General features: G+C 51.5%; 1 protein-coding gene and 1 long non-coding RNA gene across 2 annotated transcripts; one reads left to right on the top strand and one right to left on the bottom strand.

Annotated features, from left to right (window-relative positions):
- The first annotated feature begins 30,787 nt into the window (after nucleotides 1-30,787).
- Nucleotides 30,788-57,565, top strand: RSPO4 (R-spondin 4). Its single transcript, XM_027824979.3, has 5 exons — nucleotides 30,788-31,092; nucleotides 47,954-48,142; nucleotides 48,614-48,757; nucleotides 49,299-49,484; nucleotides 55,327-57,565. Exons 1-5 carry the CDS (start codon nucleotides 31,014-31,016, stop codon nucleotides 55,404-55,406), a joined length of 678 nt encoding a protein of 225 aa, XP_027680780.2. The 5' UTR covers nucleotides 30,788-31,013; the 3' UTR covers nucleotides 55,407-57,565.
- LOC122462808 lies at nucleotides 32,681-37,275 on the bottom strand. The gene is made up of 4 exons (XR_006285618.1): nucleotides 37,218-37,275; nucleotides 35,640-35,748; nucleotides 34,684-34,807; nucleotides 32,681-33,160 (listed from the first exon to the last, which is right to left on the bottom strand). It is a non-coding gene; the product is annotated as an uncharacterized LOC122462808 (long non-coding RNA).
- Nucleotides 57,566-70,622: the final 13,057 nt, after the last annotated feature.

Below are 70,622 nucleotides of genomic sequence, written 5' to 3'. Positions count from 1 at the left end.
TAGATCTGCAATGAGTAAAGAACATAGGTCAACATTTTCCAGAGTGACTAGTGATTTCAGGTGCCACAATTTGGGGAGGAAGGAGATGAGATGCCTTAAAGGGGCCACATTTTCAGAGCGCCTGCTCCCTAAAAATCAGGCCTTTAAGATGTCTCGAGCGGGGCCCCCAAAAATTGAAGCCCCAGATTCTTCTCCTGCAGTAACCACTCTGCTATCTTCTGCAAAGAGAAGGAAAACTGGTTATTACGAGCCAGTGTTTCCCACAAAGAAATAGGGCCTCAGTTCCATCCTGGAGGAATTATTTGCTTTCGGTTGTGAGGGAAATGTGCCTTTATTCACATTTCACTGATGGAGTTTGAGGGACCAACCCATGCTGGGAAAGAATTCATCCTCTTCGTTCCAGGTTTTTCCACACTGAGCTATTCATGCACATCAGCAGCTGGGGGAAGCTCTCCTGCAGTGGAAGGCAGAAGATGGGCATTTTCTATTGTCCTTATTAGTTTGGTCAGTAAACAGAATTAGAGCTGTACTGGCAAAGGAAAGCTCCGTGAGCCAACACAGGACCACGTAGGCAGTGAGGAAGCATTGTCCAGTGTTAGTGAGCTGCACTGCGTCTCTTGCAAATCTCTCCTTGACGGGCCAGAAGATTTTTCATGCAGTCACCTCACTACTCTATTCTTGCCTTTAATACTGGGTCATTTTCATCTGATTCCCGGTTCCCACCCCACCGACTTGCCGAGGCCTTTCACCAAACGCTCTTGCTTTGTCTTTCTCTCTCCGAGTCTGTTCCCTTTTCCTCTCAGTTTTGCGGTTCAGCATTTTTTGAAAGGATTGTAAATGGAACTTCATCTGTGCACTCGAACCGACGCGCTTCCCACAAAGACAAAACATTCGAAACAACTCAAACATATTAAAGCTAACTTTGTTTCTAGTCCAACTCCTGAAAATTAAATTTGGTGGTGGTATAAACAGGATATAAAGTGCTGCAAAAAAAGGGCTTGGAGAGGAATATTTTTCTCCCTCTCTCACCCTGAAAGAGAGGAAGCAACCTGTGGGGATCACATCACATGGCATTCCTATACAATATTAAAAACCCAACAGCTAATCAAAACCAGATCCGCTTCCCTTTGCTCCATTCTTTTTAAATATTGTATGAGAAAATTGACATCCATTCAGTTTCATCTAAGTGCCACTAGCAAGCTGATCAGAACGTTGTGCATTGTGGGAAAATAACAGGCCAATGAGAATGTTTCCGCAGGATCAGATGTTTTGTTTAATTTTCACATGGATGGATAAAGATGGGGGGAGAAATGATGGGGGTGAGGGGCGAAGGGACATCGCTTGAAAACAGGAGACAGAATGTGGGATGGCAAAGAGACAGGACTGTGAAATGAAACCTCTGAAAACACTGCAGCCAGAACAGCTCTGATGGGAGCTAAAGCCTGCTATCCTAAAAGGGGATGCATGATTTAAAGCTGCTTGATTCAGCAGTACCATTCAATGGCCCTTGACAACTGCTTCCATTAAAGGAGGCTTGCAAAAGTTTCTTTAAAAAAAACTCTTATCATCATATTGCTTTTTCATGAAACCTTTATTGTCTGATTGTTTCATTTCTTAATTGGATGTATTTCTGTAATTAGAAAAAATCTCTTTGTGAGGCCCCAAAACAAAAGGCGATAAAATAAAACAGAGTGAGTGAAACCAGACTGACGAGTCTGTTTTTAACACACACTCTGAGAAGTTTAGATAAGCTATTACCAACAGGAGAGTGGGTTTGTTGGGGAGGGTGGGGAGAAAACCTGGATTTGTGCTGGAAATGGCCCACCTTGATGATCATACACATTGTAAGGAGAGTGATCACTTTAGATAAGCTATTACCAGCAGGAGAGTGGGGTGGGGGGAGAGAAAACCTTTTGTAGTGGTAAACACCCATTTTTTCATGGTTTGTGTGTATAAAAACATCTTCTGTATTTTCCACAGTATGCATCCGATGAAGTGAGCTGTAGCTCACGAAAGCTTATGCTCAAATAAATGGGTTAGTCTCTAAGGTGCCACAAGTACTCCTTTTCTTTTTGCGAATACAGACTAACACGGCTGCTCCTCTGAACTCTGAGAAGATTGTCTGCTCCTTTAATTATGGCCGGAGTCTGAGCGGAACTAGGGTGTTCTTTGTTCCCTGGGCCTGAGAGAACAAGTTCATAAACTCCCAAACCCTAGAGGGGGAACAGCTGGACAATGCAGCTAACAGAGCATAAACCATTGTGGAGATATTATTTATGAAGGACAATTACTCACGTTTCTAATAGCACCGTTCATCAGAGGATCTCAAAGCACAGTCACAAACATTCAGTAACTGAATCTCTCAGCTTGTGGTAGTTCCGGAACAGCGGTGGCACCTGGAGAGTGGGATGCAGCTGCTCTTCAGCACCTTTGGAACAGTGGGAGGCAGGAAGCGAAGAAGATGATCACATCTGGACGAGAAAGTCATGACTTCAGACAGCATTTGGTAAAACTGCCAGGGAGAGCTCCACGCCTCTACTAGAAATGAGTTCTTTAATGACCACAATTCATTAATATTCATGCTCTGTATTATAGTTGTATCTAGAGGCCCCCAGATCAAAACCCCATTATGCAAAGCACGGCACAGACCTAATCAAGATCAGGGGCCCCATTGGGCTGGGCACAGACCCCCTTGTGTCGTCACTTTGTCTAGGCTCCTTGCTCCCATCTCCTGACCCTCACCATGGTGTCTGGGCTCTGCACTCCCTACTCCTTTGTGGTGGCTGAAGCTTCTGATTCGAGAGTCCCCCTGAGGTTAATTTAAATCATAAACCTGAGTGTTCAACTTCAGCTTCTATTTATGCTTCAGTTTCACTAGGACTTAAAGGCACTTAGGTGCCCAATACAACTACTTCTTTTCATTAGAGCTGATGGAAAATGTTTGAATGTAGAATTTTTCTGATGACACCAGGAACACATTCTTTGCAACCAATGTTTCTGTTTTTCAACCACCTCTAACTTGACTGACTTTTACAGCTTGCCTGGCATTTTGGCAGAATGACCGACGCCACGGTGGGGGATCAGGAGAAGAAAATAAAAACAACCTTTAATTACAAATAAAAACACATCACATGCAAACAAAGGAATGCACAGTCGTTAACTAATCACACAGTCGTTGCGTCATTTGCGTAAAATCCCCTGATTTCTGGACCACCAGCCTTAGCCCATTTGTGGTAGGACTTCAGTTTTCTGTCTCGGTTTTATGGCACCTCCAGCACACAATGCCGGATCAAACCATGTTGATGAATTGGTTCAATCCTGACTTGAGAGCCCCTAACACCTAAGAGGGTCAATGATGTAATTAAAGGTTTGAACCAAAAGTCACCTTTCTCCAAGCGGACTGGATGGCAAGCTGCTTAGCTCCACCGCGCAGTGAAAAGGGAGCCAATGGGAATGATTCTTATTTGCACGAAGGCCATTTTACACCTCTGCCAGAGTGATGAGAATCAGTCTGGAGTGTAAATGAGAATCGGGCTCTGTATGTTTACAACCAGGAGATTCTGTTACACGCTCTCACAGAGAAGTTTGCCCACATGGCTCTGTCTTGGCTGGTTTGTAGAGGAGCCCCCAGGGGCTGACGCTCGTTAAGACCATGATCCCACAAAGACTTACCCGTGTGCTTAACTTTAGGCACCTGTAAGTCAGCAAGGGCCACTCACATAAGCGGAGTTACACATGTGTGAATCTTTGGTGACTGGGGCCTTGCCTGGTAGGACACTAATCCACCATCTGGTGATAGTCGTTGGTGTTTGTTATAATCCAGGGTTTTATATCTCTAGATATTAGTAAGTAAAATCTGTGCGGCTGCTGAATCATTGAATATTTCACGCCTTGAACAGCAAATTCCTCAGAGGAACTGAGGAATTTGCTGTTCACAGTGTGAACTATTCAATGATTCAACAGCCGCACGATGCTAGCCTACTAATAAAAACCACCAGGTCCTCCTGAGGTCCATTACTTGTTGGGGGCAGGGACGAGGCGGGACAGAGTGAGCCAGAGCTGAGAGTGAGGCTGCGTTTGGGTCCCACGTTTCACGCTGGTGGCACTCGCAGCCTCTCTTTGGGGTGGGGCTTACGTGAGCTGTGGGGCCACCCTGGCTGCCGCGGAGAAGATTGAAATCTCCAGGTGCCATGCAGCAGCGCGGCCCCAGCACGTGGGCTGCTGGCGACTTCGTGTAGGCAGCCCCATGGCTGGTGAGGGTTAATATGCCCATTTTAAAGGTGGAGAAAGTGAGATGAGATGCAGCTAACTGATTTTAGGCCACCCCAGGAATCAGCGGCAGAGCTGGGGCTTGGAGATGAGCCCACCCCAGGATCATAGAATAGAATCATCGAATATCAGGGTTGGGAGGGACCTCAGGAGGTCATCGAGTCCAACCCCCTGCTCAAAGCAGGGCCAATCCCCCCAATTTTTGCCCCAGATCCCTAAATGGCCCCCTCAAGGATTGAACTCACAACCCTGGGTTTAGCAGGCCAATGCTCAAACCTCCCTCGCAGCCACGCCGCTGCACTGCCAGGGCTCTGGCCCGCTGCTCCTGCGGGGCAGTGCGGCGGTGTGGCTGGCTCCGGCATGGGAAGGGAGCGGGGAGTCCCTGGGGCAGTCAGGGGACAGGGAGCAGTTGGATGGGGCAGAGGTTCTGGGCAGGGCGGTCAGGGAATGGGGAGCAGGGGAGGTTGGATGGGGGTGAGGTCCCGGGGGGGGCAGTTAGGGGGTGGGGGGGTGGATAGGGGGTGGGGCAGTCAGGGGACAGGGAGCAGGGGTAGTTGGATAGGGCCTGGGAGTCCCGAGGGGCCTGTTGGAAGTCAGGGGGTGGACAGGGATCAGGGCAGTCAGGCGACAGGGAGAAGAGGAGAATGGATAGGGGGTGAGGTCCCAGGGGGTGGTTAGGGGGCAGGATGTGGATAGGGGTCGGGGCGGTCAGGGGACAGGGAGCAGGGGGGGTTGGATAGGGGGTGAAGTCCCGGGGGGCGGTTAGGGCCGGGGGGTCCCAGGAGGGGACGGTCAGGGGACAAGGAGCGGGGGGGAGGGGGGTTGGATGGGTCGGGGGCTCTGAGATGGGCAGTCAGGGGGCGGGAAGTGGTAGGGGACGGATAGGGGGTGGGGACCAGGCTGTTTGGGGAGGCACAGCCTTCCCTACCTGGCCCTCCATACAGTTTTGCAACCCCGATGTGGCCCTCAGGCCAAAAAGTTTGCCCGCCCCTGCTCTAAAGGGAAGCTACTGCTACTCTCATGCATCTCTCATCGCTGGCCCTCCGTCCTGCAACCTCCAAAGCGACCGGCAGCAGGTTTTGCTAGCATGGTGTACCCTGCCAGGGAAGATTTCCTGGGAAAGCTTTCTCGTTAGGGTTGCAATTGTGAAAACGTGTGAGCCAAGCCCCAAGACGCTGAGCGGGGTGTTCAGAAGCAGCCTGCCCCGGCAGCGTAGCTCTACTAAGCCCTGCAGTCCCAGCCATTCCTGTCATTTAAAATGAAAAATAAATCAGTCAAATAAAGAAAAGTCCTGTGATTTGGCAGGTTGTTTGAACTGGCTCCTTCCAGTTCCTGCCATTAGAGTTATTACCAGTTATTTTTTTATTAGAGCAAGCATCTTCCCCTCACAATTTCCACTTTTTATTTTTTGCCAGATTTTCTCCACTGCTTTACCAAGAATCTTACTCAGACACTTCAAAGAGCTGATGTCCGACTGGTGAAGATCTGTTCCCCAGCTATGGTCTGCTTAGCACTCACAAGCTAGGAAGGGCAAAATCCAATTAGCGCTTAGGCAGGAGATCTCCAAGGTGAATAGGGCCCTAGATGGAGAGGAGAGGCTGAGAAACCAAAGATCTCTTGTGGTCCTAGTAGAACAGATAGGATAGCTGGCGAGATAGACGCACCAGCAGCGATTTATTTGTTTGTGAAGGGCAGAATTTATTGGGGAAGGGAACTGATTGGAAGGCAGAATCTATTGATTTGATTGGGGGCCAAGTTGATTATTCAGGGAGAGGTGGAATGGAATTTTGGGAGGTGGGGCAGACTTCCCCATAGGAAACCTACATGATGTACTAGTCCCCGGCAGACCGAGCAGAAAAACCAAAGTTCCTTCTGAGAACTACAGCCCATGAGCTATCCTGTGGTGTGTGTGTCATCCTGATCAGGCTATTAGGAAAATACGATTTGCGATGGGTAAGCAGACAGATAAGGATGACCCTCAAAGGCCTATTCCCTAGGGGACATGTCCATTTCCCCCAAATCTAGAACCTACAAGGTGCAACAGATTGTAGTTCCCGTCATCTGGCAGTTGCTGCAGATTACTGGACTAGGACAGGCCGCAGTTGGGTACCATACAGCTGAGCTGGTGTTGTATGGTCTCAGGGTTGGATTGTTTTCTGACTTCCATAAAAATTGGAACTGAAAAAACAACAAATGGAAAAAACCCAACCAAGCAAAGTCAGGGCTAGGGGAAGGAGATATGATGGGAGTGACTTTATTGTCAGTCTGTCTTTCTGTTTTACCAGTGCACCAGGGTCGCCGCTGTGCAAATGGAAACAGGGAGACAACATCACAGTACTCAACCTTCTCAGTAGAACTGGAGCTTCCCAGTGAAAGCAACACATGCAGGAGAGAACTGGGCAGCCCCCTGCAGAGGCTCCAGATGTGGAGACATGAACTTTTAATTAATAATAAAATGCAATGAATGAAAAAAGGCCCTGTCCGCTAGAGCTGGCTGGAAAGGGTTTGCATGACTGGGCCCTCGTCGAGTTAGAAAGGAACAATATGTTTTCAGGTCCTTAAGACATTAAATCAAAGCCCATGTTGTGAGCACCAGCATACCCCGTCGTGAAGGGACATGTGTCCAATTAAAAGTCGAGCAATAAAAAAGAAGTTTTGCCAGCTGCCGCGTCTGCGGAGTCCCTCCGTGTTAGAAGGCTGGCCCGGTGTGGTCGTTCTGTCTGGCACTGGATCATTGCTTCGGTGTATGGACCCTGGGACACATTTTCTGAGGTGTGGCCCCCCCTTCCGGCGATTCCGCACCAGTGTTTGCATCACGTGTGCATGTAACTACCCACACAAATCAGGCTGACATAGGTGCACATTTGATGGGAGCAAAGGGGCTGGTGGGCCTCACCTCAGTTGAAAATATAGGCCTATAGGTCTGCCTAGGCACTCTTGTAAGTGCGCAGTCTGTTCACAGCTCACGCATTATGGTCCATCCATTGGCTTTGTGCTTCATAACAGACATCGGGGTGGAGGGTGGCCTAACAGATACTGTTGACATGGGCCTGTTTTTTGCATTTTGGCCTCCACTTGTGCATGCTCTACAGGGGGCAAATACTAGGGCATGCAGGGGCGAGGTTCTGCTACCTGGAGACAGGTGTTTTGTGGGAGAGAATTCCATCCCCTGCACCTGCGGTGTTAGAATCTTCTAAGTGCACGTGCAGGCATTGGCAGAACGAAATGTGTGCAAATTGCACATATGGAACCTGGGTTTAAGCCACAAAAGAAATCAGGGGCTTTGAGATCCGTGGAGGAAAAGTGCCTGGTGCCAAAAATAAGGTTCTGTCTAGAGGTAAAATAGATGTAAAACTATTAGGGGGAAACAAATGATCCGGATATAAAATAACTGTTGCAATTGGTCCCTTGTTGGGTTGGTCTCAGCTGTGGTATCAAGGACTGCATGGAAATGCAGGCTCACCTGGCCTTCACTCATAGGCACCATCCTTCTAGCCTGCTTAGGAAGTTAAGTCTGCAGCACCTAGCAGGACTGAGCCCTCAGGCCCTGACCTGCCAGTGATCTGTGTGGGCAAACCCTTTGGACCACGCATAGCCTTCCTGCCTGGGGTGGGACTGTGTGTGGGTGAAAAGGCCTTCACTGGTGGGTCACATTGCAGAACTGGGGGCTTAGGCTCACACCCAGGCTCATTCACTACAACAGCCCGAGAGGCTAGCCTGAGCCCCCAGCTCTGCAAAGCACTTCAGCAGGTGTCAGTGGAGTTAGGCACATGCTTCAGCCCTTGGCTGGAAAGGGGCCCCATCAGGAGCTCTGGATCGGGGGCTAACTTTGAAATAGGCTTGGAAGGATTAGCTTGGTATTGGTCCATGCCAGTAAATGTGGATTCACTGTACGCACAAACTGATGTAAAAATATTACTGGTCTATAACACTAGAAACGTACAGATAGGCTGTGTGAGACTAACACCGCTTGAGAACTTCTTCTAAGGATATTGACTGTGTATATTTTGGCAAGCCATGTTGACAACTGGTGTTTTAATGGTTACAAAGCTTTAACTTTTTGAATCTCAACGTCTACTGGCATTAAATCTTTTCTGACCTCCCTTTTTGTCTGACCCTCCTCCAAAATTTCCTGTGACTGAAAATTTAAATCAATACAAATAAAATGCTTACAAATAAACACAGGTCTTAGCCATTGAAATGATTAAAAAAAAACCCAATGTCTCCCAAGCCTTCTTTGAAACAAGTTGAGAGAGCCACCCCAGGAAATGCACATCCATTTCTTCAACCAACGTGCTTAAGCATCTTCTTCTTCCTCATATGGCTGATGTAAATGTAGAGCAACAACTGTAATTTTACATTTACATGGTTAAGCTTGATAATTGTGTCTGGAGTAGCAGAGCGTATTGCTGTGAAGTCTCCTTCGTGTTGGTAAATCGGGCATTGAGATGCTATATTTTCCATGGTCTGTTTTGGGTGAACAGTCGCTCTCTGGAGAGTCTTTAATTTTCCATTTGTGCAGCAAGTATCGACATCTGCCTTGGTTTGTGTGGATACGGTTTAGGGTTGCCCGTGAGCTTCATGGGAGATGGTAGAAAGGATCTTCTGCATCGGGTCTTTCGCGAGGTGTTTATTTGTGACTTCTTGTGAACTCCATTCGGCTTTCCAAGCTTCATCAGGGTTGAAGTTGCGTTGTTGAAGGTTAAATGCATGGGTCCAAAAGGGATTATGCAACTTCAAGAGGTGGTGAGGGACGTTGTTATGGTCCTGGTGGATGGGAAGACGTTCATTTTCCACTATCCGCTGGAATTCCTGAAGGGTTGCAGCATTGCGGCCAATGGATGGGGGAGCAATGTACGACAGCACTGGCAGCCAAGGTGTTGGGGTCAACTTGAGGGTTCCAGTGATGCATAAGAATAAGGCCATGGGTTTAGAATGGTAGGAAAGCTGACGGGTTTCATGATCTTTAAGCTATATCGACTCATACCATGTGTATTCACTATACTGAAAACTGGTTAGCTATATTATAAGCCTTTCCAGTAGACCCTAGGTGTTGTAACATATGGTTCACATCTTCATGTTTATAAAATACATTTGGGCAAAGATCTTACATATAGCTGGCCAGTGAGTACATATTCTTTTTCCTTATGACTTGCTGTACAAAACCTGGGTAAGCTGTTTAGCTTCTGGTCAGGGAGTTCAACTAGACAGGAGATTACAAAGCACGAGCTGTATTGGTTGGGCAGGCTGGATAATACCATATTTACAGCAGGGATCTGTAACGGACTGTGTTTACTGTTAATGCAGCCATTCAGCCACCCGATTTCAGATGTATCTATATGGTAGGGGAATGCGTACAAGGAAATAAACATCCTCTGTGGATCCGGAAAGTGCTGGCTGCAGAATGAAACGTGATCTTTGTAAGTAGTTTTTTTGCTGGGGACTTGCTCTTTTGTCTGGCCATTATTGTTCTGTTGCTTTTTCACACACATGACCCCGAAGAGGACGGTGGAAATGATTTGGTGGAACAGCCTGAATCCATTCTTGCTGGGTGGAAAGATCCACTCCATGACCAACACTAGTGGTAACCGTTGGGTGTCAGCAGGTAATGGATTCGCACGCGGCTGGACACAAAATTGTCTTCTCTTGTCTCACAGGGCTAGAGGACTCACTAAGGCTAGGAGAATCAGATGGCTCAAAAGGCTTGGTAATGGGATGAGGGACTTTCCTCTCCACATTACTGGTTCAACTCCAATCCAGGTTGATAGGGACAAAAGGTCATAACAGACTGATGGATGTCCTGGGCCCGTTTGACTAATTTGGTGAGTCTCAATCCATTACCCAGTGGTGTCCATCTCACAAGTGCCCCCGTTCCAATTGGCAACTAGAAGTGGCACTTCCAGACCAGGGCTGAGATATGGCACCAGGCCATAGGACTCTGCCTGCGCCCTCTGCCTTCTATTCTGGGGTAGAGAGAGGATTCCACTCCCCATGGCTCTGAGCACGGCCCCTTTCTCACAGGAACAGTTCACACTCATGAGCGTCCTCCCGTTGGATCCACAGGTTTTATTCACTTGCAGGATCGCACCATCGACACACGTTGAACTTTGTGAACAGGACTAGAACTCCTGGGTCTGCGGATTCATGTGGAGTCAGGAGCTGACACTGGTCTGGATCTGTCAATTGATGGGCGCATCAGTCCTTCCAAACAGTTTCTTTCCTTAGTAAAAATGATTCATTCCGCATGCTATGGTGAGTCTGGGTATACTGGATTCTGAAGAGACTAAGGGAATTCTGGCTACGAAAGTACCCTCGATTCACTGAGATCAATAATAAACACACGAGGTGCATGGCAAGAAAACCCAGAGACAGCTCACGGCTACAGACGGACGGCAAGAGAGGAGAGAGAGAGGTTCAGTCCGGGCTGCATTAGCACCCAGCAGGGAGCCCATTCAGAGGCAAGTAACCTGCCGTGTGCAGCTTAGAGCCCTAGCGTATCTTTCTTTCATTGGAGACAGATGAGTCATTGGAGACCACGCACTCTGGACCAAGTTCTGTCTGGCCCCTGAGCAGGTGAAAGAGCCTTCCCTCCCCATCTCCCACAGAGCACACCTACCCAAGGGGCAGCCGGAGCATAGTGACAGGGAGCTGGGGAATGCTGGGTAGGAAGTGCTAGCCCGGCTGACAGCGCTAGTGACTCCAGGGAGTGGGGGTCTGGGAGGGTCAGGGGGTCCAGTGGTTAGGGCACATCCTTCCTGTGTGACCTGGGGCATGTCACTGAGGCACTGTGCCTCAGTTCTCCAGCAGTGAAGTGGGAATAATAGCAGTTCTCTACTTCACAGGTATTTGTGAGGACAAATAAAGGTTAAAAGAGGATTAAAAACATTGTGAGGTGTTCAGATATTTTGGTTAGGGGGCCACAGAAGTACCTAAGCCAGACAGACCATGGCCTGCCCCAATGCCACACATCAGCAGGGTGCATTGGCTGCCCCTTGTGTGAAGAAGAACACAAGCTCCATCCCAGTACCCAGGAGACGTGCTTTGCATTTCCAAGAGCCTTCCAACCTGCCACTGTCCTGCACATCCTTTTACCCAGCATGCTTAGCTCTTGCCAGGGCTTGCAAACCTGCCTTCTCTCAGCAAATATTCTGCTCCAGTTCCAGCATTTATACTTGTGTCCCACGGCAACAAAGTTCAAAGCGTAGCATCTTTGCCAGTCTGTCGTCTTCATTTCAGAACTGGCTCTTAATCTAGCCAGAGAAGTGGCTCAGGGGCTTGGAAAAGCTGTGTATTTTTTCTTGGAAAAATGGGGGGGTTTTGCAATTGTTTTGGCTGTGGCATTTCGGATTTTCAAAGAACACGCAGCAGGGCTGGCTGTCATCTTTCCCATTAAGGGTGATAGAGCTACTTGGAAATTTGGAACACACTCAGCGTTTCAAAAGAAAGTCTGCCAGGGTTTCCAGGGACCACAGCTCTGGGATAGCCCTGCCATGTGGTCTTCCCCAAAGCCAGGGACCCCAGGGCTTCTAGATTCCTGGGCCGGCTTGTTCCCAGTGCTGCCCAGCGCCCGTAGCCTGGGATGGTAGGGCATGTTGGATGTGGGGCCAAAGCACACAGCGCTGCAGAGATTCCAGGCAGTTTTACAGCCCAGGGTCTGCTGTAACCCCCAAGGGCTGTCTCAGTTATTCCAGGAGCCTCCTCAGGTCAGGATCAGGGGGGTGCAAAGTTGGTTCGAATCCACCTTGGCTTCCCCTCTCCCCAGGCTGCACGTCACCCATGTACTATATCAATTGACACCATTTCTGACTCCCAAATTTAGATTTTGTAAAACCAATTGATTTCCAAGCCCTAAAGGCTGAGTGGAATGTTTATGCTGATTTTCCTACATAATTTCTAATGGAAAATGTTGTTTGTAAACAAATTAGCCATTCCCCAGCTAAACTGGCAACCCAAGTTAGTCAGCGCCTCGAACTGGATCTTGAAAGTGGCTGTCAGCACAGGGTGAAATGGAGGATTTTTCGCTGTCTGGAGGAATGTAAATTAACTCAAATGAACAGTGAAAAGCAACTAGAAATCGAGTGGGCAATACAGGTTAAAAAAAATACACACGTTGTAAGACCCTAATCCTGCAAACCTTTCCACACACGCTGAAGCATGTGTCCTGCTACAGCCCATGGGATGATCACATGCAGAAGTGTTTGCAGGGTCAGGATGTACGCGGTTGTTACGTGGGCTGTGCTCCTGGAGACTTTGGAATGAATAAAAATGCCTAAATACTATGAAATGGGCACCGAAAGTTCATTGACATCACAGCAGCTCCCCTGAGCCAGGGCCAGGTCATTGCAAGAACATTTTAGCTACTGCCTGAAGGTGTTTTTTAAATTTTCTTTTGGCGGTGGGGAGCTACCGAAAGATAAACGCATACTTTCCTTTCCACAAAGGTGCATGGCCTGGCCTCGACTCAGCTGTGCTAGGGGCATCAATCTCTCTTCTGCCAGACTTTCTGTCAATGGGAAGAGATAACCACTGACCTCATTCTGCCGCGCTCCCTGGGGAGCTGCCAGCACTGGCCATGGGGGTGAGGTTCTCCTGGTTCTGATTAGGATGACGGAGGTGTGATCCCTCCCATGATTCCCAGCCACATGGGCCAGATTCCAGGAAGGGGGGAGAGATTCCTCATCTCTCGGAGGCTTCATTCAGAGCTCTCTCTCTTATCACCTAATCCCACCGGCAGCTGGGTCTGAAACACTCACAGAGAAGTACAGAGCAGAAAGGACCTGGCTTTCCTTTGTCTGCTCCCATCCCCATTTTCGCTGGCGCTTGCTCTGATCCAAGGTGCAGAAGCACCAGTCCTGGGTGCCAATGGGAGCTGCCTCAGAACCCACCCCGTCTTGTTCTGTCCCGTTTCCCTCCCACCTTCCCGGCCTCATGCTCATGGACACAGCCCTGCTTCTGTCTCCCCAGCAGCCAGGCCTCTGAGGAGTGAGCAAAGGATGGGGGAGTTTATCTCGTCTGGCGGAGATAAAAAAGGAAGCTCTGCTAATGGGAGAGCAGCTTTTGCGGCACAAAGATGGTGCCCTGGCCAGAGCCTGAGGCCTCCAGCCTGTATCTACCCTCCTGCAGGGGAGGTGATCAGGAAATGGGGATGGGAGGCTGCTCCCCAGTCCTCGCCTCCTTCTCAGTGCGGTTTCTCACAGCCCCTCATAATGCCATTGGATGGACAAGGGGCCGGATTGCATCGAGTCCAGTCTAGGAACAGGGTCTGGTCTGGGTGGGATTAACACGGGCTATGAGCACACCCTGCCCCTGTTTGGGATGGCAGCAGGTTTCAGAGTTAGGATGAACAGGGCAGGCCACAGCCCTTGGAGTGATTATTTCAGGCTGGCTGCAGATTCAGGCAGGCAACAGTTCCACTCCGGTCACAGTTCCAAGCTTTGCTTGGCCTCCAGAAGGGCTGGTAACTTTTTCCTTTTGAAGTGAAAGGTGAGATTCTGATCTCACCATGGGACTTCAGGAGCTGGGGGCTCTGGGCCTCTGCCTTAGTCTGGTGCTGGATATGGCCTAACATGCCTGACTGCAGCTGGCCCCACATATGTTGCTGAGATTCTGTCTGCCTAGCTACCGTATTTATCTGACCCCATCACGTCTGAGAGCCTCACAAGTGTTAACTGATTTTCAAACATCCCATGCAGCACGGCTGGGCGGTTTTCTCCATTTGACAGTTGGGAACTGCGGCCCAGAGAGAGTAAGTGACTTACCCAAGTCACACAGGAAGTCTGTAGCTGAGAGGGAAACTGAACTCAGGTCTCTCAAGGCCTAGGTTAGCCCCCACCTCCCAACCACTAGGCCATCCTTCCTTCCCCTTCTATGCTCTCTGGAGAGCACCTTGACCCCGGGGCTCAATGCCCGAGCCAGCTCCAGCCCCTGAAGTCTCTCTCCCCAATGGCAGTGGAAGTGGGGTCCCTTTGCCGGCATGCAGCTTTGCACAGGTGGCGTTGTATGCCAAGCAGATTGAACATGGTCCAGTGCCACCCAGACGTGGAGTCCTGGCCTCCGGGAGCTGCTGCCCTGTGTTCTATTTTGACAGCTATAAGAAACTTGGAAGATGCTGTCTACATGTGTCAACAATAACCAGTGAGCTAGTGCCAAGGGTGGTTTCTGTCCTGGCCACCTATAGGAGTCAGGCCTCTGGTGGCTGCAATCATGGCAAGTAGCGGCTGTAAAATAAAAGCATTGTTTCAATTATTTCCATTATATAAAGTCATGCTACTTAATATATTCTACCTCAAAGGGACGAAAGTAACGAGATAAAATAAACCCTGGGAATTTGCTCAGCTTGCAGGAAGGAGGAATGCCGGTTCAACACCAAACCTTCCTTCCCATCTCCCTTTCCCTCTCCTCTCCCCACCTGTTTCTCTTCTCTTCCCCTACCTCCTTTCCTCTGTCACTGCTCAATACATATTTCATTTTTCATATTTGCTTCTGTTCTGGCATCAAAACTCCCCCGCGATCATGCAGAACTTCGACAGCCGGGCTCACAGCACAGCTGGATCCAGCCAGCACTCTGGGTGAGGGAGAACGAAAATTCCAAGCGGAGCTCTTGGGGCCACAGGATTTCGTTTTAAGACGTTCAGGTTCTGTCCATGCTCAATATCCAGCGACATCTTTGGGCCACATCCAGGAACTGGGGTCCCACAAGCATCAGAAAATTGGCTCTGCCTTCTCGGTGGGGAGCAAAGTAGAGGCAAGCCCCTCCTGAAAGCTCTGATTTAAGCTTCTTGCCTCGCCTCATCTTCTGTGTGAAGAGAGAAAGCCAAAGCTGGGCTACTGGAAGCAAAGGAGCTGCACTGGTCTGTTTGGCTGGGCGATGGAATGATAGTTACAGTGTCAGTTTCACCACATCCTTTCTGACCTGGGAGGGCGTCCGTACCCAGATACAGAAAAGCTGCCTGGCTTCTGCTGTAGCTTGTTTTGCAAAATCATGTGAGATGGGGAGGGGCGGGCATCCCTTCCAGCCGAAAGAATCCGTTGCAATGAGAGGAATTAATCTGTGCCTACGTCTGAAGCCCAGGTGTGGCTGCAAATAGGATCTGCTTCTGATTACCCTCGAATTCCGCTGAGCCACAGCCAGGGGGCTGGATCAGCGTCTTCTAAGCTGCTCACGTCAATGGCAGACAACTCGGGCTGCTCTTGCTTGAGAAGGGGAGGTGGGGACTTGCTCCGATTTACGGTGCTGTGAGCCACACCCGTGGAGTTAACCCAACAGCGCAGCCCTTTCCTGGGGTTTCTTCCTCTCAGGCACTTCTGCTGGGTTCCAGACCCTCGCTGGAGATCCAGTCATCAAACCCAAGCAGAGCTTGCCCTGTCTCGGGGGAGGACGAGACTAGTTCCATCCAGAGTCGCCCCAGGGGTGCGGGAAGGAGGCTGTTTATAGCCTGACCCCTTCCCCAGCATGTCCAACCGGGAAGGCTCACAGATCCCAGCCACTCTGGGTCTGCACTTGCCCGGGTTCCCTCTGGCTGGCTGAGGGAGGGGAGAACCGGGCCTCACCCACATTTCAAAGTGCCAGTCCTACACCCCAGACAGGGTTAGCAGCCTGGGTTCTGCCACCAGGACCACTTCCTCTCTCTCTCAGCCCTGGGTCTCCGCAGAGAAACCCCTGCCATGGGGTGGCATGGCCCTGGAGACCACCCTCGTCGGAGTTAAAGGGCCAGTGTACCCCATTAGACACTGGCTCAGAGGTTCAAGCCAGATTAAAAACAGCAAAAATCCCTGAATGGAGAGGGCAATTTCAGTGCCCTGGTGCAAAGTACTCTGGGTAATATTATGCAAATCAAATGAACGGGCAGTGGTGTGAGGCTTCAGGTTTGGGCCGAGGGAGCCTGGGTGGGTCAGATGTGAAGCATCAGCCAGGACCGGACTTTTCCTCAGTGTTGCTCTTTTTCAGCAGAAGCCTGACTGTCCCGACACTGGCTCCATCTCCCCTCTTGGACGGGGGAGCCCAATGCCTCCCTAGGAGTGGCTCACAGTTGCCTTATTCCAGGTCTGCCCACGCCAGAGAATGGTGCCAGGGTGGGGGCTTCCCGCTGGGAGCACTGCTTTTTCTGAATAGGATGTACCGTCCAGGGCTTGTGGGGTGAAGATCCTGACCCCACAGTGGGTTCTTGTTCCTGTCTCTCTGCCCTGTTTAAAGTGTATAAAGGAAGCAGCTGAACTGTTATTGGGCTCAAGTCAGGAGTAACTGGCTGAAATTCGTTAACTCGTGTTACATAGGAGGTCAGTCTAGATTATTACAGTGAGACCTTCTAGCCTTAAAAATCTATGACTCTGTGAATGGCGGCTAAGGACAAATGTGATGTTTTGGAAGCATGGACTCATCAGAGACGATTATACTGAGCTGGGACAATTGCCAGGGACATATGGACTATTCTGAGGCTATTGTATCTACTTCCAAAATGTTCTGTTTATTCTTATGGGCTGGCCAGTGCCTGTGTTCCTGGCTCAATAGGGCAGCTAAACGATGTTTCTGCAGGAACTGACGTCACGGGGGAGGGTAATTAATGCAAATCCCCTAATGCAGGGAACAAGTCTGGGGAAGTTACAGCCCTTGGGGAAATAACATGGACTGGTCTGACCTGGTTCAATAGGCCTGGCAGGCAAGGAACAAAACCCTGTATATAGAGACAGCCCTGATCTCTCACTCGCTCCAGGAACTGACATGAAACCATGACCAGGAGAGACAGGTGCTGTGTGAAGGCCCTGAAGTGGTTTAGTCCTATCAGGGCTCTGTGTGGAAGAAGGGGAAGTGCCTGGCACACTGGACGTGCATATAAGCCGCGGATTGTTTTCATTATGTTTTCTCTCCTATGCTTTTGTTTCGAATAACTAGAACCTTGCTGCGTGAGAACTGGCCGCTTGCTGTCTTTGCCTGAGGACAGGACTGCAGGTGCTGAACTCAAGTCAGACCTGCTAAGATACTCCCAGCAAACTGCAGGAGTATACAGTCCAGGCATGGAGGGAGAGAATCTTGGGTCTCCTCTCAGAGAAAGAGGATGGCTAGGGGCCTGCGTGAGAGGGGATGTCACATCAGGAACTGGGACTAACAGTAGATGGAGTTCACTTAACCAGACTAAGGACTTGATTCTCCTCTCACTTGCACCAGAGGAATTCATTGGCTCAGCTCCCCAGCAGCAGTGAGGAGGCAAGACAAAGTGGCTCACCGTCTACTCAAATAAGCTTTCATGACACAAAGCTCATCTCAGTGTCACAAAGGAAGGTGGCACTCTTTGAAGAAGCCAAAGTTGCCATGCTATTCGATGGATCAGCTGCAGGGCTGAGAAGCGGAGGGAGAGAGCTCCAGTATTTCCTTTGAAATGTGGTGTATCCACACACACTTGCTAGAGAAACTGCTTTTGAAACACTGGTATGCGAGCTGCTGTGAATTTCCATTCTTGTGGGGAATGGGCTGCTACCATCCCACCATCTGGGGTTGTTATGATGAAAGAAGAATGCCGACTATTTTTCATCCTTATCCACGGCCATCCATTCAAATCCTTCACTGATCAAACCCATATTCATTGTTTTGGATGCTCTTGAGTTTCTCCTTTTGGAAATCTCTCTTCCAATGTTTACTCCAACACAAATACGTCCATAAAAATGTCAAGCATATCTAGGGTGAAACTGTCTGTTTTATTCTTGGTGGAGCCATCAGAATTTCTCCTTCTTCTTTTCTTCCATCATTACATTCATCCCTCTGTTTTCAACAAGCTCCAAAAATCTCTTTCTCTCATTTCACTGCACTGTCCTAAGCCAAATACCCCATTGGATGCATTTCTTCTCTGTTTTCTAACCAAGTTTGGCACTGAACAATTCCATAATAATATCAAATGGTCCTTCCTTCATCCAGCACAAGCTTATGTGTGAAAAGCCTTGAGATCCTACAGCAGGAGTAGTCAATAGGTGGACCATGGTCCAAATCTGGATCGCCAGACGCTTTTGAACAGATCCTGAAATCTTTTGATTTATTATTAATTATTATTATTATTATTGTTGCTGGTTTTTAAAATTATTTTCTCTGGAGTCTGGATCTTGATTGTACCTTAACCAATAAATTTGGACTTTGACAAAAAATAATGGACTCCCCTCCCGCCCAGTGACATATGTTAGACAGGACTGTTGCTCGGGTGCCTTTGACCATTAATTATTTTGGAGGGCCACAAACCTCTTCCAAAAATTTAAGTGAAAAAATGGCAGTGTTCCTTTCGCTTCTGAGCTGCTGGGATGAGGAGAGATGATGGAATTACTTACTGGGAATAATACTCAGGTATATTTAGCCCTTTGTTCTGTTTGCAAATCATTCCTGAACTTCTTCAGTGCAATCCTTACTCATGCCTATTTGCCGGATGGTTTATGCAAACACATTTCAGCCTATGGAATGTTCATGAACAGGTCACTTGGTGTATGAGGTGTGTGACTGTTTGCCTATGTCACATGGTGTCATTTGCATTCCCTGGCAGGAGATCTAAAACTTTTGAAACAGAAGAACCAAAACTGAGTGACCGCTTCAACAGCAAATCACAAATCGTTCATTCCCAGTACAAGTTTTCAGGGGAGTAGTCACACACACTGTCAGTATTCATCAACATTTTCACCAGTACTTAGAACCCGCCTGAATACTCACTAGTAACCAGTGCTCTACATCACCCATAGCAGCAAACTTAACTCTCTGCTTTTATTTGCAAAGCTCTCCTTGTACTACTCGACCAGCTCAAGTGAGGAGATGAATGACTTGCTGAGTGTTATTACCCGAGGGCAGAATGCTAATGAAACCCAGCTGATCAGGGGGCTTTCCTGAAGTGGACCATCTTCTGTGAGTAAGTGGCTAGGACTTGGGCCACAATCTTTGTGTCCGATGAGTGACATTGGCTTACAGTAAGAACATGAGGAAGATGGTCTTGTGGGTTGAAACACAGGACTGGAGTTCTGGGTTCCGTTCCTGGCTCTACCATAGGTAATAATCCTGCCTTTTATTTAGTTTATTTCAGTTGTAAACTTTGGGGCGGAGACTATGTGTTTGTACCGCACCTAGCACGATCGGGCCCTAATCTCAGTCACAGATAACCCCGTAGCTCAGGATCATTGCTAAAGAATTCCCTCTATTTCCACTAAACACCAAATGTTTCTGTGTGAGAAGCAAGCAGCTGGCCATCAAAGAGAAGATAATGGAAGCTGATGGTATTCATTCTGTAATGTGTGTTCCTTACTATATAGGGAAATCTTGCCAACAAATTGAGTGCAGGACATAGATTCTGCTCTAGGGCTTCTACTCATCTTAGAAAACAGCACATGTCTGATAATTGAAAAAACCCAGCTCTGAGACTCATGAAATTTCATCTCACCCTTTTAATAGATCTGACTTTGGGGTTGTTTTTCAGGAATTTGTTGTCAGTTTCAATTAAAGATACAAAAGACATAGATCTGGGGAAAATGTGAAGATAAAGTCTGGGGTTTTGGAGGAGGATTTTTCTGAGCTTAAGTATGTCAGTTGTATGTTATGTACCAAATAACTTTATGGCCCGTCAGAGAAGCACTGCTTCAGTGTCTCACAAATGGTTTGATTTAGAAGGGGGCTTCATCTCAGTACTAGCCAGGCACGAGGGAAGTTTTAATAAGGGAGACGCAGCTTGCCTGAGATTTAATTCACTTGGGCCAATGTTGGGATAATGGGCAGGGAGGGGGCACCTCTATGCCCCCTTCCTGTTGTTTTATGGCCAGTCCCCAGGACAGCACATTAGATTTCCGTTTACTCAAACTGTTTCCATTAGGAGCCGAGGAAATGAAACTACAAATGCGACCGATACTAATGTGAGAATCAGCTCCTCAGAAGCTGCTGCTTAAAGACCTGAGATGATGAGATGATGTGAGCGTCAACGGGATGGTACTAAAATGAGTGACTGGTGCTGGGATTACTCTACTGACTGTAATGGGTTTACATCAGCGACAAATTGTCCCATTGTGTGCATCAGACATCCCACACATGTACTGGCTCGACTGTCTGCAACAGCTCTTTGGAGGATAATCATATTTCTGTTGCCCCTAGCACCCACCTTAATCAGCTTCTACAAACAGAGGGTTAGGCGTACAGTTGCGTGTGCAAACTGCATGTACAATTTGTGTGTACACCAACCAGCATTGCTCACAGCACTTGGGTTACTCCTTGCACAAATGGCCAATTTACCGTGGAATTGCCTGACGTGTGAATGCTGTCATGGCAGTGGGATGGTACGCACCAGATAGGCATGCAATTTTGCATTCATTTTACACAAAAAACTGCCGGAGCATTTTGTGCATGCAACTGCACAACTAAACATCATGGAAATCTGGCCAAAAGTGCATCCTGATATCCATCCCACACTTGAGCATGACCCAAAGGTGGATCAAAATAAGCTCGGTTTAGCATTCTCAGCCTTTCCCTCTCGAGTGATGAACTCTCTGAATGACGCTAGAAAGGAAGGTTTATTCATACCAGTACTCCACACGCACAGACGGGGACAAAGACATGGACACGCCATACAAGCAAATCTTCAAAAACCTCAATAACAAGTTTGCATTTTCCAGGAGCCGCAACCCTGAATACTGAAAAGAGTAAAACTTTTCTCTAACGAACATGCTCAGTAACTTCCTCCCCCAGCACTAGATGAGACACTAGACCCTTCCGAAGTGACCTGCTGCAGTACAGTTGGGCACCAGAGGGCCTCTTGGGCAGCCCACGGTCACCTAGTCTTCATTCATTCATTGAGCAGGTTCTGAGCAGTTGCAGAGACACTGACCCACTTTGCACCAAGCTCTTCATCAACTCACACTTTAAACATTCCCTATCCTAGATCCCCTCCACCTCCAGATAAAGAGGGTGCATGCTGGGCAGTGGCCATGGTGACAGCTGATGTCACCTCCAGAAAGTTTTCCATGTTTCAGAGACCAGCCCTAGCAGCTCCTCCCATTACCCCACTGTATAACTCTGGTCCCTCTGTCCTGCAGGGGGGGCAAAGGGACAATTATGCGGGGCACCATCTAAAAAGTATTTGTTCTTAACAAGTAGAGCAAGTGTTTATCTGCCCTGACCTGTGTTATCATTCTTACCATCACACAGGAGCCTCTCTCCTTAACCAGCTGTCTGACAACTAACCAGCTGTCTGACCTACGGTACTTTGTGCTTAACCTGGAGAGCAACTGAGAGCTCTTCTTTTGCCTGTTTAGGGCTAGATTTTCAGCAGGCCTTCTTAACTGCACCCGTGAATTTGCACGTGTACATCCATTTCACATGTACACCACGTGCAGTCACGCAAGCAAAATGGGGCTCTGCACCCACGGGTCCCCATTGGTTTTTGTGTGTTGTGTGCATATAAATTAGATGAGCTCAGAAAGGTACAACTAAGCTGGCTGAATAGTTGACCATGAAGGTCTCTTTGTTTTGATGTTTCAATAAATCTGGAGGGTACCGAATCTAGACAGCTGTGGGGTTGGGGCATGCCATATGTCTGGAAAGGATTTTCCACAGCATAGCAAAAGCAACATCAGCAGACATACATTTCCAGCAGCAGCTGTGTATTGAGGCACAACCCCCACGAACATGCATAGTCACAACCGTCCCTGCTCACTCAGCTCCATCCGGTGAATGCAGACACGCATTGTCACACACTCACACGTGGAACGTCCCGCTTCACCCTCACACATATACACAGAGAAGTTGACACACTCATGGAATGATCTGCTCCTTCCCTAACACGTACACATACACACTGGGAGATGCTCACACTCTGAGTGCCCTCTCTCGCAACACACACACACATTCTCAAGCGATCTGGGAATTGAAACACTTTAAGGCATTACTTTCAGCTTGTTTGTTTATGGAAAGAAAATCGGAGCCAGCTGCTGAAAACCTGCGTTTCATGGGTAATTTTTCAATTTATTTCACACTGGCATTAAAAAAAAAAATCCCAACCCATTATTACTTTTGCTTTCCAATGGCAAGGGCCGCAGGTTCTTAAACGGTCTCTTTGTCATCTGAATCTTTAACTCTTTGGGAAAGGATTTGTTTGTGTCTGATGAGCGAGGTAGGGCTGGGGCAGAGGGAATGACTGTAAGGGGAGGGCAGTTGTAGGAAGGGGGGAGCAGGGGAGAAAACCAAGAGAAGGAACGAAGACAGGAGAGAGGGAGATTCTGCCCTCACACACATCCCGTGGATTTCATTGGCAGCTGACTGCATGTATCCGGAGGGTGAAATTTTGCCCAGAGACAGTGGAATGGATGGGAAGAAAGGCAGGAATTAAAGTGGATGGACATCTTAGTCTGCTTATTCAAAGCCCCTGATCATGCTGGGATTCCTTTTAAATCAGCCTCGTTAGAGCAGCGAGCCCAGTGATGAGCCGGAAACCCCTGCCTGCAAACTAAGAGCTCTCCGAACTCACCAGTCTAAAGGGAGCGTAACCAGAGGGACAGGCTAACTTGTGTGCCAGCGGGCCACACGCTAGCACATTCGAGAGAGAGGAGCAGCCCTTGTGGCTCAGGCTGGAGCCTGGGCTCTGAAGCCCACCCCTCACCCCGGTGTGCAGAGCCCAGCCTCCAGCCTGAGATGCCAGGTCAACATAGTGTCTGCAGAGCTATGCGAGCTCCCGAGCGCAAGCCCCACCGACACAAGGCTGTGAAGCCTGGCTGGGAGACTCGTGCCTGGCTGCAGTGTGGACACACCCCTAGATGCCGGGCGCCTAGCCGCTTGGGGTCACTGAGCCACGGAGCTGATCCCCCCTGCGCTTGCAGAGGGGGCCAGGTGTGGACCCGGGTCTGTTTCCAAATCGTCCTAGTTCTAGCATTTCCCACCCTTTACGTTTTCGTCGTGCAGTGAAGGCAGGCAGGGCTCGCTCTCCAGGCACCAAACGGGCACTGCTGGAGAAGGGAGCGAGTTCCTCTCGCTCCGGCACTGGCTGCAGGGAACTGAAGCTAATAACTGCTACTGGCAACAAGCACCTGGCTTAGCCTTTGAAGAGCCTTGTTTTCTGGAGCAACACCCAGCTCCGCATCTTGAACAGGGACTGGGGTGGGGGCACTTCCTTACAGAGTCCTTGCAACACTGAAAGCTACTTCTTTAAAGCCAGTGGTCCGTCCATAGGTGATGGGGAGAGGGGGATAGAACAACCCTTTGCCTGGCCAGAGAGCCCCAGATTAGTATTTATGGTTTGTATTGTGGCCCCACCTGGCAGTAGCACCTGGCAGCGGTAAGCACTCGCATAGAAGGAAGTGATGGTTCCTATCCTCAGTTGCTTACAGCCTGAGCTGAAGCATGGATTTCGCCGGACGCCTGCGTCTAGAACAATGCTCCTCCTGAGTTACGGGCCACACACAAAAGGGCTCCCCTAGGGCAAGGTTAGGATGAACTCTTCTCTCACCCCCCTGACACAGAGCAGTGCAAAGGAGAGGAAATCAGGCCAACAGAATCACACCCAGCTGACCTGAGAGTCCATAGGGGCTGCAGGGGCGAGGGGCGGGGCAGGTTTGTTTGGGGACTTGAAGCTGGAGTGGTGCATTTGGGAGAGTTTTAACACTTGCGAGCTGGAAGCATTGCCATCATAATCCCAGTTTGAGAGTCAATGCTTGTGCATCAAATAGACCCAGAATATTCTTTTCCATGGACTGTCCATTCCTGTCTGTTCCAATGAAGAATTAACCTGCTCCAGATGCCCTGTGCTTCCCTTGCAGGATATGAGTAACTTCCATTAAACTCATTGTATTCAGTGAGGGGGTGGACAAGGCCAACATCTCCTTCCATTGACTGGAAGCCAATATAAAGGGCAAAGTGTGTCTGTATCTAGGCTCCAAGCCAGCAGCCTCCTCCTGAGCACCAGCTGGAAAGGACGTCACTACTGAGAAAAAGAGACGTGGGGCACAGGACACCAGTCTGTATAGAGACGCAGGCCCAGGATCTCTGTTCCTAGTATTCCGATGCCCGTGTGGCTCTGGAGACAGCTGTGAGCTGTCGGGGAATGCTGGGTATACTGACGTGCAAACCAGCTGCATGGCGCACAACCCACTTTGCATCTCGAGTTCTCCTGTGCGACCACAGCCAGAGCCCACATTCAGGCTGCTAGTTCTGCATACGCATATGAGGAAAATGAAGTGGAGAAGTGTCCCCCAGGCCCATGCTGTTCACGCCCCGCAGCCCTTCCGCAGCATGGGCTGGGGCATCCGCAGCGGTGGAACACTGGCTCCTTTACATGTCTGGTAACCCTGCCTGCGCGGGACACAGCCGCCCTTTTCTTCTCAGAATTGCTGCTGCCTACTGCAGAGGAGTTGCCCCCCCGGTGCCCTCTCCGGTGGAGACTCTGCTATTGTTCTTTCTTGTTTCATTGTTTTCCCTTAATCTGATACAAAAGGAAGTGAGACTGGAGGATTCGCTTTGCTCTTTGTGTATGGGGGGCACCCGGGGCAGGATTTGAGATCAGGAGCTTGGTCACTGAGCAGTTAGAGAGCATGTGACCTAAACCAGCCAAATTCCAGGGGGAATTTGGGGATGCAGAACATGGCTGCTCATGCTGGAATTTTGCCAGGCCCGGAGGTTAACACACTTACTCCTCTGTAGAGTACCATGGGTTCTTTAGTCTTCACAAGGGTACATCTCCTGCAAAAGAGGCACCTTCAGCCATTCAGCGCTGCTAGCCATATATTGGAGCACTGGGTCTGGACTAAAGCATGGTCCCAGTTGAATCACCAGTCCCGCTTCCCAAAGCATGCATGGTAGATATTCCTCAGTGCTCTCTCCTCGAAGGACTAGACAAGCCCAAATCCACTGAGTTCAAAAGAACTGACAGGATGACAGCATAAGGTGGCGTAACCGTAGATTCTCCATCAGCCATCAGGGAAAGCATAAGAGGCTACATCGGTTTATGTAGGTGCTGGACTTTGTTCTTTCAAGAAGTATCAGAGGATTTTTAGCATATGGGCCAATGTATTTTAAAGTGTAACAGGAGCTAAAAGCCTACGTCAATGTGAGCGCAGAATGGAAATGCATGTAAGGACTTATCCCAACTTATCCCTTTTGAGAGATGGTTGTATTTTCCCCTCTGATGGGGGATTCTTGGTCCTTCTCAATCAATTCTGAATTTTCCGTGTGTCTGGTTTTTTAGGTTTCACAGAATTGTGGAGGACTGGCCCAAAGAAAAATTAGAGCATCTTGAAACAGGAACCCGCTACGGTAAGCAATGAGACAGTGGATGGCAAGCTCAGTTAGTTCAGCAAGTCCACTGACTCACACACCGTGCTGGATGGGATGGACTTACTCAATGAAGAGAGGCGTTTTCCTATTTGTTGAATTTCATTCATGGCTGCAGTTGAGTTCCACTTTCTTTTTCCCAAGAGCCATGGGGACTGCTGCTATTAAACATCCTGGCTCCAGTTTCAGGCTGGCTTCAACTCTCTTGCTCTGTAACACAACATTACCCTTTTCTGAATCACTTTGAAGACTGACCGGAAAATGCCAGACAATTTCAAGACCCAGGCTTCTTTGGGCCACCTGAAGAACAGAGAATGGGGAAGTGCAGCAAGCACCAGCCACTGCCCTTTTGGGTTTGGGTTCTGTGGTGATAGTTTGGCCAAGAGTGTCGCCATTCCTGGGAAGTCACATGGCTATCCTTACGAAAGCCTTGCTAGTCATGAATTCCTCCTGAGGGACTTGCTGGCTTGGACATCTGGAAGGGTCGCAATAAATGTCACATCAGTGGCAATCACAGGAAAGAACTTTATGTTGCATTCAAATTAGCTGTTTCATTATTTTGGGGAAGCTTTACTGGCAGAATCCTGCAACTTTTCACCTATTCCTACATGATTAACTATTGATGTCATTGAATGGACCATTGATGTCATTGAATGGACTTCAGGGAGGATGACTCACATGAGCAAGAATTACAGGCTCAGGCCTTAAATGCCAAGCCAAAATAATTTTAAGACAAGAGACTATTGCAACTGAACTTCCAATAGGTTTGGCTAACATCTTCCTCACTAGTCGCTCTCTCATGTATTTTAAAACGGCTTCTCTCTTGTCAGCGTCAGAGAGAAGTTGCCACTTTGCGCCTCAGTTTGCCCAAGCTTTGAAATGGGTAAAATGCTCCTGACCTATCTCCTGGGGTGTTGTGCAACTTTGCAAAATGTTTTGAGATCTTTAAGTACCGGGTGCTAGAGGAGTGCATGCCATTCCCATTCACCCCATTGTCTGCAGATGGAAAAACTATTAGAGATGAACACAAAACAAAGCTCTGAAGCTGAACACCCAAGACATTTGTGGGGCACAGAACCCACATCTGGATCCCAGTTTTGCACTCAGTCACGGCATATGGTACTGCGTGTAGATCCAGCATCGGCGGGTTTCTTGTAGGGATTATTAACTGTTACCTCTCTTGTATTTCCTTGTTTTGCAAAGTTTGAATGGACACATTCCCTTCCATTTGAAAATCCTATAAACTTTTTAATTTTAAAAAAGAAAGAAATGTGTTTGTACTGGATGTAATGGACACGAGCTTATTACCTCATTAACTCACCAGGCAACCAGCCGGTGTAAGTGCCCCGTGATGAAGCGGAGAAACTGCCTGCCAGCATGGCAGGGGTTGAAGAGAGCCTCTGGGCCCAGCTAGCCCTGGCCCCATTATACCTGCAGCCAGGCCGGGAAGGGGTAAAAAAGGAGAGAGTGGGGCCCAGATTGGGCTGACTGGTGAAGAGGCAGAAGCTGAAAAGAAGTGTCATTAGCTTGCTAGCCAAGCCAGTCACCAGGGAGCACGTTCTGTCTCCCAGTCAAGGGAGACTGCGGAGAAGCCACCAGTAACTGGGTGACTGTGGCCCAGAGACATTGTGGGGTTCAGCTGCACCAAACTCATGGCTACCCCGCCTGAAGGCGCCTGGGACTGTGGCCAGGCACCACCCACAATCCACGAGAGGGCGCCACAAGAAGCCTCCCAGAGAATTAGACAATAGGGGCCCTACTCCAAACTGAAGGGGCTCTGGTAGGAAGTATCCCAGGGCCGTGGCTTTAGACTCCCTGCTCCAAGGGCCCCCTGTTCAGGGGTCAACTCATACAGGGCCCTGGGCTGGGACTTGGTAGAGTGGGAGGGCACAGGTCTCCCTACCCCCTGCCTGAAAGACTGAGGCACCTTGGCCAGGGAAACAAGGGGCCGGAAGTCAGGTTCGTCAACCACTAAGCCACCTGGCCCTCCAAGTACCCTGTTACATGCCCATCCTACCTTAACCACACCCACTGCCCTAGGCGTGCGAAGTGACCAGGGTGCTGGATTCCATAGCAGCCAGTTCGAAGCTTTTAACAGCATCCTGTCGCATACCTCCCCCTTCTATGTTTCCCAGCTCAGCTTGGGGTCCCCCTTTCCACTAAAGCTCAGTTTTCTCCCTGACAGAGCACCACCTTACTTATGGAGGCGGTGATCCCTCGCTGCCCCATGTCCCTTTGTCTGCCTTTCTGCAGGCCATTCTCCATCCACAGACGAAGTACTCCTTAGGTGGGGGTCTACCCCCACAACTCGGTTTTGTCCCACAGGTCATCACACCATGATGGCTCAGGATCTACCTCATCCCTTGTAGAGCCCGCTGGGGTTTCCTCCCCGATCAACCCCTCACATGCTGACGGTCTCTGATCCCCTTTAGCAGTGAGGCCTTTGAGGTCACTCCCTCCTCCTGGCCCCCTTACTGGAGTATGTGGGGTTCACCTCCTGCCCTTCCTTTGGGTTGCCCTTGTGTGAGTGACCCCTGCTCCTTCACCCCCTTTTCCAGTTTCTCTTCTGCCCCAGTATTCTCCACCTGGGGCCCCCTTTCTTGGCTTGTTGTTTTCTGTTTAGGGTTTTCTGTTATCTACCCTTGTGGGCTCTGGGTCCCATGCTTAATCCCAACCCCTCTTTTTCTCACCCCCCACTGAGGTTCCTTTCCCCTGGCCCCAGGCCTTTCTTCTCCTTAAAAAGAATCGGTTCCAATCGGTCCCCAAGACTACAGGATGGGGAAAGGTTTCCACTACTCTGACCCTTTGGCATCGGAGCATCCCATGTACCTCCAATGGGACTATTGTCACTGGATAATTTTTTTTTCTCCCTGTGTACACACTCCATGCACATGGTTTCCCACTCCTGAAATCACTGCAGTTCTAGCAGTCTACTCTGCAAGAGTGAACAATCAGCCACCAAATCAATAACCCTCACCTCTGGCCTTTTTCCCTCCCTTACAGGGATTGTTTTTGCATCCTTCCCAGACGTCTCCATCACCACAATCCACTGCAATATTCCCCAGTCTGCATTCCGTATACAGGCAGTCCCGCTTAATGTGGCCTTTCCCCCAACCCTGGTAGCAGGTAATATCTGGTTGATCAAAGTGGCCTATTTTGCCTCTTGTGTCCTCCCAGGCCTTCCTGTTTGAGGGATCCCATCTTCCCCCCTACCCCCCATTCCCCCATTGTGTGGGACAAGCTGCTTTCCTGGGAAAACCCGCCTCCAACACACTCTTCAGCCAACTTTACCACTCCCTCCACCATTGCTGGCTGACGTCTCCTCACCTGGACTTTAGAGGTGTCTGGGAGGATCTGCATAACTTGTTCTAATATCATGGCATCCATGATCTCTTCCACATGCTCCCCATTTGGTCTTAACCATCGGTTGGCTCAGTCCTTCAACTTCTGCACAAATACTCTGGGCCTGACCCCCTCAGTCTACCTGACTGCCCTAAATTTCTCTCTGTACCTCTCAGCCAACAAGCCTACGCGGTCTAATATTGGCCTGCTCGTCACTCAATGTAAGTGGCTTGTGCTTCTCTCACCAGACAAAGGGCTAGCCATAATCCTGCATCCGCACCCACACAAGCAGCAATTCTCTCAAAAGTCAATAGAAATGTGTCAGGACCAGCCCCGGGGCCCATTTTACAGAGCCCCAGCCCTCCTGACTTCCATTCCCCCCCGGCAGGACTTGTCACATTTTGTATTAACTGCTGCACCTCGTGTGCTCCTTCATGAATTCCTGAAACACCAGCTGTTGCTCCACCTATCCCAGCAGAACTTGTTGCTCGGCCTGCTGGTTTTGCTGGAATGCCAGAAGTGTCCTCTGCATCTCCTTCTGTTGCTCTACCAGCCGCCGCATCAGCTCCTCAGTCTTCTCCAACTTGGCCTCCCACATGCCGTCTCTCAAGCCTTTCTGGCTCCCAGACAAGCCCCCACTTGTGAACAAGCTTCCACTTCCTCTCCAGGAAAACCCTGGCTTCGAAGCCCTCTTGGTGAACTCAGCAGCACACAGATCCACCAAGGTAACTTCACCACATGTGCTTATTGATTGTCTCCTTAAGCTCTGGCTACAATACAACCCTATAGCAGCAGTTCTGAGGAGTTCCCTCCTGCTGCCTGAATTAGCCTTTTACATTGCCTGCTTCCCTTCCTGGGTTCTCCAGTTGGTGAGCTAATTACCTCGTTAACTCATCAGGTTACCTGCAAGTGTAAGTGTTCCTGTCTTCCTTACTCACATCCAGTGCCCTGGGTGTCCTAAGTGACCAGGGTGCTGACTTCTCTAGAGACCAATTTGAGCCTGTTAACAGCACTCTGTCACTGTCCCCAGCACAGCAAGGCCATAGTAAAAGCGACCCAGACATCAGTCCTAGTGGTTAGCTCACACAGCCGTCCCACCAGTCTGGCTGTCAGCATTTAAACCACCGTTGCTGTCTAAACAATACAGCCAAACAGTGTGCAAGGCCCAGAGCAAGCGGGACTGGCTGTGAAAGGGTTATGTGCTGGCAAACTCCCAGTTCGGAGACAAGGCTCAAAGAGACAAGGCTCAGGTTCTACAGCTCTCAGAGAAACATTTATCAGCAGCCTGGAAAACGAGGCTCAGCAACAGCTCTAAAGAGGACTGGGGGCAGATCCTCTGGGGGTGTAAATTGGCCCAGCTTCATTGCAGTTAGTGGAGTGACAGAGGTTTACTCCGGCTCCAGATCTGGCTTGTAGATATTGTACCCTCCAGCCTTTGTCCCCAAGACACAGCAGATTTGTCATATGGTGTGTGGTTTAATAAATTAAAGTGATTAATTTTCCCCTTCCTAGAAGAAAGGCTGGAGAGACCAAAGCTAAGTCTGACTAATTCACATGGGCTGTCCCGCCTTGTGAGGGGAGCACCAGGATTCAGGAAAGGGGATGAAACAAAGCTTGCCAGCACAGCCAGGGTTAATTTCCTTGACTCCACCCAGAGTTTCTGAGCAGTGGACTCTGCGTTGAACCTGAATTCTCAGGCCTGGCAGGGGTACAAGTGCCGTGCAGAAGCAGAGTGGGTCAGTTCCCAGCTGAGGTGGAGCCTGGAGCGTTTCTGAGTGGTAAACTCCAGCCAATTTGTTTGCAAGTTGGTTTGTTGCTGTGGGATATTTTGGAGGGGTGTGAGGGTGGGGGGTTGGGATCTGCATATAAAGGACAAGCTCCCTGGACCGGCCATCACTTCTGTGGCACCATGATCCCAGCAGTGGACTGAGCACCACCCAGGTCTTCGATGCCCCATTCATGCCACCTTCAAGCTTTTCTGCGTGACTGCTTGAGCCACTTGTGGGATGCTGTGAGCTCTGCTTCTGCAAGAGCCATTTTGTCTCCCTCGGCCGCCCTCGCTCGGTCTGTATCCGACAGGAGGCACCCCAGCTGCTTGGATGCTCTGATTCTTTTCCTGCCCTAATTTACTCCTGCCCAGATGCAGTGGATACTTTTCATGTTGCTGTTATTCATCAACTCCATGGAAATGCTCATGCAGAACAGAAGGAAGAAACAAGGTACAGTCCATGCTGCAGTTCGCCTTTCTAGCTTGATAGCAACAGCCAGAGCTGTGCTCGGGGAGGGCAGCCTGGGCTCGGAGAGAGCCTGAGCAACTGGAAGAATTGGCAGGTGGGGCAAAAAAAATAATCAGCATTGCAACTTTATTGCTCTAGGATGAGGGAGGCATGCAGGGGGCATTTTAGTGGTACCTGGAGCTGAGCCAGCTGGTTAAGTTATAGGGGACGGGGCACTGAGCAATGCAAAATGAGAGGCCGGGGATAATTCACAACAGCAGACACAGACTTTGCCCTTTGATCCCTTGGTGCCCCCTCATCGTTAGCTGGCTCTCGTCTGGACTTCCCTGCTGCGCAGCGCTGCTGTGGGGCTAGCTCGGGCGGGGTTTGTAAAAGTGCCCGGAAGAGGCAAAGCACAGCGGGAGTGTGCTGTGTATTATCGAGGGGGTCATTTGGGGGAAGGGGGGATGGATAATTTAGCTGGCTGTCACCTGGAGAGCGTGTCCAAGGTATCGGAGGGCAAAGCAATGGGTTTGAACTGGCCGGTTTTCATGGTGATTCAAAGTTTTGTGCAGAACCTCGTATCAAGAGTGGGGGAGCAACACCTAGCACTGCAGGTGGCCAGGCGAATGGCCGTGCCATTGCAGAGCTCTGAAATCCTGCGTACAGAAGCTTGGCTACCCAGCCTCTCCAGTGTCAATGTTGCTGTTTGGGTGGGGAGGGTGGGAAGGTCAGGGCCAGGGCGCCTCACTAAACAGATTCAAACATTTTGGTCCAAATTCATCCTGGGTGTCATCTCTGAGTCAACTGCACCAGGGATAGGTTTGGCTCTTTGAGGTAAGTGCTACTTTGGTGAACTCCCCTAGTCCGTTCCGTTAGCTGGGATTGATTGGGTGAAACAGATGTTTTCAGCCTGGCTTTGTGAGCCGACTGCCATCTGAAGGCTCTGGCTTTGCTCTTCCCAGCTGGTGTGACACATAGATCCCCCCATGAAAGAACAGACCTGCTCAGAGAGACCATTCCTGCCGCAACTCTCTGCACCACCTGGCTGAGGAGTGGCCTCCTTTGGCATCTCCTTTCTGCCACCGCTGTACACCAGAGATGTCTAGCACTTCCATATGGTCAGAGCCAATGCCCAACACTGGGTGAAGATCATATTGTGTCTGGCTCGAAGCAGGGCAGGAAGCGCCTCTCACCTGCACACGGGTAGCAAACTAAGGCCATCAGACAGATCAGTCTGAATTCTGCAGCCATCAGGGCTGCGCCCGTTTTTATAGCTTGCCCTGTGTCCCGAGCAACTCACTTTTGTAATCAGAATCGGCTGGAGAAGTGACTAGTGTTAAAGGGAAGAGGGCTACTCAGTTGTCTCCTGGGAGTAGAATCAAGGTTCTCTGGTTTTATTGTATGTTTTTGTAAGAGGTGTTGAGTTGACGGGCAGCTGTTCATTACGTGCTGTCCAAGACATATCCGTTACAAAGCCCTGTGATCGCACACGGCATGTGCCAACCATGCTGGAGGCATGTGCCAAAGTTCTTCACGTTCTGAAGATTCAATACAAAAGGCCAGATCCTCAGCTGGTGTCAATCCATGGGGTGCCATGGAACTCAATTTACATCAGCTGAGGATCTGGCCCACTGACCCTGTGGTGTAGATAAACAAACGGCGTCAGTTTATCTCGTATTTAAAATATTACACAACTGACGAACACAACACCATGCCTAAGACAAATCAAGCAAAGTTCCCTGCACTGCTCATGGGAGAAACATAGGGAGTCCAAAGCTTTTGCTGCAGGGTCCAGTGATTGCCACTGACTGCTCTCATCCTGGCACGGGGGGATAGGGATCCTGGAGTCTGGTCCATTCTCAGGCTCTCCTATTGCCATTTTCTTTCATCCTTCAGCTGGTGTTGCACGAAGTGCGTTCTGAGAGCCAGCCAGTACCTCTGGGATAGTGTCTGGCTGCAGAGGCTAACCAGATGCCAAACGTTTCCTCTGAGAGCAGCCATGAGGCAGACAAGCACGTCTCTGGGATTCGGCATGAAGTCTGTTACGGGGGGCTTGTGAGGAGCCAGCCTGTAAAGAGAATTTGCTTTAATCAAGAGGCGCAAAATATGGGGCCAGATTTTGACCTCAGTTACACTAGTGTAAGTCTGGAGTAACCCCCTTAAATTCTACAGAGAAACTTTAAATTTATACCAGCATAACCGAGGTTAGAATCCGGCTCATTGTCTGTGATTGTGGGAGGGGTGTTTTTTGTAATGCTGAAAGGAGTCTGGACTCCTGGGTTCTGTTCTGACTCTGCCGCTGACTATCTGCCAGACTGTGGGCAAGTCACCTACCCTCCTCTGGGCCTGATTCAGATGTCACTTACATGGGTGTAAATCAGGAATTACTCTCTAGATGTGAATGGAGGTCCGGCAATGCCAAGCCACTGCAAGGAAAATCAGAACCGTGGCTCAGCAAACCCAGGTGCCTTGGCTCCAGCCAACTTAGAAATAGCAAGAGCTGATATAGTGAAACATCAGGGAGTGAAAGAAATATTTAAAAACAATTACTGATGATTCAGATGCCTGCAGTTGCTCATGGGTCCAGGGTCCCCCTTATGGTTTCAGGGATTTGACCTCCAAACAGTTCTCAGTTATTGTCCACACTAAATTTAAACCTTCACAGATCCATCAGAGAAGGATAGCTCCAGCCAGCAGCTGCCCAGTGGTCCAGCAAAGGGAATTTGGGGAACAGCCCAAAAGGAAATATCCTGGGGGACAAGGGGAGTTCTATACCCATGGTGCCCAATTTCTCCTTTGAAGGCACGTTGGCTATTTATAGCTCAACTTCAAGCTGCCACGTGGCCCAGATATGTTCTGTATTCAGGTTCCAGTAGATCGCAGTGGTTGGTACAAATGATTCTGGGTGGCATACATTGAGCCGTGACTAGATTCTGAGGAACAGCTGCCCAAGACCAGAGCAGCAGGGCTATCGAGGGTCAGGACTGAAGTCCATTGGCAGAGCAGCGTAGCGTGGGCAAACCTTACTCAGTGCTTCCCTTACACGAGGCCAGAATTCTCAACCTCAAACACTAAGGGCCCAATCCAGAGCCTTTTGTGGCCAATGAAAAGACTTCCATTGAGCTCAGTTGGCTTCAGATCAGGCTTTACCTGCACACCCCGTGTTGTGTCTCCTAGACTCCTAGGCTGCCCACTCCTGTCACAGACCCCTGACCTCTGGCTGAGTCACTGGAGGCCTCAAATCATGATTTAAAAACTTCAAGTTACAAAGAATCCACCATTTACACTAGTTTAAATCTGCAAGTGACCCCTGCCCCATGCTGCAGAGGAAGGCGAAAACCCCCCAGGGTCTCTGCCAATCTGACCTGGGAAAATTCCTTCCTGACCCAAAATATGGCCATCAGTTGGACCCTGAGCATGTGGGTAAGACCCACCAGTCAGACACCTGGGAAAGAATTCTCTGTAGTAACTCGGAGCCCTCCCCATCTCGTGTCCCATCTCCAGCCGTTGGTGATATTTGCTGCTAGCAGTCGCAGTTCGGCTGGGTGCCACTGTAGGCATCTCATCACATCATCCCCTCCATAAACTTACCAGGCTCAGTCTTGAAGCCAGCTAGGTTTTTTGCTCCCCCGGCTCCCCTGGGAAGGCTGTTCCAGAACTTCTCTCCTCTCATGGTAAATGGATCAAGTTTCCTTTCCATCCCTCCCGCTGTGATCTTTACGGGTGAGAAAGTGAGTCATCAGCTAGGTGTGGCTCTTGCTCCGTTGTATCATTGGCTCCCTCTGCTTGAGGGAGTCACTGAGATCCTTTCTGCTCTTCTTCCCTAGGGGCTCTTTTGCTGGACAGTTCCCCAGTAGCACAGAGCCGAGCAGAGAAGGTGCAGCAGCATGACCCTGGCTGCTGGATGTTAAAACAGAGCCTGAAGTGTCTGTGGGAACAGGCCAGCCCCAGCTGATGGGATCTGATTGGGACCTGACCGAGAGCGAAGAGCAAAGAAAGACTTTTAGGCTTGTACAAATTGGTGCATTAGCCATGCAAAACCCCTCTTTGCTCTCTCAGCCAGCTCATGTACCAGACAGGGCTCTGCCCCAGCAAAGCACATACACTCCTGCTTAGCTTTTGGCATGTGAGTCATCTCACTGAAGCATGTGCTTAAGTGATGTGCTGGATCGGAGCCAGGATCCCCGATGCGCTGACAGTCTCTGAGTCAATCAGACCAAAGACCTCACGTGCATAACTAAGTGCTACCTTGGGATTCTCGCATCCCTTTTTCTCCTAGCATCATCATCATCATCATCAACAGAGCTATGGCCCACCTGCAAAATGTGGATCTGACCCTAGACTTCACGCACCCCAAGGTCTGAGGGATCTGGGGCCTGGGGCCATCATGGTGGGAGTTGTGAACTCCATGCACAGCTTGGGAGTGCTTGTGTCTGGGGGGTTGGATTGGGACCATCTCTTGTGACTCCATACCCACCCACCCATATACAAGGGAGGTGAGAGGCTTGCAACATAAAATCAATACTTAAAATAACGTTTCTAATTACAGTTGCTCCTTTTGGCATCAGTTATTTGTTTGCTGTCCTTACTCCCGCTCTCTCCTTTTCCACAAAACGAATCCTGTTTCACACGCTCTCATGCTGGTGGTTTCTATGTCTAAGAACATATAAGAACGGCCACACTGGGTCAGACCAGTAGCCCATCTAGCCCAGTATCCTGTCTTCTGACAGTGGCGAATGCCAGATGCTTCAGAGGGAATGAACAGAACAGGGAATCATCAAGTGATCCATCCCTTGTTGCCCATTCCCAGCTCCTGGCAGACAGAGGCTAGGGCACCATCCCTGCCCATCCTGGCTAATAGCCATTGATGGACCTATCCTCCATGAATTTATCTAGTTCTTTCTTGAATTTTTTCTAAGGCTTCCTCCCATCGTTATATGCGTGGTTCCCATTCATGTTGTCAGGGCTGGTGCATACATCCCCCTCCCCACCTCAGTGCTTGGAAGGGACAGTTCTAACCATTGCATCTCACTTGTTCTGTTCTGTGTTGAAGTTACCAGCCTGGGCCTTGAATTTGCTGCTCCATTCCCTTCCCTCTCCCAAAAATTTACACTCCCCTCTCCTCAACTCTGGAGGTTTGGGTGAAATGGAATCTGAGTCCGAACCACCCTTGGTTCAAGGGACAACTGTGTGAAACCCACACCTTACCGATGGGGGCTGCAAAATCAAAACACAGTTTCCTCAGCCCATCCCTGCTGGGAACCAAGGGATGGGCCCAACCCCGCAGCCCTGGCTTCGGCACAGCTCTTTCTGCAGTCTATGAGCAAGGGCTGCATGGTCAACACACTCCAAAACTTTCCCCACGTCTACAGATTCTCACGAGGTTGGAGTCTGCACGAATCAGGTGTCCAGTGTAAATCAGGAGTAATTCCACTGAAGTCAGCAGAGTTATGCTGGTGTAAATGAGCCCAGAATCAGCACCAACACTAATGTTTTGTTGCCCTTCATGTGACTTTAAGGGACACGGCCAAACTCACCAAGCAGAGTGGGCTGGTGCCCGAAAGGCAGAGGGCTCGCAACCAGGGACGTTACTCCAAGGCGCTTCCCTTCCACGCTGAGCACAGCTCGAACTCAGGAAAGGAAACCATGTTGTGATTTCTCCATGGCTGGGTCTACGCCACGAGCTAGGGATGTGATTGGCCCCCCTTGTGTTGCTCTCACGGAACCAGCGTGAGTATAAATAGCCCTGACAGAGGCAGTGGAGACATGGCTGAGCTGGGCCGAGCACAAACCCACTGGTTTCAGGCCGGTTTGTACACGGCACAGCTGGGCCCTGCCTCCACGACACTCCCCATGCTGCTGCTACACGGCTCTTTATACTCGTGCTAGGCCAATGAGAGCTAGTGTGAGCGTGTGTACACAAGCCGGGCATGAGTCCCTGAGACAGGGATGGCCCTGCACTCCTGTCTTCTCCTAGAAATGGCTTTGATACCCGCAGTCCATAACACCACGGGATACTGTATTTGTGCTTTATCAACCATCACCCTCGTACAGCCCCGGGCAGTAGTTTTACAGTGTTATACAACCATAAAAGAGGGGAGAGATTGCTCCATGCAGAGATCTACCTGTACCCTGGCATGCCTCCGCTTGGCTCAGCTCTCCTCTCCTGGCACTTCCTTCCTGTGCTCCTTTTCCATTCTGGCAGTTAACGGGCTAATTATCCCCTTAGCTCTGCCCCGCTCAGGCTGAACTAGTAATTAGCCACCCCTCCCTTCAATCAGGCCCTCTCTGGGGGAACTAATTGGATTTACAATTACCAGTGCTGGCTCAGCTTCTGGTTCTCAGCACTCTGTCACAAGCCCATAGCTCATAGTGGAGACGTAGTCGCTTTCAGCTGGTGCCATCCCAAGCTAGGCCAGGAACTCCAAACTTCTTTCAGCTGCTCCGCTCCCAGCTCCCAAACAAATTGTCAAAAGAGAATGCAAAAAATATCATAAAAACTGAAAAGCGTAATAGACACTCGTAAATCCCTCGGCATTTCAGTGAAGTCCCTCCAGCTGCAGCTAGGAACACGAATGTTGCAGGCATTTAGCAAATATGTAATGCCGACCATAACAGCTTAATGGGTCCAAGGTGCATTATTAACTGGAGGGGAAAGCCAAGCCATATCGAATCCTCGTGGCCACAAATGAACCTCCTCCCAGCACAGCGTGGTGCCAGTTTGAGTCCCTGGGATCTGAAAAGGGGGCTGGGGAGAGATGGCAGCCGTGGCACATGCCTCCGTGTAAAAGAACCAAGCATAGGAGCCAGGACAGATGCTGCTTTGGGCAGTCAGCTGGAACGTGGCACCGGGGCCCTCGCCCCCAAGGAAGCTGCCGGGTTCTCCTGGGGGCTGCTTCCCTCGCTGTCAGGCAGCGCATGGGGGTCTTTGTGCTGAAGGCAGCTGCTGAGGTTTCACCTCCCTCCTCCTCTCACTGAGCAATGGGAATTGCTACATTGTTATCTGTACCTGGGGTTTCTCTATTGTCTTCAGAAGCTTCTCCCAGACCCCCACTCCCTCCAAATGCTGTCCCACCGGGTGCGTGCGAGCAATGGCCCCCTCACAGCGAGATGCTGTGCTGTCCCTGCCTCCGTCTGGGCGGTGTCCCTGGCCTGAGGAGCGTGGGGGGCTGGGGGCCAGCAAGCCTGACCACTGACACTCCAGGTGTGCCATGCGGCTGATGTCAGTGGGAGCTGGCAGGATTGGGGCCACAGACCCCTTCCCCCACCAGGGCCAATCCCATCCCCCTTATCCCAGCAGGGAGACCCGCAGTGGTACATCAGTTATCCCAGCTGTGTGGGCAAGGCAGGTTTCAACGTTACAGGAGCTTAGGGCTGCTGGGCCGCTGCACCCGCCCCTGTTGACGTGGCTGGGACTGAGCTGGCCTCTGATGAATGAGAGGCCCTTGCAGCAGCTGTCGCCCTGTGGGTGCACAGCGTTCCCCCCGGTGGCGGTGGCTGGCCTGGCGGGGGCCGTTCTTCAAGTGGCACAAAGGGAAACCAAGAGGAAAGGAAACGGAAAATGAATCCTGTTCACATTACACCTCCAGCCGGGACTGGCCCTTTGATTTGGCAATCACCAGTCAAATCCAAGGAGAGCCGAAGCCTGGCTCCAGCTGGAGGCGGGTGGAATGTGCAAGAACCCAGACCCGAAGCACGTTCGCTCTTTGCTCTCTCCTGGCAGGGAGCTGGAGCAGGAAGGCTGCGTCGCGCCAGAGCAATGGCCCAGTCAGGAAGAGGGGCTCGGTTTCCCTCTGCTTTTCCTCTCTCTACACGTTCACAGATGCCAGCCGTAATGTAGGAACTGGTTGGGCTCCATTCAGAAGGTGGTGTCCCCCTCTTCAGTCTGGAGAACCCAGGGAGCTAGACCAGCCAGCCTTCCCCAGCCCCGCTCTGACTTGCCTCTTTGTCTCAGCCCCCGCTGCCCTCCCAGACCTGAGACCTCCATGCAATGCTGCCGCTGCTCCATGCATGAAGCCAGCCAGAGAACCGCACCTTCGTTCCAGCCCCTTACCCCCAACCTGCACTATCCCGCTGCGGGTGCGGCCCTGGCTCACCATGTGTTCTACAGACCTCTCCCACCTCCTGCTCTTCCAGCCCTGAGAGCCTGAGAGTGGACGTGGCTCCTTGGAAAAGGCGGGCGGCAGCTGGTACGGAAGGGGCAGCGGGGCAGCCCAGCAGCATCCCTCGTTGCCCAAGCCCAGCTGCACTTCTGGCAGCGGTAGCGCCTGGCTCGTCTGTTTGCGCGGTGGGCTCTTTGGGGCAGGGGCTGGATACTCCCGGTGGTACAGTAGCTAGTGGGAGGGAACATGGTTAATGAAGGACATAACCCCCCACACACACACCCCCATCTGCTTTTGCTTTCCTGATACACTGTCCACCTGGTGACTGCCACTCGCCTCGCATTTGGAGCTGCTGGGGGCAGGGGAACCTGCATGGTTCCCCTCTGTAGTGATGACTCTCCACTGAGGGCCTGATCCAAAGTCGGTGGGAGTCACTGATCTCAGTGGGGTTTGGATGCGGCCCTGCGTGAAGACGGACTGATGACGGGAAGCACGTGGGCTGCCGTATAACTGCTTTGGAGCAGATGCCAGTGCTGTTATTCTGAGTCGGATACTGCCCAGGAAATGGGACCAGGTCTGGAATGCCAGCTGGCTGCAGGGCGGGGGCATGTTGTAAAGGTCAGTCACACTGGTGGGGCGGGGGGGGAGTAAGGCTAGAGATGGAAGCACCAAGGGTGTGCGGCTATTCGACTGTAAGTTCTTTGGGGTAGTGACTTTATCTTCCTGTAGTGCCTGGACACTGGGGCCTGCATCCTGACCGAGGATGCCAGCAGCTATGGAAAGCTGGGTAATAGATAATAATGGTGATAGGCTCAAGCTGCCAGCCCCACTCTGGGTGTGCAAACCCCACTACAAAATGGTTCTGGAGGAGGATTCCTTTCTTCCTTAACTGGGATGTGCTGTAACCCACATTACAGACCGCTGGGAAACCCGTATCAAAGATCCACCCTTGGGAGACGCAGCCCCTGCCTTAAACGACCACCTCACTGCTTTTCAGGCTCTCCACAAGAGCCTGGTCCCTGGTAAAGCAGCATCCTCTCCCAGGAAACCTGCTGGGGCATTCTGGACCCCCGCCTTAATGCACAGACAGGACACATCCACAATTTGAGCACAATACTCTGCCCGTTGCACAGAGTTGGGTACTGCTTAAGTAAAATCCCATGTAGCTCATAATAAGCAATTTGCAAACACCTAGAAGATAAGAAGGTGATAAATAACAGTCAGTATGGATTTGTCAAGAACAAATGGTGTCAAACCAACCTGATTTGGGTTTGTTTAGTCTGGAGAAGAGAAGACTGAGAGGGGATGTGATAACAGTTTTCAAGTAAAAGGTTGTTACAAGGAGGAGGGAGAAAAATTGTTCTTCTTAACCTCTAAGGTGAGGACAAGAAGCAATGGGCTTAAATTGCAGCAAGGGAGGTTTAGGTTGGACATTAGGAAAAACTTCTTAACTGTCAGGGTGGTTAAGCACTGGAATAAATTGCCTAGGGAGGTTGTGGAATCTCCATCATTGGGGATTTTTAAGAGCAGGTTGGACAAACACCTGTCAGGGATGGTCTGGATAATACTTAGTCCTGCCATGAGGGCAGGGGACTGGACTAGATGACCTCTTGAGGTCCCTTCCAGTTCTGTGATTCTATGATTCTAATCAGCATCACATTTTGGTCTCACTTATGACTGGGGAAGCTAGCAGGCAGATCAATGTCTTGGGAACATGAAAAATCTGTGTTGATAACACATGTGCCTTTCAAATGCTTTATAGGAAGAAAGGGGCTTATGGGTCTGATGCTGATCCTGCTTACACTAGTAAATCAGGAGTAGCTCCTTGGACATCAGCAGCGTCCTGCCGGTGGACAGTGAGATCAGAATCCGGCTGTTTGTATTTTAACTGGTTACGTTTTGGTATCAAGTGTGGCTTCATCTTCTCTGAGATCTTTGTCAAATAACATCCCCTGGCACGTGGAGCAGAGCCCCCTTTTCACTGGTTCCTTGGTTCGCTTTACATGACTTTCACAGTCTGTTTCATTGGCTTTAAACTCTATTTTGCTGGGACGCATCGGAGCCCTGGGCTGGGCAACCGGGACAGCAGGAAGCGACATTCTGTTTAAGAGCAGATCCCATTGTTAAAGTTGCTGATGACCTTTTCATGGTTCTTTACACTACAAAAACCTGTCTGCACATTCCGAACAATCTGTTGCAGCTCTGTGCATGGTTACTGCATGCAGACACATGCAGCTGCAGGGCGGTTTAAGTGGCAGATGCAACGAAAGTGCCCAGAGAATCAAGGGTCTGATCCAAACCTCTTTGAAGGGAAAGGGAAGTCCCCCAACGGACTTTGGATCAAGCCCCAGAGATGTTAATCTAGAGACTCTCTCAGCCCCTGGGATTTTTATTTTGCCCTTTTAGCTTTTATTAAGCTTTGGCTCTGTGAAAAACCTGGCTTAATGCAATAAGAGCCATTACAGATTGAATCAGCGCTTGGAGGCACACCGACGCTTCTGGTGCAGTTACTGCAGAACGTAAGATTTCATTGCAAATATTAAATGTCTCGCTCTTTGTATGAGCAAATGCCCCCAAACCCTTCTCCGTGTGACTGGGCGCAGTCAGAGGCTCAGCTCGCCGTTTGTGTGTGCTTGTGCAGTGCCGTTAGACGATGAAGTAGGAGTGCATTTTTGTACCTGGATGGGGGCCTCCCTTTTAATATGTTTTAACTACCCCATTGCTGGTCGTTTCAGCAGAGCCATCCAGTGACTCTGGGATTGTGGTTTGGGGTTGTGGGTGGAGCTTGAGTAGAATAAATTCAGCTGTATCCCCATCCCAGTCTGGGTTCTATAGAAGATACTCAGGGGCCTTGGGATCATTTGTGTCCTAAAGAGCTTCACGGCCACAGGGATTTTAGCCAGGGGCTGCATGTTTTCACACCCAATTGTGCCCACATTTCGTTGCACCCACAAATATGGACACACACCCATTTTGCACCTGTAAATCAGGCAGCTGGGTGGCCAGATAGCAATTTGTGCATGCAAGTTGGGGATCCACATGTGGCGAATGGATGCACGGTCCCTTTTGAGGTCCCAGTCAGTTCCATGAGCCAAAGGGGGGCTGCAAAGTCAGAGGCAGGGGCTGACAAGGTGCCTGAGGCAGACAGCCTGAGTTCCTGAATGAGGCCGTTAAACTCAAGGCAGGTCGGGCGGAGGCTCTGAGAGCTGGCTGAGGCACGATGCGAAGGTAAAACCAAGCCGCTTGGATTCTGCTCTGGGGTGAGTACGAGCCCACGTTCTGCTGGGAGCAGGAAATAAAGTTTTGGGGTCTGGGTAAAATTAGCCTCGCTCTGCTTGTGACGGATGCTTAAACTTGGAGTCTGTGGAGCTGCAGCAAATTGCACCCGCTGAGGATATGGTCCATTTGGGTTGTGTGTGTGTGTGTATATACACACATACAGGAGAACCTCAGAGGTACAGACACCTTGGGAAGGGGAGTTGGCTGTAACTCTGAAATATTCCTAACTCTGGCTCCAGCAGTTCACACGCCGGGCCTGGGGCAGGTTCCAGACGCAGCTAGGCAACTTCCTTGCAGGCAGCTTCTTGGCCGGCAGCGGGGAGGAGGGGTGGGGGGGTGGGTGGTAGAAACAGCAACCCCCCTCCCAGCTGGTAGAGGGGGGCAAAAACAGCACCCCTGGCTTCCAGGAAAGCAGCACAGACCCCAGTGCTGCTCCTGCTCTGGCTGTCTTGGGCTGGCAGCGGAGGGTCACAGCTTCCCCTGCTAATCTCAGTGTCCCCACCTCTGTATGTGGCTGCCCAGCACATGGGGGTGGGCACAGGCAGCCCAGATGTGCCTACCTTTCAGACGCAATACAGGCTCAGTTCAGTGTTTGCTGGGGGGGTTTTTGGGGGGGAGGGGGTAGGGGGGGTTCTTTTGTTTTTTGTCTCCACTGCTGCCTGATTGGTTACTTCCGGTTTCACGCGGTGTCCGGTTGACCGGTCAGTCAGTAACTCTGGTGTTCGTATCTTTGAGGTTCCACTGTATATATTTACTGGCCCGTTTTTCTCTTCAGACCGGCTTCGGCCTCTCTCGTGTTCATGTCAACGCCCTGGCCTGGGCTAAAGGTGATGGATTCATAGAGGGCAAACATCACCTCCAGGAACTCCAAGGCCTCTCCCCTTCCATTCCCTTCCCGTTTAACAAGCTGTGACACCAGCTGCTGCTAGTGTTTCTCCAATGGGAGAATGTGATGTAACGGTTAGAGCAGAGGAAAAGGATTCAGGACTCCTGGGTTCTTTTCCTGCCTCTGCTTTGTAGTGTGAGATTGGTTATATTGTTTAACATCTCTGTACCTCAGCTTACTTATCTCCACCAGGGATGTATTACCACCTCGCTCTGAGGGGGCTCGTGAGGGTTAGCTAATATCTCTGTGGCGCTTTGAGGTCCTTGGGTGGATGGTGTTACGGAAAAGCAGATGTTATTGTAGTCAGAGCCGTCCCTTGGGTATGGAAAATCAGGGCAACTGCTCCAGGCCGTGCGCTTTGGGGGCCCCGTGCTTCAGTGTGCATGTGTCATGCGGGAGGCGCTAGGCCGGCTCGGGGGAAGGGGTAAGGGGTGCCTGGGGGGCCAGGCTGGCCCGGGGGGTGGGGTTAGGGGAGCCTGAGGGGCCAAGCTGGCCCAGGGAGTTAGCAGGAGTCCTGGCACCGCCAGCAGGGGTCAGGCCCACACTCACTGGCGGGAAGTGCGTGTTCTGTTTCTTTTTCTTGCTCACCCACCACCGCCAGCATCCTAGCGCCGCCAGAACACGCCAGCACCAGGCTGACCCCATCCATTGCCCTTCTGCCCCGGACCCCTCCCTTTTCTGGGACTCCCCAGCACAGGGGGCCCCCTCGCCCCTAACACAGGTGCCATCCTGTGACTTTCCATCACCTCTTTCCCCCCAGCACTGGTGTCCCCTCCCCACACCAGATTTCACTTGTATAAAAAATGTTAAGGGGGCCCATACAGGCTGACTTGTCCAGGGCGCACCCCACTAGGGACGGCCCTGACTGTAGTGTTGGGCAATATGACGGTATCTGGCTCTGCCCTTCTTGTAACATTCCCTAAGCTTTCTTCCTTTCCTGTGACATTTAACAGGTTTCAGAGTAGCAGCCGTGTTAGTCTGTATTCACAAAAAGAACAGGAGGACTTGTGGCACCTTAGAGACTAACACATTTATTTGAGCATAAGCTTTCGTGAGCTTAACAGGCCTTGGCTACTTGTGTCAGGTCAGGCAATATTTTTAACCACTAACTGATCCTTGTTTTAACATGCTTTAGGATACGTGCAACTGTTATTTATGGGCTAAAGATGCCTCCCACATGTACTGCCTTACGGGCACTAATTAGATACGGTTATTCATTCACAGAGGGACTAATCTAGCAATCTTTGCTAAGGCCACAATTCAGCTAAGTACTTAAGAGGGACTTAAGCATGTGCTTAAATCCCTCTGAAGCCTTAAAGTTAAGTATGGGCTTAAATACTTTGCAGAATTAGGGCAGGAGTCTGTACTTAAGCAGCGCTCCTATCAAACCCAGAACTCACTGAACTCCATGGGAATTTGGCTGCCTATGGGCTAGGCAAGGACTGGAAGGTTTGGCCTGTGCTGTAAATTTCATTTGGTATTTATCACCCTTCTCTACATGGAATGTCCTGGAAATCTTCCCTTTAGATTCCTGCCTGGCAAGTTTGCTGGGCCAGAATTTATGGAGCTTTACTCATGTGGTATGGGTACCCAAGCAGCACAGAAGTGGTCAGTAAAGTTCATAGTTAAGTACCTAACTTCTGTGTCTCAGGCCTTTGATTTTACAGAGCAGTTGGTGACTGGTCGCACAGAGCCACAGTTCCAAAGCGTTCTAGCAACAGTCCAGAGATGTAGGAAATGTCCCATAGTTGATGCCAGTGGTTTTGTCTGTGTGTATTTGCGTGTGACCCTTCTGCACCGATGTGCATGTAAGTGAAGCATGAGACTGATCTCTGTCTCAGCCCTTTTTGTAACAGAGGGGGCTCGCGAGGGTTAGTTAATATCAGTGTAGTGCTTTGAGATCCTTGGGTGAATGGAAAAGCAGACATTATTGTAGTACTGGCCAATGAAAAACAAACAGGAATGTTCAACGCACAAAGGGAGGGCTGAGAAATTAGTGATGAATGATTCAGAGAAATCATTACAGGCAGACAGACGCCAGAAGCTAAGGAAACACGGAGCCCATCTCTTCTAGGACACTCATTCAGATACCGATCTGTGGGGTCCAAAAGTCATGCCCCGTTTCTTAGCCTGTGTGAAACCAAGGGGTGTCCTAATTCCCCCCTTCCCCCCACCCATCAGGACAACAGACAGCCTTGGCAGAACTCAACAGAGGCCAAGCACTGGACGGAGACGGAGGCTGGGCACCTGTCCCAAGCAGAGGGCTGAGGCGGAGCGGCAGGGCAGTGTGGGGCGGCTGGCTCTGCTGGGGCTGTGCCTGCCCTATGGATGGAGTATCGCTGCAGGGGGCTGTGGGACTGAAACATCCTTTTCCTGGTGTTCTGTCTGCAGCGTTCAGTCTCCAGGGCCCCAGCAGAGTGGCAAACGCATGCACGTAGGACGCCATCGCCCAGGGCCAGTGCTGGGGAGTGGGGCCTAGGAGTGAGAATTTTAAAGGGACAGAGCAGAGGGGAGGAGGCCAGTGCTGTGTAGAAGGGAGAAGTGTGACTGGGGAGGCAAAGCTGAGAGCCAGCGCCTGGTAGGGTTGCCAACTTTCTAATCGCACAAAACTGAACACCCCTTCCCCCACTTCCCTGAGGCCCCGCCCCTTCCCTGAGGCCCCACCCCTGCTTGCTCCATTCCCCCCTCCTGCTGTCACTCGCTCTCCCCACCCCCGCTCACTTTCGCCAGGCTGGGGCAGGGAGTTGGGATGCAAGGGGGGGGGGGTATGGGCTCTGGGCTGGGGATGCAGGCTCCAGGTGAGGCCAGAAATGAGGGGTTCAGGGTGCAGGAGAGGGCTCCAGGCTGGGGCAAGGGGTTGGGGTGTGGGAGAGGGTGCGGGCTCTGGCTGGGGCTGTGGGGTCTGGGGTGGGGCTGGGGATGAGGGGTTTGGGTGCTGGAGGGGGCTCAGGGCTGGAGCAGGGGCTTGGGATGCAGGGGGTGAGGGCTCCAGCTGGGGGTGTGGGCTCTCGGGTGGGGCCAGGGATGAGGGGTTTGGGGTGCAGGAGGGGGCTAAGGGCTGGGACAGGGGTGCAGGCTCCAGGATGGAGTTTGGGTGCGGGAGGGCATTCAGGACTGGGGCAGGGGGTAGGGGTGCGGGGTCCCGGCAGTGCTTACCGTGGCTCCCAGGAAGCGGCCGCCAGGTCCCTGTGGCCCCTAGGTCATGGTTTCCAGCCAATGGGCCCTGTGGAGCCGGCACTCAGGGTGCAGGCCATGTGCGGAGCCTCCCTGGCCGCCCATGAGCCTAGGCGCCGCAAGGACCTGGCAGCCACTCCTGGGAGCCGTGCAGTGCTAGGACAGGCAGGGAGCCTGCCTTAGCCCCAGGCCCCACTGTGCCACCAACCAGACTTTTAACGGCCCAGTTGGTGGTGCTGACCGGAGCCAGCAGGGTCCCTTTTCGACTGGGCGTTTCAGTCAAAAACCAGACACCTGGCAACCCTATCCCCTGGGTTTAGGCTGCTTGGAGTAGCTGAGGAGAGGTTTGATTCCCCTCACTGCCTGCTGCAGGCATTCTTGTACCTTACTCTGATGCAGCTGGACGGGGCCATGGCTGGTGACAGGAGACTGCACTAGGTGGGTCTCTGCTCTGACCCAGCCTGGTAATGTCTACACTTCCATCCAACACCCACAGGAGCCTTCCTTGGCTGCAGTGGGCCCTGGATCCGATCCAGACAGCGCTGCTGAAACGAAGGTGCGAGATCACAAGCTTGGGGCCAGGTGTTCTGCCGTATCAAGGAGAACATGAAGGAGCCCGTAAACACGTGGACTGTCCGTCTGAGCTTCTCTCAGGCCGGGGGCCTCTCTCCATCCCTTGAAGCTTCCCAATGTTCAGCTCCCACCGTCAGCAGTCACATGCGACCCTCTCACTCCTCCTCCAATCACACAGCATGCTCCTAGCTAGCTTCAGGAGGAGTCCCTAACCCCAGCTTGGCGCTTGGGGATCACCTCCGTACTTAAGGTGCTTGCAACAGCTCTCTGCTTTATCCTGTGTCCAGTTCCAACGGGCTGTGCCTATAAGTTATAGCACCCCCCCCCCCACCCCCCGCTGGACTCTGTCTGGGAAGCTCAGCCCTTAAAGACACAGCCCCTAATTCCACACCTGGTGGTCAGATGCTTTGGGGATGAGCGGCAGTTGAGAGCCCTAAGCTAGCTGCCCTCGGTTTCCAGCTAAGGAGGGCGGTGGGGCAGGATGCTGAGTGTGGTGCCTTTTGGCTGAAGCGAGGGAGCAGTGTGCAGGGTTAGCCCAGACCCTTCATTGAAACCAGCTCCTAATCAGCCCTCCACCAGCCTATTATTTAGCTCTACTCTCTCCTTCCCTCGCTTCTCCTCGACATTCTCAAGCCTACGTTGCACATCAGCCATCCCTGCACTGGGATGGACTAGCACTAGCTGGAGCGATGGTCAGCCCATCCCAGCCTTGGGAGTTGGGGATTATGTAGGATAAGAAAGCCTGGGGCAGTTTGTTCCTTCCTAGTCCCCCTCCCCCTGCTCCCGGCTTGCACAATGTGCCAGCTGATGGCAACAGCCTCTCTTCTCTGCCTTTTTTCTCTTGCAGCGAGCGCTGGCTTGTTTGAGAACTGCACGGGCTGCATCATGTGCTCGGAGGATAACGGGTGCATTGCCTGCCAGCAGCGTCTCTTCCTGCTGATCTGGAGGGATGGAATCCGCCAGTACGGGGCATGCGTCCACGCCTGCCCACCTGGCTACTTCGGGGTGCGAGGCCAAGAGGTCAACAGATGCACAAGTATGTAGCTCTCCTACAAGCTGCCACGCTCACCTGCTGTCCAGAGGGGGCGCTCAGCTCCCTCTTGCTTCGCCCTCCCCTGCCGTACCCCACCTTATGACAAACAATGCGCTGGCCTTTCGGAAAGGGAAAAGTCCAGATTTCTCCTCTTTGTTTCCTGCCTAAGAACCCAGCCCCTCCAGTCAGCTTTACATTGCATGGGGAGCAGGGCTGTCTAGTGGTTAGAGCAGCAGGCTGAGCACTAGGACTCCTGGGTTCTATTCCTTGCTCACTGCTCTGCTGTGTGACTAGGGTAAGCCACCTCACCTTTCCGCATCACTAAAATGGGGGTGGGATTTTTCAATGTTGCCAATGGGCTTTGAGATCCCCAGGTGACTAGAGGTGCCCTGCTCTGTCATCCCTGTTGCCCTAACACTCCTCTTGCCAACCGAGGGGCAGTTTCACTGACTGATGCCCCGTGCCTTCCTGCAGAGTGCAGGTCGCCGAGCTGTGAGAGCTGCTTCAGCAAAGATTTCTGCATGAAATGCAAAGAGAAGTTTTATTTGCACAAAGGGAAGTGTTTCAGCGTGTGCCCATCGAACACCACAGCCCAGCATAGCACCAGGGAGTGCCAGGGTAAGTCTCGGGTAATCTCTGCCCCTTCTCCTTTAGGACACCCTTCCCCTGGTTCCCTCTGCCCTTTCCCATCTGTCTGATTCCTGAACAATCCCCCATGGGTCTGGGATCCCCCAGCACCAGATACAGGATTTCAGTCCAGAGCAACATTTTTGCCAGCCTTGCGTACACTCGGAGAATTCTAATAGATGGTTCCAGGCCTGATGCAAAACCCACAGAAATCAAAGGCAAGGTTCCTGTGGGCTTCAGTGAGCTTTGGATGAGGATTAGAGGGGAAGGGCATGTTTTCCCAAAGCCTCAGGCTGCAGTCTCTACAAGTCTGTCCACAGTATTTCTTATCCAAGCTCTGGCCCCTCCTTCAAGCTGTGCTCGCACGCATCTGGCTGTCTGGGGTTTTGTGCAAATAAATCTGAAATTCTGAGCCTGCGAAAACTTGGCCGGGCAAAGTGTGCCGGCAGGAGGCAAAAAGGCCACTTCTGAAAAGGCCGTGTTAGGTCCCCATTGCTGCTGTTGCGTTACTGGTCTTTCCTTCCCCTGCCAGAGATGTGTGAGATGGGACCCTGGAGCAAATGGAGCCCCTGCAGCAATGAGGGGAGAACATGCGGCTGCAAGTGGGGATCGAAGAGCAGGACGCGCGAAGTCGTCAGGAGCGCCAAAGAGGAGGCAGTGACCTGCCTGGCCCAGCTGGAATCCAGGAAATGTAGAATGAAGAAGCATTGCCCTGGAGGTGAGGAATGGGGTGTGGAAGGAGATAATGCCCAAGCAGGCTGGCCGAGGAGACTGGATTTAGTCCTTGTATTTAGAGCCATTTGGGGAAAATTCATGCTCAAACCTCCTTTATGTCCCTAAACCACCAAAGAGAAGGGTGCTGAGTTAATATGATTTCCCCATAACAGCACACCTTTCATGATCGGGAAGCCTTGATCTCATCTTTGAAATCAGCCTGGGCCCATGTCCATAATCCATCTGGCTATGAAGAAAATTGCACTCACACAAGCATCCACATGTGTGAAGCAATTCTGGAGCTGGCCTTGCAATCCAGCCGTTACACTCCCATTTCCTGGGGGGTTGTTCTGGCAGTCTAGTCAACTGCTATGCTATGAATGCCTGGCTGTGGCTTAAAGGTCAGCCTAGAACGGCAGAGCCAGGAAGTGTCTATAACCGATCAGACTTCGCACGGGGAGACTGTGTTAGAACCAGGAATTGAACACAGGTCCTGCCGGGGACTCCTGCCCAGCCCGCTGCAGCGAGCCGCCGAGCCCAGGCCGACAACCGCGGGCTCATGCTCGCTGTGCTAAAAATAGCTGGGCAGCCCTACCCTTTGTCCTCAGGCCTGGGCCATAGCCGCAAGGCCTTCCTCTCTTGCTCTGTTCACCCATTTGCAAATCTCAGGGTTTGTGTTCAGGGTGTTCTGTTAAACATCAAAATAAAGACAACAGAATTACAAATTGCTGAGCTCAGCGACAACTGTCTCACTTGTGGGCATGTGGTTTAAGGCACTAATCCATATGGGTCAAATTGCGTGTGCAGGAAGAGCAGCTGGAGCCTGACAAATGAGCCCCTGGATTCTAGGCCAGACTCCACTACTGCTTCACGTGACTTTGGGCAAATCACAACGCTGCTGTCTGGTCAGTTTCTCCATCTGCTAAATACCTGGGTCAGGGAGGCAGAGTGAGAACATCAGTGTTTCAACATCCTTGGATAAAAGGCTCTAGAGAGCTGCAAAGTATTACACTCATGCATATTTGCTAAATTAATATTGAATATTATAAAGGTGATTTCTGATCCATGGCTTGCAAAATGACCCCTGCCAGGAGACTCGACCCACGGAGGTTTTCACTAAATTGGGTTTTACTGCTCTAATGTTCCCTTCACAGGCCATGAAATCCATCCTGCACCCTAATTCCAAACCTATCCAGTTCCATTATCCAAACTGGGGAGCCTCCAGCTTCAAGGATAGCCTGCTGCTGAAACATAGACCCCTCTATTGCCACCATCTCCCTGTATCCAGTGATCACCATTCTCGAGTTTCCCAGACAAGAGCAGGGGATTCTCGGTTTAGGAATCAAATCTAAAATCCTTGCTGTGGATCTTTGCGCCCAATGGAAACCAGAAGGTTGCTGAGGTCATTCTTGGATGTGATTGGCCGGGCTGTGAGTGTTCTCAGACATATTTACTTCATAACTGGCTTGTAAGGAGTACTGGTCTGTCGCCCTTGGAATGAGATCCGAGTACCTGGCCCCAGAGTTTGAGTGATTTATGGCTCTGAGCCCTGACTCGCTAAGTGAAGAACCACATTGCTTCAAGTGACAAAAGCCGAAGGGGGAGACAGCAAACGAATGATCAGTCGATTGATCGATAGCTCGTAAAAGAAGTAGGGAAAGAATGCAAGGAAAGGGGGAAAAGAGAGGGAGATAGGAGTGATAGAGTGGGGAAAGGAGGAGTGAAGGGCTGAAGTAAAGAGAGATCTGGAGGCTGAGCATAGAGAAATTCTTCCTCCTCCTCCTTCTTGGCCCTTTCAGCTTGTATTAGGAATAAAATAAATCACAAATACTTTCCCCTAATAATGATGCCTAGGAGCCGCGATCTTCCACTGGCTCGTCATTCCATCCAGCTCACAGCATTGGGGAGCATAACGGGAGCCAGGTGGCAGGAATTTAGGGGAAATGTTGCTTTCTCCTCCTCTCCCGAGCTCTGAAAACTGGTGACAACGGGATGCCCCTGCTCCTGTACGCACTGCTCCTGAAGCTGGATGTTCCCCTAGCCCTGAGCCGGGGGGTGGAGGGGTGTGTGTGTCTTGCTTTGGCTGCTCCTCCCTGCCGTGTGTGCAATTGCATGTTTACTCATTACTGACCTTTCAAAACAATGTGCTGCTCCGTAACAACAAACCCCTCCGTCTCCTATTGTGCTGAAAACCAGACCCAGGCAGGACAATCCATATGTCAGCTTGGAGGGAGCCTCTGTCAACAATCTTGACTCAGCCTTGGGCCTCCTTGCCACCATCCTTACAGTGCTGGCACACAGGATCCCAGGGGCTGGGATGCTGACGAGGATCCTTGATGGGTCAACATAGCTGTTGCTTCAGAGCAACCACGTCAGGCATGTTCCCAAGGCCTCCCCCAATCTCAGTCGTAGAAAGGCATCTGGCCTAAGGGGTTAACATGGACCCAAAAGAGGACAGAATAAAACTAGGGCCCTCCCTGACGCCGGGGCAAGAGGCAAGGGCTAGTGAAAGGAAGAAGATGTCGTGGCGGCATCAAATACCTCGGGTGACTTCTCTCCATTTCGTGGGAGGAGCAGTCTTCCCATCCAAGCCACAGGGGAATGGTACTGATAAGTCAAAGTTTCCTTTGATGGCTCAGTGTATCCCCTGTGGATCACAAAGCATGGAGCAGCCCTTTGAAGCTACCAGAGCAGAGCTGGGAGGGTTTTAAACACGAGGTTTCCTTTCAAACGGAGACATTGGAATGGGGATTCTGCCTCCCCACAGGGCAGTCGCTGGAGCATCAGATCTTTCCAAGGCCGTCAGTGAATCTGATTTACAGATGCTGTTCGGGGGAAGCTAGGAAAGGCTTTAGCTTGTCCTTCTGGGCCTTGACAGCTCAAAGTAACATCATTGGCTTGATTCCACGCTGGGAACTGACATGAAACAAAATGGAGAGTTTGGGCTGTGATCAAAGCTGCCGGAACACTGCCAGCGGTAACACGGAGAAGGGGAAAAGAAAACAGACACCAAGCAAGGAAATCAGATGTAGGGAGAGGAAAGGCAGAGAGCTGGGAACAATCCTGCACAGACCCTGGATCAGAAACCCCATGGGAACAAATGCCCAAGCAATGGGTCCGTCTTGTCAAAGCCCAAGCTTACACCTTGGTTCAGAGGGTGAACTCACTCTGGACACCAGGCCTTCAGCCCACCAAATTCCAGCTCTGGTGGGTGTTTCAGCAGTGCATAGGCCCCTAGCTAGTTTTCTGCCCAGAGGCATAGGTCAGCCGGACAGAGCAAGAAAGGTACGTGTCTGAAGAGACCAGCCAGGAGGGCTGTGTGTGTGTGTCACTGCCCGTGCCTTGTGTTGCCATCCCTTTAGAGGTGGCGCTGTTCTCTCTCAATCAGTGGTGCACGGTGGGGCTAGGGGATGCTGGGCACCCTTCAGATGAAGCCTAAAGCCTGGCGCCTGACCACTGGTGCCTATAAAGATTCGGTGGCCCCTTTGCAAGATCAGGAGTGTCAACCCTGGTGTCGTGACCAAATTCCCAAGGGGACATTTCCACTTCACCTCCAGAATGCAGCATTCTTCACTTCCTGTCCTAAACTGTCCCGCAGCGTGGCTGTTAAATCCCAGAGGCGCAGGGCTGACAAGAGGGGAGGAAAGAGAGGACAAGAGCACTAGGGTCCCCCCAAAACCTCGGTAACTGGGGTGAAATGGGAGGGGTTGGGCCCCAGCCAACATGATGTGTTGGGGCCCCAGATTTCTCTCAATGGGCCTGTAGAAGTCGCTGCTTTTGCGTGATAATGAATGGGCCCCCATGGATAATTTTTATATATAGGCTTGTGGAGTTTGAAAAAGGCTTTACAATGACAGGCGATATATAGGGGCTTGATCCAAAGCCTATTGAAATCAATGGGACTTTTCCCTGTTCTTTTGGCTCAGGCCCTGGGTGGTCTGTCCTCTACAGGAATGCTTGTTCTGGATGAACATGCATTTGTGTGTGTAGAAACCTGTATTGTTTAGGGGGCTCTGACAATCCCCCCTTCCCCCAGTGTGAACTTCCCCTTTGTGGAACACGCCAGCAGAGACAGGAGCTACTGCTGGAGCGGACAATCCGGGAGCCAACTCATTCGGGGCTTGGCCGCGTGGCTTGTACCACAAATGAGAAGAAAAATGCAGAACGAATCTTCTGCTACATGGGAAGCCCTGGCAGCCGGGCTCCTCACAGCAGAGCGGAACTGGGAGCAGCCGCGGCGAGGAGGAACACCAAGCAAACTCCATTCTCATGTGTTCCCAATTGCCCGGATTAGGGATCGCCCTGGGGTGGGTGTCAGACGCTGTCACCGCCAGCGAAAGTTCCAGGGATGTGAGGAATCTGACAGGGCGCCAGGCTCCTCCTGGCATTTTATGTTTCTCCTCTTTAATATCCCTCCCTCCAGCTTTCCCGTGTTCCTGTTTGTTTCCTTCATTTCCTCTTTCCAGCCTCCATTGACCCTGGGTCTACGCTGCCGGGGTGGGAAAAGGGCTCTTTTCCCTACTACGCTGGGGGCTGTTGTAGAGACCCCCCTCCCCAGGGGGGACACACCCTTCTCTCCAGGCCCAGGATGGAGCCTGGTTTGATACCCTTCTCTCCCAACCTGGGGGAAATCCGCCGGGGCAGGGAGACCAGTACATTGACACAGAGGCTTGCTCGGCAGAGCTGAGAGGAACGTTTGACCTAGATCCAAAGCCCGCTGAAGCGGCTGGGCGGCTATCCACTGACTCCAGGGAGCTTTGGATCTGGGGGTCTCTCGCCATTAATCACACAGCCCAAGTCTGCTCCTGAGTGCCCAGCCCTCTGCTAGAAAAAGGGTGGGGTCTCATCTGTGCTGCTCTCATGTTCCTCTCTACTGCAGAGATGGGTCTGAAGTGAGCCCCCCTATTCCCAACACAGAAAGGCCGAGGTGCTCAAATCCCAGAGGCAGTGCCCAAATCCCAGAGGTGGGCCCATCTCTGCTTTTATGCATCAGCTGCCCTCCCCCTTTTGTCCTTTTGCTTTTTCTTCCCTCTACCCTGGACGCCCAAGAAACGGCTCTGGCCTGAGCTGAAGGTTCTGGGGTCACGTTTGGCTCCTTTCTATGTCCTGACCAGTCTGCTCTGCTGGGGGAACCCCTCTGACTTCCATGGAGGTTTTGGCCCCAAGAGCCTGGGTAGGAACTTTGCCAGCTAAGCTGCTGGACCTTGCTGCTCGTTGTTTGGGCTGAATATGGGGCTGCAGCCTGTGCATACCCTGGCCATAAAGTAAGGGAGGGAGCGGAGAGGTGGGTAGCATGGTCAGAACTACAGCCCAAGGGGCACATCCAGTCCCCATTGAACTGAATGGAACTCAAGGGTTCACCAGGTAGGGGATGGGATCTATCCTCCCATTGTACAGATGGGAACCGAGGCCCAGAGAGAGTAAGTGACCTGCCCACAGTCACCCAGGGAGTCTGGGACAGAGCAGGGGTTTGAACCTAGGTCTCCTGAGTTCCAGCTCAGGCCATCCTTCCTTAGCTCAGTATAACACCCCTGGGAGATGGCGATAATACTATTGACCCCCCTCCCTATTTCACAGCTGGGGAAACTGAGGTCTAAACAGAGCGATTAAATAACGACTCCAGGGGCACAAAGTGTTAGACTTGGGAGGAGAACCCAGGAGTCCTGCTGGGCTGGATGGAGGGTTGGGACTCCCAGTCTCCTGTTCCAATCACTAGCTCCTCTCCCCGCACAGGGAGTATCCCTTTCCAAACAAACTCTTTTCACCGCAGTGAGCTGAGAAGTAAAACCAGGTTTCGAAGGCGTTCCCGGCTCCCAAGCCAACGAGCGATCCTTTCTGTGTTTCAGAGAAGCCCAAGACCACAAAGAAAACGAAAAGGGAAAAGAAACAAAAGAAACAGAAGGGAGATTCGCTGGCGTGCACCTAACCTGCATCCTCACAGGTGGGACTTCGGGAGGCAGCACTGGGGGCAGCCCCATGGGAGCGCTGTGGGGCACAAAGGAGGTCTTCACCCTGAGGTCTCAGCAACATTTCCTTCTCGGCTTTCGTTTTTCCACCTTTTCCAGCCAGAGAATATTGCACAATTCCCCACACCCACGCACACATGCACACACACCCACACATCCCTACATGCTTCTTCTGAGGCCGTTTCCGGCCTGTGAAACATTTCCTCTTCAGAAAATCTAATTTTCAGCCCAACAGCGAGAGCAAAGCTCTGTTTTCTCCCCTTCCCCTGATGCACCCTCACAGTCCAGCTCCTTCTCTGGTGCAACCAGAGCCAGCTGCCTTAGGGAGCCGGGTGACAGCGAGCGAGAAAACACCACTGGCTGGGCCAGCATGGTGGGTTTGCACCCCCAGCTCAGCTACCTGCCCAGCGAGAAGAGTTACAGAACAGCACCGAGCGGGGCCTGCACCTCCAGGGGGAAGAGGAGCTTTGAGTCCGGCACTGAACGGCCTCCTCCCCCTTTGCTCTCAAGACATTCCCCATCCGTAAAGAGGCAAGTTATCACTGCGCGGCGCCATCACCCAGTGCGGCAACACAGCAAAAATGGCCAGCAGGACATTCGACGGACACGGGGCTTCACCAGTTCTTCTGGAGCTGACTGGTGGGAGGTGCCCCTTTCCCTGGCAGGCGCGTTCCCTGCCTCCAGACTGGATTGATGTGGCAGGTTCCCCCCCCACCCAATGGAACTGAAGCAGAATGCCAGCAATGGACCATAACCAGGAGGTGGGGAGCAGCATCTCTTGGAGAGCCCCCTCGCTGCTACGTTACAGCGAGGCTGGCCATGCCTCCAACTCCCACCCAGCACCTTCAGCCCAATTACGTGGCCGTGCAGAGGTCTGAACTGCCCCCATGCCAAGCCTCCCAGCCTTCTCCCTCCAACAATTTCCCCGCCTGCTGCTCCCGCAGACCCCTGCTTGGGGGTAAGTGGGAGGAGGAGGCTTACACATCGCGCTGGCTCTTTCCTGGGTGCCAGCTGTCTGTGTGAGAAATGAAAGCATCTGTGAACATAAAAGCAGGGGAGAGCCGAGTGACTGAAACAGGGGGACATTCCCCAGGCTGGAAATCTCAGCCTAGGGAAATGAGAATTGCACCAGACCCTGGCCATGCTCCATCTTCCTCCCCAGGGCTGTGATCCTGCCAGGTGGCAAGTGCCCTCAGCTGCCCTGTCACTGCAAATCTGGCACTCGGCACAGGATAGGACCAAACTCCAAATACGGAGCCCCAGCATCCAATCCCGCAGGCCTTACTCGGGTACCACTCCCATTGCCTGCGTAAGGGCTGGGGGATTTCCTCCCCTGGACAAACCGGGGCAATAGAAGAATCCTGCTCCCCTGCAACACCCCAAACTGTCCCTCAGTTTTAGAGTGGGATTCAAACTTGGTTGAAATACTGGACTGAGAGTCTGGAGAGTTGAAATTCTGTACGTAAATCTCTTGTCCTATTGCCATGCAGGAGTAGGAGGCAAGCATGAGTGACCACCAGAGATAAAAAGAACAGAGATAGAAAGAACTTCCTCATGAGCTACCCAGCCCACCCACTCTGGAGAGTTTATCCAAGTGCCAGAGAAGGATCTGAGCTTTTGGATTCTTCACTGCACCAAAGGCAAACTCTGCCCCTTAGGTGGCCAGTCCAACCCTCACTCTGGACATGCCCTGTGGGGATCTGTGAACTCTGCCATGTTGGTGTGCAGAAAGGGTTAGACAATATCTGCAAATTCCTCAAATATGTGTATCACTCTCACAGAGATGTGTGGCATTACAAAACCCAATCAAGAAGATAGGCAGCTCGGCAGCTCTCGCTTTCCAGTTCCAGACCTCCTTGCACCCTTCGCCAATGGGAGGGTGAGAACTCAGGATGTTTCAAAGCAGACTTTCCTGAGAGTCCCGCCCATCAGAGTGGTGTAGGTACCAGATTAAGTTCTGTTAGGGCAGAGTTCCAGACTCCCTAGGGTGGGAAGGGGACATTACATGGGGGCATTACAGCATTTCAGCGGAGAAAGAATTGTTCTATAGAATTACAGTGCCGCCCTACCAACAAGCTAGAGCTGGGACCGAACCAAAACTAGATCTAAGCCCCCCCCCCCCCCCCCCAAAAAAAAAAAAAAAACCAACCCTGGAAATGGTCAGCCCTGGCTCCAGATGGAGGTTTTGTACCTTAGCTCCTTCTCTATCCCACGCAGGGTGACTAGATAGCAAGTCTGAAAAGTCGGGATGGGGGTGGGAGGTAATTGGCTCATATATAAGATATAGCCCCGAATATCAAGACTGTCCCTATAAAACTGGGACATCTGGTCACCCTCAGTCCTCACACCGTAAACTTCTCCTAGCAGCACCAGATGCCTTCTAGCAATCCAACTCATTTCTGTGATTCTGGAAAATTAGGTTTTATTGTCTATATAAATAAATATATTATATAGATATATGAAATATAGAAATTTATTTCTAGAAAATCAATGTATTTAAAATGTCTCTCACTATATATATTTTTTTTTCTTATGCTAGTTTAAAATAAGAATTTTGGTTTTAAATAAAAGTATTGTACATTGCAATTTGTGGTTCAAACTTTGATGATGACAGGGTTGTAATAGCCATGTATTTAGGGCACTGGCAACACGTTGCTAGTTTTTTGTCATACAAAAGGTTAGCTAACCAATGCCAACCCTTTCCTATGCCTCGTGTGTCATTTTTACTACTGACCACGAGGTGTCGCCGTCAAGTAAGGAATGGCTAGTACTATTTCCTGCTTACTTATAAATATAGATATTCTTGAGATTTAACAGTTACTTTCCCACGAGGATGCACCATTCAAAGGCATCAAGGAGTCTAATAACTTGGGTTTATGTATCACCCTGCATTGCCTCCGAAAGGGCAGCTGGTTGGTTTGTTTACTAGTAAATAAATATATTAAACCCTCCAGCGTGTGCGTCATGTCTTTGCTCACTGACACCGACCAGGACTTCGAGAATCCATTTTTATATTGCAGGTTGTTTGCTTCACATCATGGGTGCATGTTCCCCATTCCCTAAGGGGGCAGTGGGGCCAAGGGCAGTGGGCTGAGCAGAGATGGGGGGGCCACTCCTGGCTCTGCCACTAATTTGCTTGGCCAAATTACGCACAGTATCCCAACCCCAAACAAGCAAAATCATGAGAGTGGCTTCAAAATCAGGATTCTTTTTCAATATACATTCTGGAACCTTTTCATTTGCCTTCTGGATTTTCAGCCTTAAATCTCAGGCCTTTTTCTGCAGCCACAAGGGCTAGACACTTCAACAAGGAAGGAAATGCAACCTGAGGGCCCCACACAGTCACCTGATTCTAGGAGTTGGGCTTTGAAGAAAAACAACAAATACAGTTTTTCCAAGGTGGATTCTCCATCACCAGCAATTGTTCAATCTAGTTTGGCCGGCTGTCAAAGAGATCTGTGCTAGGCATTTTTTCAGGGCAGGTCCCTGGCCTGTGTTGTAGAGAAGGTCAGACTAGAAGACCACAGTGCTCCCTTTTGGCCTTGGAATCGACACATCGATCGCGGGACTTGCAATAAAATCATGAGAAGTGTGTTTAACTGAGCTAGGATGGTCCTATGCAAAACCCTATGAGACCACTGAACAAAGAGGGCAACATACACATGTCGTCCTATAAGAACAGTGAACGTTTACATTGAGGTAGAGTCCCGGTTGGGGCCCGAAAGTGCTAGGTGATGTACAAACATAGCCAGTGCCAGCCCCAAAGCACTTCCTATCAAAAAGGCAAGAGACGCAAGGGGAATGAAACAAGCCGCAGGGCAGAGGGCGGGATGGAAGGACGGCTGGCGAACAGAAACAATCGGCTGTTGTAACACAGTCCAGCTGTGTGCAGTCGATGGCGGTAAGGATCACTACTGTAGTCATGACGATGATTGCAGCCCTGGTGGGGGGAAGAGACCAGAGTATCTGAGCAGCTGTCGCCCCCTTCCCGTCAGGACTGCCTGCAGAGAGAGGGATAGCTGGCGAGGCAAGCTCCCGCCCCAAGCGCTACCCCAGCAGCCAGTGCTGCTACAGGAACCCCTGGGAGGAAAGGGCCTTGCCTAGCTGTGGGATCGATCCCCCACCCGCATTGCTAGCCCCACATTAGGAGAAAGACACTAGACCCCTGTCAGGAACAGCTGTGAAGCTCTGCCATCGCTACCATGGGGCCTACACTGGTTTGTGTCAGAGGATGGACTTAGCAGCTCTGGGTTTCCAACCCCCCAGCTCCAGCTGCCATGTTATTCCCACATTACCCTGCAGCCCGACAAGGCCTGCCCCTGCGACAGACAGGCCAGCTGCAGGACAAAGTGTGAAAACATTTTCCTCCCCCACGTGACCCAACAGCTCCCAAACCAGGAGGCAAATGAAAAGAACCCAGCGTTTATTTCTCCTCAAGCTCTTGACCTTTAAGCCTCTCTCATGAGGGGGCAGGGGGCTACCTCAAGATTTTTGAGCACTTGGGGTTGGCAGTCCCGCAGTGTCCCGTCTTGGCTGCCTCGCTGGGAGAGAGACATACCTAAAATGGAATAGCTCCAGAGAAGGGCATGGAAAACAGTGGTTTGGTGTATGAGACACACCAGACAAGGGTTGCAAAGGCCAGGGTTGCTAAGCCTGGCAAGGAGAAGAGGTAGAGGGCACTCAGGCTGATATATCTGAGCTGATGCTGGGCCTAGTGGAGCCTGATCGGTCCCCCATTTCTACAATGCCCCAGAACACGGGAACAAGCGAGCCCTCGATGAAAGTAATGGCCCAATAAAGGGAATCCTTTTTCACCCAGCCCACAGTTCACAGCTGCTGGAGGTCAGGGAAACCAATACTGTGTCTGGGTGGGTAATTTTATCAGCAATAAAAACCTCTGTAGTTAAGGGGCATGAAATCTCCTGCATCAAGGCACCAGCTGATCTCTGTGGTCCCATTGTGATCACGGATCACATTTGCCCCTCACTTAGCGACCTGAGCATGGCTAGTCACATCAGAGGCCATTTTCCCTTCCTCTGCAGCATCAGGTGAAAATGGCCAGTTCTAGAGATGGGCACAGATCGGCCCTTGGCACTGAACAGCCCCTGAACGCTGGGGAAATTCAGCGCCAGCCTCGCCTGACACATTGCTGCAGCGGGTTGAAGCAACCCTCTGATCCAAATCCTTTCTCCGCCCCTCCCCCCACCCCAAACTTTCCAGAAGTTCAGCTCTGGATCAGAGGAATGGTGTGGGCCGAACCTGTCTTTACTCTCGGTGGCCAGTTCCCTGGGGATTCCCCCTCCATGCTCAGTGCAACTGGTTACTTTTAACTGTGGCCTGGTTTGTTGCTTGGGAGACAAGGTGGGGCAGGGAATATCTTTTATTGGACCAGCTGCCTTGGTGAGACAAGCTTTCGAGCCACAGAGCTCAGCCTAGTTTGTTGTTTCACGCTCTGTGCCGGGGTCAGGGCCTGTTCCCTTTTGTTCCCTTTGCAGCCACCCAGACCCCTGTGCCAGGCCCCAGGCCCCAGCAGGCAGCAAAGCTCCAAGTAAAGCTAGTCAGGAATTTTCTGAAAGGGTCCGTTTCTACCAAGCACCTGATTCCAAAACATTCTAGAATTTTTTATTTTTTTTAATTGCTGCAAAGTCCCATTTTGACCATTTCAAAACGAAAAGTTGAGGTTTTTTGGCTGGACATGACTTTTCCTCTCAACACGTTCGTTAATTTTACACCCTCTTCCAGTGCCACTGTTCTATGACCTGCCAAAAGTCATTCACAGCACCTCCTGCTGGAGGAAAGCTGTGTTAGTGGTGAGATTGCCATTCCCCTCCAGTTACGATTGTGGCTAAATCAAAAACTCTCACAGAGAGACTGCGAGGCTGAGTTTACTAAGGACATTAAAGTATGATCCTTGGTTGGAAGGTTCCACACATTAACGGCCTTAATTGCTGGTATGTGTGGGAGTTGGACACCCTATTTAGCAGTCTGCGTTTGAAAACTGGGCTCTGAGGGCTAAATGCAGCTCTGGTGTAAGTGTGAATAACTTCATCTCAGATAATACAGTGGGCGCTTTATCACCCCAGGGCTCTGATCCTGAGGGTCAGGTCCTAAGCTGGGGGGTATAGGTCAGCGTCGCTACATGGACTGCAGCTGTCTCACCTGCATCAGCCAATATCCTGGGCACCACAATGGGGGCGGGTCTCAGGTGACCCAAGAAGGAAATAAACAGCGATAAAGGCAAGGTGCTTGTGTGAGGCTAAAGAAGACTGGCTGAAACTTCTCCCTCTGCCCCAGTCAGGGGCCCTGGCTTTTGGATGGTGTCCCTGATTTAAGAATATTCTTTATGCCTAAATGTTCCTTTCTGGTCTTTCCTGCCTTTTCAGTAAGGGAACTGGAGACATTCCCCCGCCTTGCTGCAAGGTGTTATCTGTTCCGCAGACTAACTTCAGCGCACAAGGAAGTACGGGGGAGGGTGCCCAGGTCTGACTAGCTACAGCCAGAGAAGTAGGAAGGTTTCACCATCAGCATCCAGGATGAATGGTCCCCACAGAGCAGTGGGAAAGGATTATGTTTGTTTTGCTTTTATGCTTCACGGAGCCCTTCCATCTCTCCCGAGCCAGCCTGCTAATCCAGCCTCTGGGTAGGAGAGCAGCAGCAGTGGTTAACCTAGAACAAGGATACACATAACTGCATTCAGTGGAACCGCTGGAGGGAATCCATGAGCTCTGGGAAAGGAGTCACCCTTCTGGGCTTTCAACTAGACCTGCCAAAAGGTGCAGGGAATTCACACCACGCGGGCCAACGTTTACACCAGCTAGGAAGTTTCCAAGGCATCAAAAGGGAATGGACAACAGAAGGGTCGCTTGTAAGAGCAATCATAATGCTAATCCCCCTCGCCCTTTGTGCTTCACTGTCACCTTAGAACGGTTCAGACAGCCTTGCATTCTGGCCAGCAGGGCACTCGGACTACACTCAGTCACACGCATGTGCGAGTGTAACTGAAACCACCATATGGCCTGGTGTTGTTTGCTGGGATAGAGAATTCTAGACGTGTCGGGCTGGAAGGGACCTCAAAATGTCACTGAGTCCTTCCCCAGGATCAAGGCAGGACCAAGCATACCTAGACCATTCCCGACAGGAGACTGTCCAACACCCAGTGACAGGGATTCCACAGCCTCCCTTGGAGACCTATTCCAGAGCTTCACCACCCTTAGAGTAAGAGATTTTTTCCTAATATCTCCCCTACCACTCCCGTGCTGCAGATGATGTTGCCATACTGCAAGCTTGTAGAGTAATATGCAAATGAGGCTTTCTCCATATTATGCCCCTTTGCATTTTATCCCCGGTTCAGGTAGGAAAAGCCCGACAGCCAACAACCTCTGTGTGTGAGAGGTTCCAGAGTAGCAGCCGTGTTAGTCTGTATTCGCAAAAAGAAAAGGAGTACTTGTGGCACCTTAGAGACGAACCAATTTATTTGAGCATAAGCTTTCGTGAGCTCATCAAGCTCATTTCGTACAGCTCAATGAAGTGAGCTGTAGCTCACGAAAGCTTATGCTCAAATAAATTGATTCGTCTCTAAGGTGCCACAAATACTCCTTTTCTTTTTGTGTGTGAGAGCGTGTTTGATGTGCAGCTTCTAAGCCATCCTGACTGTTCCTTGCGGGCCTGACCTCTGAGTGCAAATCTTTCCTCCAAATTCCCTTCTGCTACTATAACCCCGCAGATTCCTTCAGGCTGTTTTCCATGCGCTTTCCTCGAGAATGTGTTGCAGAAAGCAAGAGAGTTTTCTCTTCCTACAGCTCCCAATGCAGAGCCGAGAGGAACAGTGAACCCAAATATCCCCCATGGGGCACGTGAATGAAGCTGGTGAGGATGCTCTGCTAGCCAGCTGGACTGTGCAAGGCCGACAGGATGGGTCAGGCAGTGTCTTGTCTTGACATATTTCTGGAAATATTCCTGGTAGCATTCGAGCCTTGAACAACCCCTGCTGCTAACACAGGCCATGTAACAGGAAATCTTTGACTCCAGCATTTTTTTTCCTTTCTGTTGCAATCTCTGTTGACAGATTAGATGCCTAGGGCCAAGTCTGCTCCATTTCGCACACATCCTCGCTGGAGCCCCCGGGGGAGTTCAGGTGCAGTTGGGAGAAGAATTGAAGTCCAGGGGGGGTGATGATGCAGCATTTGGCTCATTGTGTCCAAACCGGAGCAACCGTTAAAAGCTTTTCCTGCCCTTGATCTTTCTCAGCGTCACCTCCCTTTTGAAGGCAGAGAATTTCCCCGTGAGCTGAGGGAGCGACTCTGGAACAAGGAGTCGTAGCCCGCACACTCTTAGCCTTGCAGGCTAATTGTCACAAGAAGAAAGTCAAATAAGCCAACACAACCAGCAAGTCAACAGAAAACTCCCCAGCTTGGGGGTCACCCAGCCTTGTGTACAGATCCTGACCTTCCCAAAGACATTCCCCCTGGGGCCTCTTTGCACCCTGCCCCTGACTAACTGCAGGGGAAGAAGGAAGCTCAAGTCAAGTTCATCCCTTGGTGACCTGTGACTAGGCACCTCATCACAGTCATCTCTGGGGCCACGGTCCTGCAAACAGCCAGGCATGTGAATAGTCTCACTGAAGTCAAATGTATGACGTCGAGCCCAGGTGTTATTAGACCCTACGGACCTGCAGGGCACCATTTTGAGACACATTTGCTCAGAATAACCCTGATCATTGCTGTGCTTCCTTCCACAAAATGCACCTGCCTTCACTTTTGTTGTCCCTGTCTGACCTTAGGAACGGTGGCAGCAGCCGGTGCAGGTCCCCATTCTGTTCTCCTCAAAGTTGATGGGAGTTTCGCTGTTGACTGAAATGGGAGCTGGAGGCAGCCCATCAGGTGTTTTGGGGTTCAGACCCTGTGACAGCCTGGATCTGCTGGGAGCTTTACATCTGGCTTGTTTTGGATTACCACATCCATTGCTTGGCCTGCACATTGTTTAATTTGGGAATGGATGGTTTCATGCACATGTCAATTCTCTGCCTATTTTCAGCCAATAAAATCCATCGATGTCCACAGGTTTGCCAGAGCACCAGTTCTAATGACACCAAAGGATGCCATCGGTTCTGCTCTTGCCCTGCATGTGTCCCCAGCGTTATGCCCATTTCCAGGACAGAACTGAGCCATCGTTCCCCAGCAAATGGACCCTCACCTATTTCCTGTCCTGAGGCTGCATATATTTCCTGTGCACAGCAGATGGCTTCGGTGGCATTTAAAGGATCGTCTCTCTCGGTTTGTAGCCTGGGAAGCACTAAATGGCTGCAGGGCCTGATTAATAACTGAAGTGAAACTCTGTTGTAGAACTCAGGCATAGCTCATAAGCCCAGCAGGTTCCAGGATGAATAATCCAACGCAACGGATGTCACAATTACTGAGCACGTCAACCCAGCAGAGAAGCCAAATGGAGCCAAATTGGATTTTGCCTAAATGCAGCATCTTGAATTAGTAACATTTAGGGTGATCACATGTCCCAGTTTTATAGGGACAGACCTGATAGTTGGGGCTTTGCCTTACAAAGGCACCTCTTACCGTCTACCCCGTCCCGATTTTTCACACTTGCTGTCTGGTCACCCTATTAACACTGGATATTTTGTTTCTCTGATTGAAACTAAGCTCTGAAAGAAGTTTATTGACGATGTGGGAGCCTGGGGTCGCTTTGGATAATATGCTCCAGTGCTTCCCAGTGGCAGATTGCAGAGACCTTCATGGTTAAGGTTAGAAGCCAAACAACAGCATCATGAGGTGGACGTTATCCACATGTGACGGATGGGGAAATAGGCGGGCGTGGGGGAAGGGGCTAGTTTTCACATTGCCCCCAGTTTGGAAGCAGAGGCACTGCTGCTGCCCGGTGCAGCCAGAGCTGCCAGAGGCGTGATACCCCTCAGACCTTGCGTGGCTGAGGCGCCCAGAGCCCTCAATGAGCAGCCTTCCCCTCACACCTGTGTCTGCCGGGCTTGGGATGAATCCGGCAACTGTTTGCATTGCTGAACATTTCGGGGGCCTCTGGATTTTATTTACTGGTCCATTCTGGCCCTTGTGCAGCTTGCTCCAGGTTTGCTGGGGGCAGAGACAGCCCCCTGCTTACACCCCACTCTGGGAGGGACACAGTCTCTGTTAGCTCTTCTTTTCAGCACGTCATTCTGAAAACACAGGCAGGAATGAGGCAAAACCAGTCGGCTTTAAGGCAGGGTGGGCACTCTGCCCTCGGCTGCCCCCTGGAACAAGGTCGTTATAGTTTTATAAAAGACACAGACTCTCCCAAAAAATCAGTGACATGCATGCTCTGAAGCTGACTCTTGACAGCTTGTGAAACGGTTATTAAAAGATCTGGAGCCAGATCCTGACCTCACTTACAGCAGGGTAAACAAGGCCTGACTCCCCGGAGGTGTAAAATGAGTGGATGTAAGGTCAGAATCAGACCTGCTGTCCAGCCCAACCCAAGTCGGTATGGGACTGGGGGAGAATTCCAGCCCTCCGCTGCTTTGAGGAACACCCATGAAATGGAGGACGCTGTTATCCAGCGCCACCCCAGGCCGATCCCCCGCTAGGCACAAAAATGCATATGCCCCTCTGTGTCTCATTTGGGTGCGCAATTACCATGACGACCGCAGGCGCACCCTGGATGTTCATGGCCATTTACGGATCTAGTGCATTATTGCGTGCGTTGCGTGCCAATTGGGTGCATGGGCTTGTGAGACGTAGACACTTATTTTAGATGGGTCTTAAAGAGTGTCTGAACACAAGTAGTTCAGAGGGGCCCAAGAGGTCAGACTCTAGGGAGAGAAAAAGGTGTTTAGGGAAGGGGTGCAGAAATAGGCCAGGCATAAGGAGAAAGTCTGGGCTGACGAGGACCCAATCCTGCACTCCTTACTCTGGCAAAATTCCCATTTGAAGCCCCTGGTCCAAATTCATCCCGTGGGAAACATCAGTGGGGATTCATCTGGCTCAAGGACATCAGGGAGCGTTTTGCCTGACAAAAGGCAGATCAGGGTCTGAGTGAAATGACAGGAATCCACAGAAACGGCCAAGCACTGAGACATGAGGCTGGTTTTTAAATCGGACCTCTCCCCCAGCGTCCTGCGACCAGAGGAGAATGACAAGTGGGTCGGGAAACCGGGGGCCCGATGCAGGTTAGGTGCACAGCGCTGCCGACACAAGCTGGGTCGCTGTGCGTGCAAATTACCCGCACTGCCCATCCACGGCGCCACGCCCTGAGATCTGTGCGTAAGGGCAGAGACAGCACATGCAGACCGGGCGTGCAATCCCACAGGTTTCTGCGGGGTTAGCCTCCCTGCAAACCTGGCCTGGGGTGTCAGATGAAAAGACAGAAGGAGATTAATGCCCCCCTCTCTCGACTGGGAGGTCTCAGTCCTTTGGTCCCTGCTTAGAGCCCCACTTGTCAGCTTGGCGCTGTAAGCGGCCTTTCGCCCCCTGGGGGATGTGGTTTAAAAATAACCTGGCGCTGACCGCAGCAGGTGTCATTAATCACACGCTGGACTCCACTGCCAGGCCTGGGGCGAGACAAGCACCCAGGCTTGGGCTATTTTAACTCCAGGGCCGATCTCAGGCGTGTTCGGGGAGCTGTGATGAGGTGTCGGCTGGTAACAAAGGATGCAGAGGAGCAGGTGTGCCAAGCTAGCCCCACGCTTCACTCTGCAGGCAGGCAGCCTGCTCTTAGTGTCCCTGGGGGGGTGACACCCACCCAGCTGGGCTGGCCAGCAGAGGCTGAGAGCAGGAATAAAGGGGAAGATACAGCATAATGCACAGAGGGCAGCAAACCCCACGAAACTGCAGTCTGCAAGAAGGAACCGCTGTGCTAAGCATCTTGGAGGGTGTGAGGGCCGGGGTAGGGGGTGGTGCGAACCCGGGATTTCATCTCCCTCTCTGCAGGATCTGCTCGTCTGCTCAGCAGAGTAAGGCAGGGACAGGGAGGCAAGGGATCGCTTCAGCGCGGCACCCTTTGCACAGGGATGGTGAGCTCCAAGCCCTTCGTGGGGGGCAGTGGGTAAGCCCTGGAGCTGAACCAAACCCTAGAGCTGGAAATCCTTCGGCTTGGGAGAAATTGCCACCAGGATGTGAACTTTGTGGCTAGAGTGAGCTGAACTGGACCCCTGCACCCCAGACACCCCTGAGTGAGACTCGGGGAGCTGTGATCCGAACGCAGAGCCACATGTCACAGCTAGGCCCCACCCCCACCCCTGGCTCTGCAATGAGCCAAACCAAAGCCCTGGCTCTGAGCTTCCCGGGACTTTGGGGAAATTCACGTCTGGATCCAGATCCAAACTTTGCAGCTGGGGCCTGTCTCTAGGCAGCAGAGGGGAGGAAGAGATTGCTCCATATGGGTTAGTGGGCGGAAGGGGGGCAGAGGCTCTGCAGCAGAGGAGACACACACCCCGCCCCCCACCCAGCAATGGCACTGGTGGAGGGTTACGTCCCAGTTGCAGAGCCAGCGAAGGAGGGATGACTCTAGCTGCTCCCAGCGCAGGGGAGGTCAAGTGTTTGCAATTCAAATATTTGTGTTTGCATTTTCGGTGGGCTTTTCTAGTGCCCCAGAGAGCGAGGGCTGGGGTCTGAGTAACGTGAAATCCAGCCCCCCCAGTACTGAGCAGCTGCCAGACGGTGCAATTGCTGCAAGGAGCCCAGATCTCGCCGTGTGGATCCGTCCGTGGCTCCCGGAGCCAAAAAGCCAACAGGGAGCCGAAAGCCGAGCCACGGAGGCCTAGCAGAGTCCGTAGGAGGCAGAGCCCCATTCATGGGCTGGCGGGCAGGCTGCAGCCACCTGGAATGATCCCTTGCACCTTTCAGTGCACCGGGCTTTCTGTGGCTGGAGAGCTCTGGGCAGGGATAGCGAGAGGCTGGGAATGGGCGGCCGGGGATGGGTCACTTGGTGACTATCTGTTCTGTTCATTCCCTCTGGGGCACCTGGCACTGGCCACTGTCGGGAGACAGGACACTGGGCTAGATGGAGCTTTGGTCTGACCCAGTCTGGCCATCATGGGCGGCGCGTGAAGCACTGGCTGGGGGAGGCTAGCCCCCAGCACCGCCACTTCCACGCTCCCTGGAACCCAGAGTCACCCCACCGCAGCTGCCACCCCACCCCAGGCTGGCTAGTGCCCACAGCCGCCACAGCCCCGGGAAGGTGGGCAGGGTGGCCCCAGTCCCTGGAGCCCAGGAGCACTGCCTGGGGGTGCAGGTGGAGTGTGGGGGGGGGACTGGGGCTGGAGTGTGGGCGGGGCCACACCTGCCTGTTTGGGGAGGCACAGCCTCCCCCAGCCTCCCCTACCTGCCCCCCACGATGGCTGTTCTTATCTTATGATCTGAGCCAGGGGGCTGGGGCGGGAGCGTGAGATCACTGCTCCCCAAGGCAGACTGGGGTCCCCACTACACAAACACCATCCGACGACAGCTCAGCTCATTCTCCTGCCGGACACAGAGAGCCTGGCCTGCTCGAAGTGCCACTGTGAAGACATCTCCCATTAGCAGAGGTCTGGGTCTGATGGCAGCAGGGAGGAGCCAAAACCACCCTCATACGCTCAGCGAGAAAGGAGGCGAGGGCTGGCCTGGTGAACAAAGGGACTTTACGCCACTTGGGCTACTGTTTCTGCCCGCCATGACCATCCCTGGGCAAGGGTGGCTGGGCACACGGGGCACTCTGCCAGTCACCTCAGGCCTGGGTCCTCTACGGCATGGCTCGTTAGTCTTCTACAGGGAATGGGCCAATCTCTCCCCTGGTGTAAATGGGCACAAATCCACTCACATCGCTGACGCGGCTTCTTCTTACAGCCCGGCTGGCTCTGGCCCATGGTTTGTGATTGCTCTGACCCACTGCAATGCGGCAGAGTTGCACCAGGGCGGGTGTATTTAATACCCAGGCAGAGCCTTGTGCCCTCCTGGCCAGGGGGCTCAGGAAATAGGCCCGTTGTTGTTTGACAAGCAGGGTGGGGATGAACGCAGCAGTGGTGTGGGGCAGGTGGGAGGGAGCAGTGAGCCAAGCAGCAGCATGTAACGAGGCACAGACCGGTCTCGGTGTAGCACGGAGGAGATTGTGGCAGACGGCGGCACAGACGGCTCTTGTCAGAGATCTGGGGTTGTGTCCCCCCTTCTCTGGCCTGGTGCTATAGCTAATTACTAGGGAGCATCAACGCCAGGGCCCCCCTCTCCTGCCCATCGGATAGTGCCCGTTAGGTGCCCTGGGTAATTTTCCCAGCAGTAATGCAAACAGCGCGCTAATGAGAGGAATTTGGCCCCCTGCCCTGCCACCCCATGTTTGTTTAAGGAGTGGTTTGAAAAGCCGTCGGGGGAGAAATGGACCTTGGAGAGGAGAGGAGAGGAGGGGGCGCGGGCGGGGGCAAGGGGAGGTATGATTGAAAGCTAGTGGGAAAGACACGTCAGGGAGCCAGGGAACCGGAGGGTGGCATTCCTCAAAGCAAGCTAGGAGGCTGCCCGTGTGGGCCTAGGTGCAAAGGAGAAGCCCTCATGACCTGGACCGAGGATCCCTGCAAGGGGCACTATCAGCCCTGGACAGGGCGTCTCACTCTGGCTCTGTCTACACTGCAGTCAGGAGGTTTGAGTGCAGGTCGGATGGACACAAGCTTTAATTGAATGTGTGCTCAGGGTCCCGGGCGGGTCTGGCCCCTGCCGCCACCCCTAGCGAAAGCAAAGCCAGCTCTGAACTGCCTGAACTGCAATCACACCTCCTGACTGCAGCATAGATGGACCCTCTCTCTCTGGCAAGACCGGCTGCCCAAAAGGGCTTACAATCTGCAAAGACATGACAAAGGAAGGGTTGCTATCCCCATTTCACAGACAGGGAATTGAGGCCCACAGAGCTTGCAGCAGGATTGCCAGGCATTTAGGAGAGTGAGCTAAGAGAAGGGCTGATGCATCCCCTGCAAATGCCTGGTATCGCTACAAATGGATCTGACTATGGGCAGAACCCGCTTTAGGGGCGGGAGAACAGAGCCCTTGTTGCCAACTTCCAGGGATGGCAAATCAAGATTGGGGGGGAGGGTGCAGAAATTTCCAGACTGCCGCTCGGAAGAGGGAGGGCGTGTGCCCTGGGCAGCAAACACCAGAATACCTAGGCCTAGTGCTGACAGTGGGCGTTTAGTACAAGACCAAGCACACAGGCTGGAG

This window comes from Chelonia mydas, chromosome 13 (assembly GCF_015237465.2).
Source record: "Chelonia mydas isolate rCheMyd1 chromosome 13, rCheMyd1.pri.v2, whole genome shotgun sequence".
Classification (NCBI taxonomy): Eukaryota; Metazoa; Chordata; order Testudines; family Cheloniidae; genus Chelonia; species Chelonia mydas.
This window is presented reverse-complemented; position numbering and strand designations above follow the sequence as displayed.

Excerpts from the sequence above, each read along its gene's own strand:
- RSPO4 (XM_027824979.3), top strand. The coding sequence starts at position 31,014 with ATGCAGTGGATACTTTTCATGTTGCTGTTATTCATCAACTCCATGGAA. Across the intron at positions 48,143-48,613 it reads AGAGGTCAACAGATGCACAA|AGTGCAGGTCGCCGAGCTGT; the intron begins GTATGTAGCTCT and ends GCCTTCCTGCAG. Across the intron at positions 48,758-49,298 it reads TAGCACCAGGGAGTGCCAGG|AGATGTGTGAGATGGGACCC; the intron begins GTAAGTCTCGGG and ends TTCCCCTGCCAG.